This window comes from Nelumbo nucifera, chromosome 1 (genome assembly GCF_055504915.1).
Source record: "Nelumbo nucifera cultivar China Antique chromosome 1, China Antique-T2T, whole genome shotgun sequence".
NCBI lineage: Eukaryota > Viridiplantae > Streptophyta > Magnoliopsida > Proteales > Nelumbonaceae > Nelumbo > Nelumbo nucifera.
Genome location: NC_142649.1, coordinates 183,705,947 through 183,778,035, shown reverse-complemented (window position 1 = coordinate 183,778,035; position 72,089 = coordinate 183,705,947). Strand labels below are relative to the sequence as shown.

Sequence of the window (72,089 nt, the reverse complement as noted above, 5' to 3'; positions counted from 1 at the left end):
TCCCTACCAATGAACATAAGTTCTATTCCTAATATTTCACAGTATTTGACAATCAAACTCAATGGTGAAAATTTTCTTCTTTGGAAAGCTCAATTTCTTCTAATACTTTGAGCACACAAGTTGATGGGGCTCATTGATGAATCGGCCAAGCCTCCCTCAGAAGTGATTCCAAATCTTATTGATATCAGTAAGTCCTAGCACAAGTCGTTGGACTCTCTACAACCGCTGAAGTCTGGAATGCTCTAGAGAAATCTTTCTCTTCTCATTCTCGATCCAGAGTACTTCAACTCAGACGCCAACTTCAAAACCTCAAGAAAGGGAACTTGTCCATCTGTGATTATGTTCAGAAAGCCAAAACAATTGCAGATAATCTTTCTGTAGTTTCAAAACCAGTAGCAAAAGCAGATATGGTTTTATACATCCTATCCGACTTGGGTAGTGAGTATGAATCCCTTATTATAGCTATTACGAATCGAGTTGATGCAGATAAGCTCAATATTAGTGATGTTCTTGAATTACTTTTGAGTGATGAAGCCTATCTTTTATAACACAAATTTTCTAGTGAAAATCCTAATGCAAATCTTGCAATGAATAATAATAAAAATTTGATTAACAATTTCCAGCCCAATCAGAGTTCTTACAATCAAGGCAGGGGTGGCAACTATCGTGGTAGAGGCAAGGGGTGTGGTGGTCAGCCCTCAGGCCGTGGACAAGGTCATGGAAAAGGAAATAGTATTATTTGTCAACTTTGTAACAAACTAGGACATGGAACATTGAAGTGTTACAAAAGATTTGATCTCCCGTATTAGGGAGAAAACACTATGCATCTAGCAGATCCTACAACCTTTCACAATGGCATCTCACACAATGACTCTACGTCTAGAACCGGATTTGATCCATTCTGGCATCCAGATAGTGGCGCCACTCATCACCGGACACCGGATGCCGATAATCTACAAGTCCGGACTGAATACCAAGGTTTTGATCAAGTCAAGATCGGTAATGGAACAAGTTTGACTACGAATAATACAGGGTCAACATCTCTAGTTTGCAAACATAATAAGTTTGCCTTGAAGAATATCTTTCATGTCCCTTCTCTTACTAAAAGTTTGCTATCTGTAAGTAGATTTACCAAGGATAATAATATGATTTTTGAATTTCATCTGAATTTCTGTCTTGAAGGACCATATGGGGAGAGTTTTACTTTGAGGACCCAGTAGAGACAGACTATCAGTTTCCTGGAGCAGTTCAGCACAAGATAGAGAACTCGACAACTCTTGTAGGCGAGAAAACTTCTGTGGCAGAATGGCATCAACGACTTGGTCATGCATCTCTCTGAGTTGTGAAAAATATTATTTCTAAGTTTGGTTTACCTTATTTTGGATCCTTCAGTTGTCCTTTTGTGTGTAAAGCTTGCCAAATGGGTAAAGCCCATCGTTTAAGTCTACCATATTCAACTACTACTTTTTCTGCACCTCTTAAACTAGTTTTTTCTGATGTATGGGGACCTGACCCAACTTTGTCCAATAAGGGCTTTAAATACTATGTTCTATTTATGGATGCATATTCTCAATTTTCATGGATTTTTCCTCTTGAAAGGAAGTTAGATGTGTTTAATGCCTTTATTAACTTTAAGAATCATGTGAAAAATCTTTTCTCTACAAAAATTAAGGTGTTTCAGAGTGATTGGGGTGGTGTATTTTGCAATCTCTCTCGTTATGTTGATAATGCCAGTATTCTTCACCACCTTAGTTATCCTTATATGCATGAATAGAATGGTAGTGTTGTGTGAAAACATCGGCACGTTATTGAGTCCACATTGTCTCTATTGGCATCCTCCTCTCTCCCCCAGTCCTTCTGGGCAGATGCTGCTGAAACTGGTGTCTTCCTCATCAATCAACTGCCAACCCCAAGCCTTGGTAATCTCTCTCCTTATGAGAAATTATTTGGAAAGCCTCCTCATTATTCTATGCTAAAGGTTTTTGGTTGTAATTGTTACTCTCTTCTTTGGCCATATAATGCACACAAGATGGATTTCCGTTCTGCTCATTGTATCTTTGTTGGCTACAACAATAGTCACAAAGGGTACCGTTGTTACAATCCTGCTACTAGCAAAGAGAGAATTGCGAGACATGTTGTATTCGATGAACACTCCTTGCCCGGATCAGCACAATCATCGTTGCCTTTTGTCCCTGTTACCCCTACTGGAGTTTTTCTAACTTCTTTGGGCACCATTAGTGGTGACACGTGTCCAGTTCCTGCGGATCCTGAGGTATCCTCTTCTCCCCTGCCATCTATATTTGTTAATAATGAGGCATCTATTACTTCCTCCTCTGAGCCAGAATAGGAAGTTTCTCTCAGTGCTGATTCCTTGCCAATTCTGTGCACCCGCCTTATTTAGGAACTATTGGACACAATTCCTGTTGTAGACCCTCCAGTGCGCACTCATACAATGATGACAAGGTCTATGACGTCTAGGTCGGCTTAGGCATTAACTACCACTCGCCATCCTCTCCCAGTTGCTTTACTGCATGATGGTCATACTCATGAGGAGGAACCCTCCTCCTACAGACAGGGTTCCAAGTCTCCTCACTGGCGGACTGCCATGACTGCCAAATTTCATGCCTTCCTTCAGAATGGTACTTGGGAACTGGTTCCCTATGATGCTTCTATGAATGTGGTTGGCTCCAAGTGGGTTTTTAAAATCAAACGGCACCTTGACGGTTCCATTGATCGCTACAAAGCCCGTCTTGTTTCACAAGGCTTCACTCAAGTTCCAGGTGTTGACTTCACTAAGACTTTCAGTCCTGTAGTCAAACCTGCTACTGTGTGCACTATTCTTGCTCTTGTAGTTTCTTGTGGTTGGGACATTTGGCAGTTGGATGTTCATAATACCTTTCTTAATGGCTTCATTGCCGAAACTATTTTTGTGCATCAACCGAAAGGCTTTGAGGACAACAATTATCTCCATCATGTCTGTAAACTTCATAAGGCCCTCTATGGGCTCAAATAGGCTCCTCGAGCTTGGTTTTCCCAGTTGAGTGTCTATATGACCTCGGTTTTCGAGGTTCCTAGTGTAAACCCTCTTTGTTCATTTACAGTCGAGAAAAAATTACCATTTACGTTCATGTTTATGTTGATGATATTCTTATTACTGGATCCTCCTCTGCTCATGTTTCTCATCTTATCAGCAATTTATCTCAGACCTTTGATTTGAAAGACTTGGGGCCGTTGCACTACTTCCTTGGTATTGAATTTCATCGTGATGCATTTGAATTGATCCTTTCTCAGCGTAAGTATATTTTGGATCATCTATTGAAGATTAACCTTGCTGCGGCCAAACCTGTTTCTAGTTCAATGGCCACCTCATTCCAACTCTCTCGATTTACTAGGGAACCTCTATCTGATTCCACTCAGTACCGAAGCATTGTAGGTGCTCTTCAGTACGTCACTTTGGCAAGACCTGATGTTGCCTTTGCAGTGAATAAAGTTTGTCAGTTTTTACAATCTCCTACTGATGAACACTGGGGTGCAGTAAAGAGGAATCTAAGGTATCTCAAAGGAACCATTGACTCTGGTTTGATTTTCTCGGCACACTCGTCGGACACGTTGATAGCATACTTCGATGCTGATTGGGCTAGTTTCCCCAATGACAGACGTTCTACTGGCGGATATGGTATTTTTCTTGGTTCTCATTTGACTTTGTGGAGAGCTAAGAAGCAACCTACAATAGCTTGGTCTAGCATAGAGGATGAATTCAGAGCTCTAGCTAATACCACCACCGAACTCTTGTGACTAAATTCTCTTCTCTCCGATTTGGGGGACAAATTATAGTCTCCACTAGTTCTCTACTCTGATAATATTAGGGCCACATATCTTGCATCTCATCCCATTTTTCGTGCCCATACTAAACAAATTGAGGTTGATTTTCATTTCCTTTGGGATCTCATCGTTAAGAAGTGTTTGATCATGTGGTTCCTTCCCACACAGGATCAACTTGCTAATATTTTCACTAAGCCACTTTTGTCTCAACGGTTTGAGTGGCTTCAATTCAAGCTTCAAGTGCTTCCAGCCCACTTTCGCTTGAGGGGGCGTATTGAGGAGCTGGCCAGCCCTAGATCGGCCAGCTCTAGCTCTTCCTCTCTTACTAAAGAAAGCTCTAGCCTTCCTGCTAAAGAGAGCTCCAACACTCTTACCAAAGAGAGCCTTAGATCTCCTACCAAAGAAGGCTCTAGTTTTCTTGCCAAAGAAGGACCAGTTACTATACAGGGAACTCTTACCAAAGAGAGATCAATCAGAGCAAAAAGGAAATTCTCTTCTTAGCAAGTTTCCTATTGAAGACCTTTCCTTATTTTCTCTATTTCTATTATTGTAATTGTTTCTAATTTATTCTTTATTTTTTTCTATATAAATATTCAGCTATGTCCATTCATCATAGTGAAATTCGACCCATTCTTTTAATCTTTGTCTTTCAAGCTTTAACTAGTGTGATCATATTCTCAGCTATACTTAGTCAAGTCCTAAATGGGGTTCGCAGTGACGTTCCTTGGCATTGAGCAAAGCATATACTGTGTGGCTGAAAAACTTTTTTGACAACTTACATATATATACCCAGTAAATTATAACAAACTAGGTTAAGCCATGATAAACTCTACACACTAAACTAAAGGAGGGGGGGGGGGGTTAATATATGTAGTTGCTCTTTTGTTTTGCCAAAAAAGAAACAAACAGATGCATGTTTGCAAGTTTCTTAATTATTCTTTCTCACTAAGGCAAAAGAGATTCATTCACCTCTTCAATTAACTGTCTACTAAAAGACCTTTCGGTGCGTTTCATTGCAGTATCTAGGGTAGCATTGTTCCAATGCTACAAATAATTTAATCCGAAAACCATCAAGCGCAAGCTATGTTGCTTTGTTTATTTATGAACAACTTAGAGCTTAATTAGTCGTGTGTAAAGGTGGAAGCGGTGGACTACTTGGTGGTGGTAGCTAGCCATCCCCATGCCTGTGTAGGGGAAATGACTAAGGGGGATGATGGGCTCTGGGCTGTAGTGGGGTGCTAGTGAAGATGGATTTTCTTTTCTATAAAAAAGGCTATGTGGGTCTGTGCAGGTAACTGTTTGTGGAAGCCCAGCTTTCATCTCACTTTGTATTTTGTGGTTTCCTGTAAATGGGGTCGACCCAAAATAAAATTCTTGTTCCTGACAGAGGTATGGATAATGGATTATATGTGGAGACTGGAGATAGATCCTCACAAATTCTAGTGGTGTTGAGGCAAACTGAGAAGATATGCCGCCCACATGTTTGTTGAATGCGCTAGCTAGTACGTAGGACATCATCCCCTTTGATGCATTAATTAGATTGTTTCTCTAATAATATCTCACACACTCATTCATATATATATATATATATATATATATCATCATGTGGTACGAGACATAAGAAGTAGCTAACTAGGGATGCTGACCCCTACGAGCTACAACAAATTAGAAGGTGTCTGCCACTCAAACACATTGCGCTGATCGAGCAGGTTCAGCCTCAGAATCTTGCTGCTTTCTTGACTCTTTTTAATTGAACCGTCCCCCACTATACATTCTATACCCACAAGATGCTACAATCGTACATCTCACATGTACAGCCCATCAATGACAACATATAAGTACGAACTGTGTTTGAGATGTGCGAGTGTACGTAGTAGTTAAGGGGTTGCCTGCCATGTGTAGAAAAGCTAATGTGATGGAGGTGTCCCTACTCTTCAAACTTAATATTGGAAGATCTTCAATTCATCACTGTATATGATAGTTGATAGATGATAGATGATACTTACGCGTTGCCACCGATCCCCTTGCAAACTAAAAGTTGCACCCAGTAAAAGTTTTCTTTTCTCCTCTTGTAGTCTTGTTCTTCTGCTGCTTTTCTTCTCTGAATCCCTTCTCTTTGCCGATTTGTAGAGTGAAGAGGAGAAACATAACAGATAATATGATTCCCCACACGAGGAAGGTATCCTTGACCTTAGAAGACCCAGGAATTTGAGCGTTTTGACTGCTTTTAAGCACATCTCTCTCTCTCTCTTCCATACCATCATCCATGTGCGTTTCACTTTTAGCTTTAAACAAAAGTTGGCACTTGAGATTATTTACAGAGAATTGAATAACTTTTCTTGTTCCGAGCAGTAATACACGCTGCTTTCGCAAGGTTAGCACACTCCTCCCAGCCCCTAGTCCTTATGCCAACAATCCTCGGCTAGCTTTTATATATGTGATATAATTGAACCCCAGAACAAAATCTCATCTACCACCGGTTATTTTGCTTTTAGAAAAGCAAAAGCAGAGAACCATAAAACAATTCATCACTGAACAGGAGAAGTAGGAGATAGGGAGGGAGAGAGATGATACAAAGCCAGTTACCAACTCTCTTACTTGACATGGACGACAACCACCCAACACCCAAGTAGTGGAGGAGACAATCCGAATTATTAATTATACACAGCAAAGGATATATGACCAGCTGCACCAACCACGGCAACTCATCTAGCCAATTCTTTTACTAACTTGTATGCACATTATTATATGCTTTTTAATCCTTCCACTTCCCTTGTTGGAAGGGAAAATAAATAAAATTAGATACTATTTCTTCAGAGTTCCTGACTTTGTTCTTCTTAACCTGTAACCTGTAATGTTTTGTTCTTTCCAGTTCTTCGAATGGATATAATTTAGTAATAGCGCAAGTTAGTCAGTCCGATTCACAATCATATACCTCGCTGAACATAGAGTAATTAATTGATGAATATAAAAAGAATGTGGAACAACATTGAATTTTTGATTAACTAACAACCACCCTTTTTGTTGATGGAATCAAAATGAGAGCGCGTAGAAACATCATAATACTTACCAGTTGATCTCATTGTATTGTTCCATTTTCTTCATTGATTTTTCTTTTTCTTTCACTATTATGGTCTTGGGGAAGTGTTTCAACGAAGCCTGTGGATTTAGTTTTTGATTTTCATAAAGTGAAATAACATACAGAACCATGAAGTGGTTATTTAGTATTTTTTTTAGTAATAACAATAATAAAGCTCATGATAGTCAAAAAGAGCCTTGGGAATCATTGCTGGTTCATTTTAATAAGCCTTCTCCGTGTTTTTTCTGCTCTCTCCATTAAGTTGGTTGCCTCTCTCTCTCTCTCTCTCATTCGTGACAAGAGGAAGATTGGTTTCTGGGCAGCAACAACACATACTGAAAGGAAATGATGGGGTATGAAGACCACCAGAAAGTGCTGGGAAATGAACAACTTGAAAGGCAAAGGAGATTCCATCTTTGCAATCGTCCGTTGTTTATGACCCTTATTAACATATGCTAAGATGCTTGTTGCTTCTCACTGGGGTTTTATGACGGATTGATCGATATAGGTTGTGTCCCTCAAGTGTTTTAAGCTTTGATAAAGAAGGCATTTGGTCAAATCAATGTTAATGATCCTCTGGATTGAAGATGCTAGCTTGCCGAAGGTTTTTCCTACGATTCTCAGCTTGAACTGACTGCATCCATCATATCATAGATGGTATTTGATAACCGATTCATCTCTGTAACATAGAAGCTCAAAGCCTTCCTTCCCATCAGAGTGGTATCTGGGCAATGCTAGCTCCTTAATTCCCACCAGAGTCATTCAGATATTTGAATTGGTTTTCTATATATATGTGTGCATTAATTAATTAGAAGAGGGAGAGACTGTTAGAGAATGAAAACCTAGTCCGGGACCTCTAACAGACTAAACTTTTAGGTTGAATGGTTCCTTGAGACATGAGAGGGACAATGGAAAATGTTGTGATGTTGAAGTCATGAAACCGGGGATAGAAGTATGACCCTTCCAAACCAAAACAAAGTTTTTTCACTTTATGGGTTCAGTCAAAAGTGTCGAACAAAGACAGAGTGCAGGCCATTCTTTAACTCATTGAAGCTCATCGATGGAATAAATACCAAGTTTTGCATTCTATCTTTAAAATTGAGGCTTGGGAATATTATCAAATTGGGCTATTAGCAGTAAAAAATGGGCTGGTGCAAGCATTCACGCATGCTGGGAGATTGAAGGGCCCCAATTAAAAACAGATATCTCCACTAGTGCTAGCAGCATAAGACGTTTCTCTCTCTCTCTCTCTCTCGTTCAAGTGGAATTATGTACTGATTACTGAATTGTAGATTACCGCCACATGTCATGTCTCCAGTCGTACACATATCCTCTGCAACTACCACAACGTATAGTTTTTAAACTGTTTCTGTTCACTGTTCATGGTGTATATCTAGTAGTTGTGAAGCAAATACAGGGCTTGTCTTAAATAGATTTTAATTAGGGGTGTTGTTTCTATCTATTTTGTCCTATGGAATGAGTTGCATATTTAAAATTTCACCCCTTTCATCAATCAATATCAATTGTAAATAGTAGTACCATTTACAATAATAGAATCAGAAAAACAGATTTTTAAATAATCCTTGTAAACATTGGCTAATCAGTTTATAGAAACACCTTAGCTCTGCTAGTGCTAGTTTGTCTCGCACTGCGGGTCCCAAACCCAGAAAGAAAAGAGAGTTGATAAATAGCCCAATATCATTTAGAGATGCAAAGGCCCATTAATTGGTTTGGGGGGCATTTGTGTAGCTTGTAGAATTGCTAAAAGTTCCACAGCTAGCAGCAACACTTAATAATCGTAGCATATTTCCTCTGGGACCCAAGCTACTCTTTCCAACATCCAGATGTCCAAAGACATGTAGGACAGAGAACAAACATTAAAAAAAAAGAAAAAAAGAAATGGAATTGAGCTTCCAAACATGTTTCATCTTTCCGACCCATTACATAGGAAGCTGTCAACCTTGAGAGAATCTTCCATGGCATCATACCAATCATTAAATTAAAAACAAACAAATCAAAAAGCAAATAGTATGGGAAAGATGGTGGCCATGACTGTGAGTGAATGTTTTATATATAATTAGTCTTAAAGTCGTACCCAGTTTGCACCGTGTAAAAAAGAAATTGCACTGGTACAATAACCCAAACTAACCATTATACATTTAGTAACATGGATGTTTCATGTTACACATAGCGTTACAATGATGAAGTGAACAATGGCCAAAAAAAAACAAAAAAGTGGTACTACTTTAACATTGCTGTAACTACACATTTGCAGATGTAATCGCCAAACAGAAGAGAAAAAAAATCCCCAAACATTGCAATCGCAAATTATTCACAAGTAATAATTCACATATAATTTACAAAAAGAGGAGAACCTGGTTTTCAAAGGTACATTTTCCTGCCAAATGGCATACAAATATAACATTTCAACACATTGACAAATGGCAATGATGTGATGTGATGTGATGGTATATATTACAGCAGGCAAGGTGATAAAATGGAAATGCACTGGGTGTAGTAGGGTCCTTATTTTCGCGGTGAATTCCAAGTAACTGACTTAGAGCTAGCTAGTAGCTAATAGCTAATACTCTCCTGCCACACTTTTACCCCCAACTCCAGAGTCCAGACTAAAATTATTTGAGCCGAGCTTCACATTGCATCGCTCCAAAGGCCTCTTCTGGGCATAATTTACTAGAGCTTCATATTATATATCTAATTATCTATATATATATATAGAGAGAGAGAGAGGAAAATGGATAGACGGATAGCCGTGCAAGAGAAACTTAAAAAGGGATCTTCTCCCAACTATCAGATTTCAGAAGCCGTGGTACTGAAACTGGGTAGTGGGACTGAGGAAACCGCCGCTCATCATCGTCTCTTCATCTTCTTGGAACCCAACAATCTACCGAACAATTAACAAAACGATAACTAATATTACTATTCATTCAATGAAAGTTAGGGGGAGAGAGAGAGAGAGAGAATGGAGGAGAGTGAAACTGTGAAAATTGAAGTGAGGAATTTACCCAAAGCTCGTCATCGTCTTCTTCATCTCGGTTGAGCCCTGTAACTTTGGGAATCTCTCCAGTTTCATCGTTACGGGCGAATCTTCCACGTACTCTAGGTCTACTGTCGGCTAGCGTCTTTCGGCATGCATACTGGTCAGAGAAGGGCAGAGTAGGAACCCGTCTTTATTCAGATTAACATCACATTCACTACTTCGTTTTTGTTCAAGTTTTGGTTTTTTTATTGATTCTAGATTAAAGTAAGAAATGGATTTTTCAATTTTTTATACCTTTATTGTCTTGTTGAAATTTCGTTGGGTGCGCTTGCTTCTGTACCTGAGAATCCTCTGTTTTCTTTCTTCTGCACTGTAACGTCCAACCTTCAAACTAGCTTCCTCCATGAACGAATTCTCAGTGCCCAAGGGGCTTGAGGATAACCCATGGGTTACTTGCGTCCCATTGATTCTCTGGACATAGTAATAGTAAGAGAAAAAAAAAAATCCCCAAACAATTCAGTTAGGTTTGACAAGAAGGCATGTAACAAAAACAGAGGAAATAAGCTTAAAAGATGAGGATAATGTTACTAACTTGTAAATCGCCAGTACTGCAAACCCTCCTCATGGGTATAGATAATTTATTGTTTTCAGGCGAACCCACAGCCACAAACTGGATTTCGGAATTTGGGTTTTCCACGAGAGAATTGAAGGGAGGTTGGTAGATAAATCTCGGTTTTAGGTCTAGATATTGGCTACTGAAGCTCCTCTGTATAATCCCAGTTCCCCTCACAGTAGCATTACTGTGAGCAAAAGGAGAAGAGTCATCCAAATTATCAAAACCCACATAACACTCTCCCGATTTAATTCCCAACACATCGCTAGCTGAAGACCCCGTATTCCCATGTGCTGAATACTCTACAGTGGGTACAGGCTGCAATTGCATAGTGGGGCTTAGAGATAAATTGTCCAGCTGCAGGCTTGGAGGGGAGCAGGAGAGGATATTAGTGACACTTTGGTTAGCAGAGGGAGATGGGTGGGCTGGAAATTGAAGGTCTGGGTCGTCGGAGGAGTGGAGGATATCAGAGGTTGGATCAGTGAAAGGGAAGAAAGGCTCCGATAGGAACTGTAAGTCCACTTCCGGGGAAACCATGTCGGAGAATGGAGCCGGAAAAAGCAAGTCATCATGGAAGGAAAGATGAGAAGACATTCAAACAAAGAGTTGACTCAACTCAAAGCAACCCTATGAAGATAAATAAATAAACAAATAAAAAAACAAACAAACAAACAAACAAAGAAAAAGGTGGAGGGTTTGAACTAGAAGAGAAGTTTGATTTGGTTTTGGCTTGCTTACTTCTGTGAAACTCAAAGAGTCTAGCTAGACACCGCCTTTGGTCTGGTTTCTTCTACTCACGCTCCACGCTCGGATCGAGAGCCGAGAGGAGAAGCAAATGGTGAGTCAGTGAGTCTCCTCGCTACCTACCTCAATGCTATATAAGTGGAGAGATAGAGTTGGAGTAGAGATTAGTAGAATGCATGTGGTGTGATCTTTGAATGAATGATGAATTCCTTGTTGTGAAGGATATATATTTATATTCTTGTGAAGTGTGAAAAGTATTCCCATCCCAGTCAACTACATTACTGACTGGCTGAGAATATACCTTCCATGAACTTGGACAGTTTCGTTCCAAGTTTTGAGAAATCGTAGCGCTTCTTCTTTTTCATTCGTTTCCCCTGGCAATCTCATCTTCAGCTAGTCAATCTTGGTTTAGCCATTGGATTACTAGCTAACGAGCTGTGTTATTGAAGAAGGTTCTATTGAAATTGACTAAATAAAGGTAGTTGATGCTGATAGACATGTCGGGCCGGGGTTATGTGGGCAGATTTGCATATATTCTTGACAGTTGAGAGTTGAGTGGTTTTCTCCACTTTGACACACAGATTTTGGTCGCTAACCTTGCAGGTGAATTTGATTCTACCTCATTTCCTAGTTCTTAAATGGTTGGTGAGCGTTTGATCTGAAATTCAAGTGGATGGTTCACTTCCATGCATTATTTCACATCTATTCAAACGCTTTCACATCGAGATTTGTTTGAGGACCCCTCAATAGCTTTATTGTTATTCCACATATGTGATAATGACCGATAGGCAACCTCAGAGTTGAGAGTTGAAATGGGAGAAGCATTACAATTAAGGGTGCAACTACAACTTGGGTGGGCTTAGGTTTGAGTATTCCTTAAAATTTGATGGGTCAAGGCGTAAGAGTTTGGGCCTGATCAAGATTCAAACTTCAAAGTATCGATACGTATCAGTTGATACATATCATATCAGGAGCTTTTCGATACATCCCTATCGGGATTTTGACTGATTCAGGGGGTGGATGGACCTTAAAAAAAAGAAAAAAACTTAAATAAATAAATAAAACTATTGGTACTTCCCAATACAACTCTACCTTCGTATCAGACTTATGGGCCTAATGCATTGTAAATTCTTTGAAATGGGTACCTGATTTATACCCTTATGACAAGTTGACAACACAGACTGGGTCTTGAAAGGAGAGAGACACAAACATATATAGATGCTGCCAAAATTACAATTCAGTTCTAAGAGAATGTGATCCTCATTTTGGTAATAAGATAATAGAGACCCCAAAATTTTACTTAAACCTTTTACCAAAATAAACAATGAAAAGATGCTAAAGTTAATCAACTTTTGATGGAGGCCCATCTCATCAAGGAGGCCCATTTCATCATATGGGCGACAACTCATACGAAGAATTCAAGATAAGCCAAAGTACTCAAAAAATCCAAGATAATTCAAGAGTCCAAGATACATCAAGAATTAAAAAGTCCAAGATACATCAAGAATTCAAGATAAATCAAGAATTCAAGAAAAATCAAGAATTCAAGAATCCAAGATCATCCAAGAAACCAAGAGTTCAAGATAATCTAAGATTCATACCAAGATTAGGATAACTCATGCATGGATAAGATCCAGGGAGATCGGACGATGGAGATCAAGTCAAGAAGAATCCTAGCAAATTAGATGTTTTGATATCTATCCTAGTTATTATTTCCTAGTTCTTTTACAATTTCCAAATGTATTATAAATACTGCTATTTTCCCAAAGTTATTCATCAATTCATACTTCAGATTTCAGAATTTCTTCAAGTTCTCTTCTTCCTATTTTCGTCACCTTTTCTCACTCCTAGAGAAATCGGTGTTATTTGCTAAGTGCTAGCGAACGCCCAGTGCTTGCATAGCCAGCTCCGGTTCTCATTGCTTCCACGCTGCGTCAACTTTGATAGCTAATTGTAGGTCTGACAAATAAGAGCATTTCTTCTTTAAAAGCGAAAGGAAAGAAATAGAACAACCGCCCCAAACCCATTATTATTTGGATTGGGTTAGGGTTAGGGCTTAAAGTTGAGAGTTCAGCAACTTGGCTGGGTTCAAGACAAACAAAAAGCTTGCGTTTGGCTAAAATTGACATCAACCCGACCTAATCGGCCCAACTTGCACCACTAATTCCTTAGCTTGTCTTTGTCTTGGCAAAATGAACATCCTTTGTTATCTTTAATTTTAATTTTCTAGTTATTCTCCGGGCCAAGAAAATAGCATTTACTTTATTTTTCCTGTAGGTATCTTTTATAGCCCACCCAGTACAAGATTGCCTCATTATGGATTACCAATCTGATCTAAGCCCCAAAAGTTGTACTTGGTTTGATTGAAAATAAGAGAGACTTAAAAGATTCTTTAAGAACTTTCTCTCAGCTTTCTTCCTTATTTTTTGTTGATCCATTTGGTTGTTGAGAAACACATAGAAAGGGAAACATTTTTAGAGAATATTTTCTTTTGTGTGCGCTTATTTCAAAGGAAAACCTGAGAAAGGAAGAGAAACATATGGGATGTGGGTTCCCAAAAATCAATATGGTGAGACCCCGCTGAGGAAAGAAAAAATAAGCAAGTGGTGAGAAAATATTATTGAGAGCTATCTGATCAGACCTCGTCTCCTTCCTTCGAGCCGTCCAACGGTAACATCTCTGGTGTTTTCGTCGAATGGTAAGTTTCGCTATGACATTCTCTCATCATTTCCATTCATTTTATACCATTTTTGTCTTGTTCCATTGGATGGGTTCCCCTCCAAATCTCACTGTCAGCTCCCTCCATACTTGGTTGTCCAAATCTGGCTTCTGGCATGTTTGATCTACTCTTTTTCCTTTACAGACGGCCATTTGAGTTCGTTCATCGGAGCTCCAGATCTGACTTTGGCATATGTTCGTTCTTAATCTGGAGTTCCTCTTATCACTGAACATTAACGTGAAGATCCGGAGTTCCTCCTATCACTAGACATTAACATGAGATGTGGCGTTCAAATAAACTCTAACAAGCTTTTGTGTCCAGCTTTTGATTCAAACCATTTTTTTCTTATATTGATCTCAGATCTGCTATTTTTTTGTTGTTATTTTTTATTTTTGGGTAAAATACAAAAACCTCTCTTGAAGTTTCTAACAATCATAAAAATTTCCCCTATAGTTTCATTTTAGTAAAAACCTCTCCTTTATTTTTGGCAAATTTAACAAATACCTCCCTTCCGTCAATGACCAAGACGGAAAATGTTAAAGAGATGACATTTTTTCAAAATACCTATTTTACCCTTTCTCGAACACTATTCATCTTCTTCCCCATTCCAACCCAGAAGCAGAGGCAACGGCGGCACCCCTCTAAATCCGATCTCTTCCTCTCTCATCTTCTTCGGGATGATGATTTCTTGTTCTCGAAGTACTTGTTCTAGGTGATGTTCTCAGTGCTGACGACGACATAAGTGTTGCGGTGAACCTGGAGAATGTCCTTGGCCAAGTCGATGGCGATCACTCCCGCACTACATTCCATTCCGCCCAAATTAAAGCTCCTAATGTTACCTCTTAGCTTGTACTTGTTGATAATCATGGTGGATAGTGAAGGGGTCGGATTGAACAAGCTACAGTTCACGAGTAGTATACCAATGCCCTTTGGCTTCATGGAGCTATTGGAGAAGAGGTTTTCTAGAGCACCAAACATGACCTACTCGGATTCCTCCCTAGCGCTAGCCATTGCCGACCGTGGAGGAATGTAGCGCATCGCGTCAAGGACGTGCGTCTCCTCGCCGAGTCCGGAGCGCTCGAGGATCTTGCATTGGAACTCGAGCGAAGACTCATTGAAGTCCCCAATGAGCCTTGAGTGTTCCATGAAATCCTTGAAGTTAACCCTCAGGTCTGAGGGAGGGAGGTAGCAAGAAAAGTCCACTAGATACACGGGGCATGGTCGCGACAAGAAATAGACGGTAGCACCCAATACAAGCAGTGCAGAGCAAATTGCGACACTCACCAAATTGTTCTCAAGCTGATGTGATAGTTCAAGGATATCCTCTGAGCTCAACTACGACGCCTAGACCAGGGTCACAGCCATCACCAGAACAAGAGAGAAAGTGACCAGATATTTCATAAAGTAATGATACCCCAGCTTCACATATTTAACATTCACGCTTTGTAAGAAATCAGGCAATCTTCGACTCTACTAGGCCTGAATGCCACTTCCTTCACCGGCACCACCATTTTCGATGACTTGAGCTCCCACTCCTTCCATGGCGAATTGGTCACTGAGCCTAGTGGTTCTAATAAACTCTAAAGCTAGACAATAGATATCTCTCTCTGTGAACTGGAGAGGATGGGGGATGGAAGGAATAGAAGGGTGTATATATAAAGATATCGGTGCCTTAATTAATCGATTAGAACAAAAAACATAAAATAAAGCGAGAGGTCAGAGGTCAGAGGTCAGAGAGAGAGATCGGATTTAGAGGGGTGTTGCCACTGCCTCTACTTTGAGGTTCAAACGAGGAAGAAGATGAATAGTGTTCGAGAAAGGGTAAAATAGGTATTTTGAAAAAAAAATATCATCTCTTTAACGTTTTTCATCTTGATCATTGACGAAAGGGAGGTATTTGTTAATTTTATCAAAAATAGATGAAAAATTTTTGCTAAAATGAAATTATAGGGGAGGCTTTTGTATTTTACCCTTTATTTTTTTGCTTCAGGTCATCGCAAACAACAAAACAGGGGATTTTGGCTTGAGGTAACACATTCTCTCTTTCATTTTCTATGCATTGTTGATCGATGGAAATCTATTGTTTTTTTGTTTTTGTGATTGATGGTTCTACTATACTAACCTAGGGAATCTACCGAGAGTATTGCTGCTATTTTACTGTTTTGGCTAAATTACCAGTCTTAAGATTATCATTTTCTTTTTTTTTTTTTTGTTGAAATAAACATAAAAAGACCAAACAAGTCAAATGGATTGTCATATAAGTTGGCCATGTCAAACCCTCGATATTTTATGTCTAAGGTGGCTGAGCTGATTATTCTTTATCTGAAATTATTACAAACCACGCTTAAAAATTCAGATGGTTCCATTGTTGATTAATCAACAGACTTGCCTAGCCCTTAATATTTCAATTTTCCATCCTTGTGGTGTTATTCAAGAGTGGATTTTCAAGCACAGATCTCATATCTCAGCTATTAATTTTTTTCTTGAAATTTCAAAATTATAGATAGAACATCTTATGATATTATTGCATGGTAATGGAATGCTGCTAACCAAACTGCCTACAGATGTAGTGAAATATAATGGTTATGATCCGACAAGGGACAACTTACACAAGGGACAAAACAATTAATTTGTGTCATATGCAACTTAATGCCAAGATGGAGGGACAAAGATGTAAACAGATTTCAGCATCTAGTGTTTTGACCTCTTTATTTGTACACCTTTTCCATTGGAAGTTCTCTTTTCCTTTGTTTTGGTCGTTCTTGTTTTGGTAGTCAGTTTGGTGGTTAAGACCGTTTTATACTTGCTTAAATGACACTATAAGGAAACTATAAGTATGACATGATAATTTTTTACTTTGAGAGCTACTTTTGCTAATTAAATACTACTAGTATGCTATATTTTCGATGCCTATGTTGTTTTTAACATTGCCATGTCAGCATGCAACGTGTCAAGGTTCAAATAGTATTATGTCATGTCACTTATAAATAGGGTTGTGTTGTGGAATTAGAGAAAGCATAGATTTGTCCAAGTTGTCTAAAATCAAACATCCTGCAAAGTTTTTCTCATAACCAAACGTTAGAAAGTGATTTTATAGAATAGTAAGTCACAGCAAACAAATACGGGACAAAAAATGAGAAAATAAAATTTTCCTTTCTCATTTTATTCCTTCTCATCCCATTATTTCTTGGCAACCAAACGGATAAGGTTATAAATGGTTATCTGAAAATGCTTTATTTTCCAGCAGTTGATGGTCATCCTTCCCTCTTTCTATCAAGTGTGAATGTAGTTAATGTAGGCTCTATAAAACAAAATGAATTGCTCACGTGGTAATTGTTTTTGTTTTCAAAACAAACCCTCTTAATGCTCTTCATGGAGCAAATTTTTTCTTTAAATTACAAAAATAATTTTTTTTGAGAAATGTGCCATGGGCTTCTAAAATATTAGTTTTATTAAAAAAAAAATTGTTGCAGCCACAACTAGACAAAGCAAAAAAGTAAGCTACTTTTTCGTTTTCCAAAGTGCCAAATGGTAGGGTATGTTCCTTAACACACGGCTAATTGTAGAAACAACAATCTAATGATATATCAATCGGTTCTCTAGTCTAAAGGGCAGCCAGTACACGAGGCTATTGTTTGGCATAGGCTTTTGCAGTTTTGCATAAACAACCATAACCAAATATGTTTTTTGTCCATTAATGCAAAATATTAATATGATAAATTATTTGAATGAAGATTAAAATATCATTACATCCAATTTCTAAAGTTGGATATCAGTGTACAGCTATGTTTGGTTTGAAAGAAAAAATAGGGAAAGGAAGGGAAAGATAAGAAACCTATATAGGTGACTTGGCCTTAGTAAAACTCCATACCCATTGCCTTAGGTTTTTCCAAAGAGTACACCCCGGGCTTGTGAGAAAATATGAGGGACCCTGTGAAATCCTAACCAAAGTAGGTGCATCAGCCTATAAACTCAAACTACCCCCTTGGCTAAAAGTCCACCCTATCTTTCATGTAAGCCAACTTAAACCTTACCATGCTGACAACCAAGGTACCTCCCGAAACCAAAGCCAACGCACACATCCAACTTACCAACCACCCAAGAATCGATCCCTTAACTCCATCATCAACCATAGGTTGTCCCAATCCTCCCAAACATCAGAATGGGAGTACCTGGTGAAGTAGAAGGGACCTGTAGAAGAAGTTGCATGGGAGCTTGCTAAAGACCTACTTCCGTTCGTAGTGAAGCTGGACGAGTACCTGGGGAAGAATCTTCGATGATGGAGATTGAATTGAGTGGAGGAGACTGTGACGGATCAGCCACCATCATCACCATCAGCACGCCATCTAAGTGTCTTCTTGTGTCTTGGATTGGGTCATTGTACTCTTTTTGTAAAGGGGGGTATTGTCAATGACAATTATATAAATAGTAGTATGAATATTCGGTATTTTAATGTATCATTCTATGACTTCCCCTGTACTATTTGAGGGGATGTAGGTAGTCGAATGAGTCATTAACATGTAAAAGCTAAACACGATATTAAACTATGTCCTTGTGCTTGCCACCAATTTAGATAATACAAAGAGTCTTTCGTCTAATATGTGTGCATTTGTTATTGCTTTGTTGCTTTTTTATCGGCTTCATAGGCTTACTCGTGGACTAACGAGTGCCGCACGGGGCCCAACACATATTCCCGTGTCAACACTGCAATAGAGGCATATCCACATCACTGAGATGTTGAGACTTGGGGAGGGAGAGAACCAACATTGTATGGCTAGGTGGGAACAACAGAGGCAACATGCTTCACAAGAGTCAACCGACGACTTGCCATAGCCCTCCATCATATACAATTCGGATTTCCTGCTAATCTTTTCCTCCTCTCCTCTCTACTAACCCACTCAAATCAGGCCACCCAACCTCCCAACAATTCTCCAACAAAGGTTAACCCTCCGTTTAAGTAGACAAGATAAGGCAGTCTTCCCCTTTCTTTCCTGAACTCATTTATTACTTCGCAAACCGAAACAGAGAAAGTTTGAGAAAACAAGAAGAGCCCCGGTGGCATAAACTTGCTGGCTTTCCTACACGCGCTGCCGGATAAAACAAAACCCACCCACCGTCCTGGTTGTCTTGTTAGCTTATGATTTTCCGTTGAGATCATTTGCAGGCATATAGAAATATATCGCCGACCACCGGCAATCATTTTTGCCCGGCCGCCAATGGCCAGGAGGTTCAGAGCATACTGGCCGCTTATTGCCGCTCAAGAGCATTCACAGGTGGTTGTTAATCACCACCATAATCTGTTTTCATTTTTTTCTTACTCCATTGCTATTTTCTTTTGTTTTTTCAAATATTTAATGCATTTATTTGTTGAAATGGGTGATAAGCCACCCTTATTTGGCCTCTCGAAGGCCCCCTGCATCTTTAGTTCTTAGAGGCGGGTAAAGAAGGTGATGAAATGCGGGTCGGGTCAGGTCCAGCCCAGCTATTAGCACTAATTGTGGAGTCCATTTACATACATCTCTTCTACAAGTTTAGACAGCAGGAGACACAAATACAGCATTCATGCACACCATAAAATAAATATGGTGACATAACCCGCGCCTATGGATGATGGAAACTAGTTGAACTCTCCCCAGTAACCAACACTGAAAAACAAGGAGTAGAAATGCAGAGATGGATGACAAGCTTAATGAATTTCTCAAGAATTCATTAAAGCAAAAACACTATGCTTGCCTTTCTTCTTCTTAATACAGTGAATAACCCCGTGAGTAACCACCACACAATGCTAATAATTTGCTTGCCAAGGAGAGAGAATTTTATTGCAAAAGAGGCCTTACTCTATTAGCTAATAATTTCTAGAAAATTTTATAAATTACATTTCAAATTAAGGCTAATTGGTCGGGAATCTGTCACAGATTCCGGGTGAGGCACATTGGGTATTGTAACTTAAGACCAAAACTTTTGAAAAAACAGTGTACACATACCGTCTGGCCCAGGAGCTTTAAACGGCCCATTTGCATCAGTGCTAACTCCACCTCTTGACCTCTTGTTTATATGGAAGTCGACAGAGATCAATGTTTCTTCAATAGTGACAAGTGGCATGCTTTCTGCTATAAATCTATAAATATTACATAGTCCATTGAATATTGGCATTCATCACTCTCTCTCTAGAAAAATCAAGAAACAAGCTACAGTGGCTCGTTCCATATTATAGCCAACAGTACTGAACTCATTTGGTTATAGAAATTCTTTGCTAATTTGGGCCTTCCACACCGTCACACCGTAGCTAATTCAATCTTTCACCAACATATCAAGTACATTGGAATCAATTGTCACTTGATATGTGATCATCTCCTTGCGAAGAAAATCATTACAGCCCACATTCACAAAAGCCCTTGGGAAAAATAGGCTATACATGGCTTGAGGGGGCGTGTTAGAGACAGTCGTCCACATGTCAATTTTTGGTTGTACAATTTTCTGTGTTCCCTTCAATTTGCACATGCGAGTGTTATGTGCTCTGTTATGTATCCCGCTCTCTTTCTCACCATTTTACACCTCACTCCATCTTCCATTTTTATTTGGCTTAGTTATGGCCTATGGAGAGTGACCGTAATTCACTACTTGAGACATACATACATATATACATACATACATACATATCGCTGATGTATTAAGTTTTTGAAACTCTATCTCATCTTTTAATTAGGTGCTTAGTTGAAATATAAGATTCCAATATGACTTGAAAATTCATGGTTTTCTGAAAATGCTTCAAAAATCAATCAAGATGCATGGCTAGAAAGAGCTAGACCAAGCTTTTTTTATTGAAATGGTGGCTTTTGTTCATCTTTATCAAAGATTATTGATTTACTTGCACATCCTTTCATATTATGTATCTTTATATTATAGGCAAAATCTATAAGGTGTATCCGCTGCGCTTATAGCTAAGTCATGATTGATTCAAGATGATGATAAGTAATCGAATTTAAAATGCAATCACTAAATGTACCGTAATTGAACTATACATTCTAAATTATATATTTTATATATAATGTAATTTTTTTTTTGTTTTTGTCTTTCTATTCTCTCCACAGGCTTTATTAGTGCAAATGCACATTCCATGCATGCACCCAACTAATTTTACAATACAAAATTAAAAGACATGGCACAGTTGAAGCTTGTGTTAATACTGCATTACAGCTAATATCCATGATTCTCACAAAGCCCTTTTCAACAAAAAGAAGAAAAGAACCCGGGTAATCATATTCTTATACTACATGATTCTTGTAAGCCCACTTTAACCAGTTTGAGACTAGCCTTTTAATGCTATTCTCTTCCTCTTCCAAACATAACACTAACCTATAGTCCTTCCTCCTTAAAGAGGATAAATGGGTTAATAATTATAATAATATTTTTTTGAGAAAAAAGTTAACTTTATTCAAAAGGAGAGAAACATGAGGCAATGTACACGACAGATAAAAACTTTCAGAAAATTACAAAGGCATAGAACTATCACTAAAGAGAAAATCCCTGTGAGCACCAGATTTAGCTAGACTATCAGCATCAGAGTTTAGCTCCCTCGGAATCCAGACCACCTGGCCACTTAAAGAAGCAAGAATGTCTCTCACTTCAGCTAGGTAGTCAGCTAAGGCCCAAGGCCCACTATCAGGACTAGAAAGCCATTTAATGGTGTTGGTTGAATCTCCTTTAATGGTAAGACTTCGTAAACCCATCTCTTATGCAATCTTGATGCCAGTTAGAGCTGCCAAGACTTCTACCTTTGTTGATGAGGCAATTCCAATCGGCCCACTAAAAGCCCAAATGATACAATTTCTATTTCGAATTACACTTCCAATACCTGTTATACCTGAGTTTCCAAAAGCACTCCATCAAAATACAAGGTCATCTCGCCATCCACATCAGATCTGAAGTTACAGGTAGTGTTGAGCTGTATTTGTTTAGAGTGAAGGAAATTTACAGCGTTTCTTTGGAGGTTATCAAAGGGGACACCTCTGAAATGAGATGAGCTAGAAGTCCATAGGAAGCATCTGTAACATATTAGAGACATCAGCTCCTCAAAGTTTTTTGTTATGTTGGAAAAAAACCTATTGTTTCTCTCTTCCCAAATACTCTAGAAAATAGCATGAGCAGCAGATTGCCTTAAGATTTTCCCTCTTTTGCTTAATCCTCTTCCTGACCATTGCCTTAAGCAATCAACCACATTTTTAGGGAAAATCCAGCTGTATTCAAACAAAGATAGAAATATGTTCCAACATTTTCTAGTTTTCTCACAGTGGAGCAGAATATGGTTGGTAGATTCCCCAGCTTTAAAGCAGAAGCAACAGCCATGTGGAGATAAATAAGACCTGCCATGGTTCTTTTCCTTAAGGAGGTCAAAAGTGTTGATTTTCTTTAAGTTGGCTTCCCACACAAAAAAACATACCCTGGTAGGGATATTAGCATACTAGATTCTCTTGAAGGGGTACTGATCATTAGTTTGTTCTTCCTTAACTAAAGCTTTGAAACAATATTTGGTTGAAAACTTACCTGATGGGTGAAGGGTCCAAACACGAAGATCAGGGGAATTTTGTGAGAGGTAGACCTCTCTCAGGGTGTGCAAGAAGCTAGAGATCTCACTAATTTCTGGGTCCCTTAGAGGTCTCCTAAGGGTTAGATTCCATTTGAAGTAAGGAGGGGAGGGGGGTAAAACTTGGGATATGGAAGCTTCTTGGTTTAAGGTAAGGCTGAATAGGCAAGGGAAGGAGTTAGCTAAAGTAGAATTACCCCACCACAGGTTAGTTCAAAACTTAATTCTGTCACACTTTCCCACTTTGTATCTGATAAATGATATGAACAAATTGTAAGTCGAGATTATACCTTTCAAAGGGTGGGTGTCTTTGATTTGATTCAAGTGAAGCTTGCTACCCCAATTGTTGGTGTGCTTCCCGTATTTGCTAGTGATTACAATAGTCCATAGTGCAGTTGTCTTTAGAGGAAATCACCACAACCATTTACTGAGAAGAGCTGTGTTTCTTTCTTTCAAATGACCTACTCCCAAACCTCCATTCTCCTTTGGTTTGCTAACCTGAGACCACTTCATAAGGTGTGAGCCCCTTTCCCCCCCTCCTTCCCAAATAAAGTTTCTCTGAAGTTTTTCTAACTGAATGGCTATCTTGTTGGGCATGCGGAAGATGGAAAGGTAGTAGGTGGGGAAGTTTGCCAAGGATGCTCTAAGTAGAGTGAGCCTCCCCCCTTTTGACAAGTAGTTCATTTTCCATGTGGCTAGTTTCTTCTCATATTTTTCTAGAATTGGATCCCAAAAGCTTTGATTTTCAGGTTCCCTACAAGAGGCATCTCCAGATAGGAGAAGGGGAGATTCTCTGCTTTACATCCCAAGATCTCTGTGAAGGTATTCAAGGGTTGAGCATCTGCTAGATTTATACCAACTCTTTGAGAAGTTTACTTATAGTCTCGACATCCATTCAAAGCAGGTGATGACCATTTTCAGATTTGACACATAAACTTCATCAGCTTCTAGAAAAAGGATAGTGTCATCAGCAAACTGAAGATGAGATATTTGGGTGGCTTCCCGTCCAACTTCAAATCCTCTCAATAGTCCAAGAGAGATTGCCTTATTCACCAGTTGGCTGAAAATTTTTGTGACTAGAGTAAAAAGCAATGGGGAGAGGGGGCATCCTTGTCTTAGGACTCTGCTGGCATTAAAGTATCTTTTTGGTTGCCCATTTATTAGAACTGAGAACCAGGTGGAACTTATGCATCCCTCAACCCACTGAATCCACTTGTTTCCAAAACCCATTAGTCTCATAGTTTCCATGAGACACTCCCAATCTACTTTATCATACGCTTTTCCAAATCGAGTTTCACAATCACACCTAGTTTGCCATTCAACTTCCTGTCTCCAATGCATTCGTTTGCTATTAGAATGCTATCGATTATTTGATGCCCTTTGATGAAAGTAAATTGATTCGGGGATATGATTTCACCTAAAACTTTCTTCAATCTTTCAGCTAGAATCTTTGCTAAAATTTTGTAGACACTCCCAATCAGACTGATAGGTCTATACTCTTTTGGTTCTAAAGTACCATTTCTCTTGGGAATTAGGCATATGAAATTGGAATTGTTTCCTTTGTTTACAATGGCTGAATGTTAGAAATCATTAAATATTTGTATTAAACCTGAATTGATGATGCTCCAACATGTCTGGTAAATAGAATTGGGAAGCCATCAGGACCAAGGGCTCTATCTCCGTCCATGCTAAAAACCGCATCATTTACTTCTTGTTCTTGAAACTCTCTTTCTAGCCACAATTTGTTCTCCCCGGACAGTTTGAGTCATTCTCAAGAGTTTAAAGAGAGTTTTCTGTTTTCTTTCTTTGCATAAAGATCTTTGCAGAAGTGTAAGAAAGCTTCAGAAATGATAATATATATATATATATATATATATATATATATATATATATATATATATATATATTAAAACAAGAAAGTCTAGAAATTTTTTTCTTTTTTTGAATTCTTTAAGTTTTTTTAATCCGTGTCATTTTCTCCCATTGTTCCCAACTTTCTTCTAAGTTATCTCTAATTTAATAGAGAGTTTCTCTCCAAAACTATCTCTAATTCTTATTTATCTTCTCTCCCACTTTTTATTTACATCTATCTCAAGAAAGTTTATTTACAAAAAAAGAAGAAAGTTTGAATTAAATATTAAAAAATCATTTAAATATTCTAAAAAAATTATATAATAACTTTAAAATTTTTAGTAAAAAGACAAAAAAATAATTATAATCAATTTAATAATATTCATATTACTAATAATTATATATTTCTACAAAATTCATCATGAAATTATGTACAAACAATATAAATTATGATTTCCTGGATTATTCAATCTAAATGTTTTTCAAATAATAAAAATCTAAAATTAAAAATGAAATATTATTTAAATATTTCAATAACTAAATATCTTAAATAAAATATTAAAATTAATATTTTAAATCAATTAATAATATATTTTAAATAGTTACTTAAAAAACTAATTATTTTAAGTAACAAAATATTTAACATAACTAGATTTTGAATGGTTAAAATAACAAAATCATGTATTAATAGTATTATAATTTTATGGATTATTAAATTCAACAAGTAATTAATATTTTAAAATTTAAATAATGATATTATTTAAATAAATAATTAATATTGTAAATAACTAATTTCATTTATACCAATTAATAATTCTAGAAAATAACTTTCAAAAAATTATTGTTTATTAATAATAATTTAAAAACATAATCATTATTTATTATATATTTATCTATATTAAAATTAATAATTATTGTATTTCAATAATTATTTATTGTTTTTTGTGATAAATATATTTTCAATAATTATGTATAAGTCTATTTTTGTTTTTTTATATAATAGAAAGTTTCAATAATTATTGGAGTTTAAACTATTGTTATTTAGCTTTTTAAATTTAATTGATTGTGTATTTCTGCTATAAATTTTTAATAATTATTGGAGATTAAATTATTGTTCACTGGTTGGTTCGGTTCAGTTGTAGGTTGTTTGGCAAATCAAATTGACTTGGTTAGGTTGGGGGGTTGGTCACACAGGTTATATTGGTTTGGGTCAATTTTCGGCTTGGTTGGTCGATTCAAAAGATTTAAACTTAAAAAAATTAAATTTAAAAATTAAGTTTAAATTAAAAAAATTATAATGGCATTATTAAAAAATAAGTTTAAAAATTAAATTTATGATATAAACTATTTTAGCCTAAGAAATATTGAAAATTTCCCACTTTCCCATATTAAAAAATATATTTAAAATATTAATATATATCTATGGTTGGGTTATTCGATTTTAGTCATTTTACAAATGGCCAAAGCGAAACTGATCCAACCAAGTCGGGTTGGGAAATTGTTAAACCAAAGCCGACTTAGGTTGGTCAGTTTCATTAGTTTGATTAAGAATGGCAACGGGGCGGGGTGGGGATGAGGAGCCTCCATCACCGTCCCCACAAAAATCCTCATCCCCGCTAACAAGGACAAAGTTATCCCCATCCCCGTCTCCATGGGGATCCTCACTCCCTGTGATTCTTTATAATGTCAACTGTTATGTTTTTGTTTTTTATTTTATTTAAAAAATAAAAAAATAATTAAAATTTACAATCCTATTAGAAAAGATTCAAACATATTCAATCATATTTTTAAAAATATTAACATATAGATGTATGTGTACATATATATATACATATATAAACGTATGCGTATATATACATATATGTTAATGGGGATCCCATGGGACGGGGATTAGGGTCCACGGGAGGCAAGAAGTGCTCTCCCCGTCCCCACACCATCCTTGCCAACGAGGATGAAAATTTCCCCATCTCTATCCCTGCGAGAGGAAAATCATCCCCACCCCTCGTCCCATTCAGGGCATATCCCAACAAGGATCAAGAAAATGGAGAAAATTGTCATCCCTAAGTTTAATAAATAACCTTATCTAAAATTAACTATTGTTAATTTTGTATTGTAAAAAATTATTAAGAGTAGTATATAAAATATAAATGATTATTAATTATTATTATTATTATATAAAACAATTATATACTCTTACATATTTCTATTGTTTTCTTTAACTTAACAAACCCCGTAAATTACACGGGATAAATTTTCACATTGCTTAGAAATCGGTGATATGCAAAAATAGCATAAGATTGAGAGTGAATAATTTTGATTAGTACATTTTCTTTTAGGCTATGTTTGGTTTGAAGGAAAATGCAGGAAAAGGAAGGGAAAGGTAGGGAAACCTTTACAAACATTGTATAAGTTTCCCCGTCTTTCCCTTCCCTACAAACCAAACATAGTGTTAACTTCTCTACTTTCCTCACTTGCTTGGACTTCACGTTAAGGCAACTATCACACAAGTTTAATCCAATCATGTATTTTTTTTCTGTCCATTCACCTTCTGTGAAAAAAAGTTCAAAGTATTTGATACACCCAATACGCACGTCTATGTACAATCTTTTATAGTTTTTTAATTTAATTGATTGATTGAGGGTCAATCTTAGACTAAGGGCCTGTTCGTTTCCTCTTAACTCTTATCTCTTAAGAGGAATCTGTTAACTTTAAGAGAAAAATGGTTGTTCGTTTCCTCTTATCTCTTATCTTTTAAAGTGCAATCATACAACTTTTTGTTTTCCAATGATACTCCCAAAAAATAAACAAAAACTCTAATATATGGGATCAAAATGGATATTTGATCATTTTCAGAATTCAGAGTTCAGAACAACATTCTTTGCATTCAGAGTACAGAAAAAATAAAATTTCACCAATACCAATATACCTTTTAATGTAATTATTACACTTTCAGATGTCAAACTTCAGAGCAAATGAACATGCCCTAATTTGGATCTGCTCCTCACAGAGCATGTCTCACACTTATTTCACAAACACATCCCACTCTTCATTGAGAACATCTTTCCATGAATATTAAATATAAGTATAGAAGATGTTCCAATATACAGCCAGGGCATACTGTGAAATCGGTGTGAGGCGCTTTGTGTGAGAGCAGATGCGTACTAATCTTAGACGGACCTACCCCCAGAAGACTCAAAAGCCAAAACCCCTTTATTTTTCGTGTATTGGGGCTTGCCCATTCGATATGAATATGATATTCTGGGTCGAATTATTTGAACCTTGGTGTAAACTGTAAAAAAACTAAAAATTCAATATGATTTTTTGGGATATTTAAGATGAGACTTGACTTGGAAATCGGGTCATGCCAAGTTATGTTTGGATCATTTCGAATCGGGACATTTAATTTAGGATTGATCGTGAATTACATAGGTTAATGTAATGGTTCAATCATCCGGGTCACGTAGTCTTTGACCAAGTCAACCCTTTTTAATCAAAAAAATACGGGTTAATCATTCAATTCAAACAGTTTAAATGGTTCAACCCTTTGGATCAAATATTGGTTTGAAAATAGGTGACTTGGTGGTGGCATGTGCCCCAACCCAACCCAAATCCTTTCCAAATTGGGTCAGGCCACTAGATAGGGTATCTAGCCCGCTTTTGTGCTGGTTGGTCGGGTCGGGTTTTCAGTTAGATCCATTTTTTGTTAGGTCTAGACTAAGGTCCTGTTTAATATGTCTTTTCATGCGGTCTTTCGGTTGTTTACAAGTTGGGCAGATCACACTGTGATTTTTTTTCCGTTTGATTCGTAATAGATCTATTCGCCAAAATTCGATGCATCAAAAAGACATAAAAAATCCATTTTGGGCTGATTTCAGGAAGCTCCAATGGAGCTTTTTGCATCTTTCTCGCTTTATTTTCATGTGAAATAACACACCGAAAGACACGCACATTAGTCAAACTAGCTTCGGACTACTCAGACCTTCGTGCAAAAATTCAATGCATCTTTTTTATCGTAAGAAAGACAAGATCTTCTCAAAAAAATTTGCCAAACGGCCCCTAAATCTAGATGAGATCCAATTCCAATTTCCAAAGTAGGACTGTAGGAGAGCCGTGGTAAATAGGTAAAGTGGATCCCGCTAATGTCGGAAACACGGAATTTGTGGACCATACATGATACACCGTAGCGTGGTCCCAGGCTCTTCCCCAATCCTAAATTCGGGATTTTTGATATTTCTGACGTGTAAATAAAATCGCCGACTGGAGAGACGAAACAGGAGTATAGGAGGGGAGTTTTTTTTGGTTTTTAACCATGTCTGTAGTATACGTACCACACTGTTAACTCTACCCCCCTCCAACCTCCATTGACCTCTTAAGAGATGTGATGATCCCTCTCTCTCTCTCCTTTATTCAATCTTCCAGAATTTGCGAGGTGGAATCCACGCTGGACCAGAGTCCCAACCCAACAGCCGTTTCGTCGACATTTACAAACATCTAACAAACTACGCTCATCTTCCCACAGATTAACATTATACACCTTTCCTTATATCCGTTGGATTAAATCTCATGACTTCGCACAAAATGATCTTAACATCGTCATGGCTTACATTGTTGGATCTGTAACCTTAATGTATGAAAACGACCCATGGAATCAATTCTGGAAATCTTTTCTTCTCTCAGAAATTTTATCATCAATTAGCTGGCTTTGGCTTTGGCTTTTTCCTCTCAATTGCCGCTAGTGCTAAGAAGTAAGACCGTCGCTCGCACGCTCCCGTTGGTCGTTAAGTTCGGCCTTCGAGAGAAGAGAAGGGGGGGTTTTTGAATTCTCCAAGAAGGAAACTTCCTTCTGCCTTGAAAACCAGACTCTGACTTCTCAGAGGCCTTTCCTTCCCCCGATTCTGTATTTGTTCAATCCTTTCGTTTTCTGAAACGTCTCCAGAGGTTGCACTCAAGACTTCCCGGCCATGGCGTCGCAGGATCATCTGCAGAAGATGGAAGCACGCAAAAATTACAGGAATTTCTGGCATACTGATCTTATGAGCACTATTCAAGCCGATACACCTTGTAAGCATTCACAATTCTTTTCCCCATCATTCTTGTTCCTTTTTTCTTTTGGTTTGCTTCTTTTCCTCACAGCTTCTTCATGGAATGTTTGACCGAGATTATCTTCCTGTAATTTTTACCCAGATTGCTGTTTTGCCTTCTGGTGGTAAGTGCTTCGATCCGTTCTATGTTTTGCTTATTTGTTCTTCTAAAGTGATCTTGTTTTATTTTTAATTTTATTGGCTCCTTTTGCGTCTTAATTTTTCATTTAGTTGTTTTTTGTCATTGAAATCATGTTATTGTCTCGAGATCTAGTGTTGTTTCTTGATTAACTTGTGCTTCTTGACTTGGTGTTATTTGAGTTGACTCTAGGAAATCTTAACATTTCGATCAATGTTACAGAAAATGCATCTTTTCTGTTTACAATTTAATTATTTAAATAGCATAATGGATTTGTCTGGATACTTTATTGATTGTGCTTATTTTGTTTTCATGAGTTCCTGTGGAAGTTCAACAACTCTTCTATTCCATCTTGGGGGTCAACTTCGAAGATCACATTTAGTCATTTATAAAATGGAGGGGGGGGGGGGTAATATGAAGTATTGGTAGCACTCTATCCAAAAATTCAGAACTTTCTACTCTCAGATTTGGTGATAGAATACACCCTTGAGGTTACATCCCTGAAGATGCGGAGTATTAGGTGACACAAATCGATTAAAGGGTGTAAATGTCTAATTGTAGGTGTACGTATGCTAGGCTTGCTTTATATACATCTGGTCCTTGTCCTGGTTTGTAGTGGTACATTCACCAGAAACTAGGGATTACCATTACTTTTGAAATTATATTTTTGCAAGAGTAGGTTGAGGCCGTTTTTGTTTCCTGGGTTGTTGAACATTTTGATTTGTAAGGGCTTATAAATTGACTATGCTCAGCAACGTGGCTGAATAATACTTCAGAATTGATCTTGTTAGTACAGCGAATTGTTTAGATGGCATCACAATCAACTCAACAACGCCTCACCCCAAATACATGGAGTTGCCTAGAAAAATATTACTGCACCATTTCACTCTATTCCATACATGGCATTTTACATGTCCCCTTCTTTTTGCAGATGTTTACAGAAAATTTGCCTTTGCTGTTTACCTTCCAAAGCCTTGAGTCTGCTTCTCTCAAATGATTGTGCCTCCAATTTATCATAGAATTCCTGAATAGTAGTGTTCCTTTCTATGACCAGATTGAATAAGTAGCCTCACATAATGGTGTGCCACCAATCCAGCTATAGCTAATGATAGAGTGGAGGGTGGTAAGAAGAGACATAAGTCTAACTAATTTGTCAGGGACAAAGGGGTGATTATCAGTGGTGGATCCAGGACTATTGATCAATGGGGGCACACATGTGGCTTCACCTCTTAGGCCTTTTAAAACCATGAAAAAAAACACCATTTAAGAAGTCAAATTTTATTTGACCCATATTATTTTATTTGAGTGGGGGCAATTGTAAAAAACAGAGTCCTCGAGCTTGGTTTGGAAAATTCAGTCAGGCAGTAGAGAGGTTTGGGATGAGGAAGAGCAGATCTGACCATACTGTTTTCTATAAGCAGTCCACATTTGGCATCATTCTACTTGTATATGTAGATGATATTGTTATCACTGGGAGTGACACGCAAGGAATCTCATCCTTGAAATCCTTCTTGCAAAGCCAGTTCAATACTAAAGATTTGGGGCACCTAAAGTACTTCTTGGGGATTGAGGTGGCAAGGAGTAAAAGAGGCATTTTTTTGTCTCAGAGGAAGTATGTTTTGGACCTGTTAACAGAAACTGGGAAACTGGGAGTCAAACCATGCAGTACTCCAATGCTTCCTAACCAGCAATTCACAAAGGATGGAGATGCTTTTGATGATCCTGAACGATATAGAAGATTAGTTGGAAAGTTGAACCATCTCACAGTGACTCGTCCTGACATTGCTTACTCAGTTAGTATTGTAAGTCAATTTATGTCCTCTCCTACAGTGCATCATTGGGCGGCCTTAGAACAAATCTTGTGTTACTTGAAAGGAACTCTTGGACGGGGGATACTGTATCGGAATCATGGTCACAGTAATATTGAGTGTTTTTCTGATGTGGACTGGGCGAGTTCCAAGATTGATCGAAGGTTCACTACTGGCTATTGTGTTTTTGTTGGTGGTAATCTGGTTTCGTGGAAGAATAAGAAGCAAAATGTGGTGTCGCGATCTAGTGCAGAATCTGAGTATAGAGCAATTGCACAAGCTTCGTGTGAAGTTATGTGGGTTTCTCAACTCTTAACCGAGGTCGGTCTTAAAGTCTCAATTCCAGCGAAGTTATGGTGCGATAATCAAGCTGCGATTCATATTGCTTCGAATCCAGTTTTTCATGAACGAACTAAACATATTGAGATAGACTGTCATTTCGTTCGTGAGAAAATTCAACAAAACTTGATATCTACAGCTTATGTGAAGACTGGAGCTTGATCTTTACAAAAGCTCTTAATGGAGCTCGGGTTTCTTATATTTGTAACAAGCTGGGCATGATTGACATCTATGCTCCATCTTGAGGGGGAGTGTTACGAGATTATAGGTTGTAATTATAGGCTGTAATTATGGAGTATTAGCCCAATTAGGAATAGCTTGATTATAGGAATTATTCTTAGAGGAGGTAGTTGATTTTCTTCCTATTTTAGTATCTACAAAGCTGTATATATATGTACTATTTTCTCAGTTGAAAAAGACATCAATTTCTTCCAATTCTTGTTCTATCACATATTCCATTTTAGATTTTTGGTATCAACAAAAAAGATCTTAGATTGGCTTCAGACATAATTTTTTTGAGAGAATTGTAAGGACAATTCTTAAACAGTTTGTGAGTTTCCACCCAGGAATATAACCTTTCCCCAAATTCTCTTTAAGACTTTCTCCTCTGATCTCAACTGATTTTCAAAGAGTCTCATATTTCTTTCCGACCAGATTGACCACACCACTGCTGGCAACAACTTCCATACAATCTTACCTCTTCTCTACAGACCCCTCAGACCCCAGCCCCGTAACAGATCCAATACATTCCTTGGGAGGCATGACTCAACTTCAAAAACCTCTAGTATATTCATCCAAATTACCCAACTGAATCTGCACTGCAAGAAGAGATGCTCCACCTTTTCAGATGTAAAATGTTTTCTTTACTAAATTATGTCTTTTTCCCCCTAGTGTTTTGTGGTGCCTTAGATTTTCCAGTCTCCTTGCATCAAAATGTAGACTAAGGCTGTGGTTAGAAGTGGTAAAAGGAAATTACTTTGAAATATCATTGAAGATGTGCATAATGCACTTAATCAACACAAAATGCATAGAAATGTGATATTCTGATATGTAGAGAAATTTATTGGTGATTATACATTCCTCCTCCCACATTCCCATTCCTAGGAGACCCCAAACCAAGGTTCAAAATTTCCATACGCCTGTGTATCGGCAGAGGCGTATTGGAACTTAGAAACATATGGAAACTTGTTTTTTTTAGTTTTTTTTTTCACATTTAGTTTTTGGGGAGAAACATGTTTTTGTTATTGAAAAAGAGTGGGGTCCCAAAACACCTGGAAACCGGCATATCAGGACCCAAAAGATACGATACAATACACCCGATACAGGGCGTATCGTATCGAAATTTTGAACCTTGGCCCCAACTCCTGCAATGTTTTATATCAATACCCCAACTCCTGCAATTATTCTAGAACAAACCTCAATCTTATCTTTCTTGTGTTTACATCACCTGTTTGCTACAAAAATCAATGCTGTGCTTGGCTGCTAAGAACATGTAAGAAAGGAAAAGAAAACCTAAAAGAATGCGACTTTTCACTTTCAGGCAACCAAACTGTGTAAATTTACTCTATACTTCTCCCATTTTGTTGGTTTTAATACATGAAATAAGTTCTTTGTGGTGTGTTCCTTGATACCTCTAGTTCATTTAATGCATTTATTGCTTTATTGTAGTGGACCATGTGCTTCATACATGCTTCGGAAACGAGCTCTTTACAATGATATGTCAAGGTAATGAATTTCTTACCTCCGTTCTTCCATGAAGTTGTGATATAGTGAGCAGAGGGGTGTGATTTTTACCTTCTCCATATTCTTTTCTTTTGTTACAGGTATACATGTTGTGCTGGTTATCTACCATGTAGTGGTAGGTGTGGAGAAAGTAAATGCCCGGAATTTTGTCTCTGCACTGAGGTATGGCATTAGTTTTATTTTCACTCACAGATTCCTACTTTTCTATTCATTGATGCATATAGTTGTACTCATCCTTGATGCATTTTGTTCAGGTTTTCCTCTGCTTTGGTAACTCAGTTGCATCAACTCGTTTTCTATTACAAGATGAGTTCAATATACAGACAACGCAGTGTGACAACTGTATTATTGTAAATCTCTCTCTTTCTTTCTCTCTCTCTCTCTCTCAGTCTCTCTCTCAAATATATGTGCTATACATGTTTCTGAATCCCTTGCTTCCTGTTACCATAGGGATTCATGTTTTGTCTCCAACAACTAGCATGCATATTCTCCATTGTTGCAATGATTGTTGGAAGCGAGGAACTTTCAGAGGCTTCTCAGATCCTATCATGTTTTTCTGACATGGTTTATTGCACGTACGCCTTCCCTCTCTAAACTAGAAAATGATTATAGTTTCCAAAGCTTTCTGTTCTGATTCTATCTCTTGGTTTCATTTTTGTAGGGTCTGTGCATGTATGCAGACACAGCACAAGATTGAAATGGATAAGAGGGATGGTATGCTTGGCCCGCAGGTGATGGCTGTGCCACCCATTCAGCAGATGTCTCGCATAGATCAGCCAATTCCTCCTCCAGTTGGATATCAACCACAACCAGCATACGGGCAGCCCTATGGTTATCCACCACCATCTCAACCTCAAGGTTACCCTCCTGCTCCTGCTGGATATCCACCAGCCGGTTACCCTCCTGCTGGATATCCACCAGCCGGTTACCCTCCTGCTGGATACCCACCACTACCACCAGCTGGTTACCCGCCTGCTGGTTATTCCAAGTGATCACCACCACCACCATGAATGCTGGTCTTCAAATTAATAATTCCTTCAAATTTACTGGTTGCACATCAATTGTAGGATCTATTTTTTTGGATTTGGACTCTGCATATTCTATTGAGATCTCTCCAGTTTGTTGCGTGACTTGACTTTAGGAATTATTTGTTTTGTAAGTGCCAAATTACCAATGATAGGTGTGTTCATCCTTTTCTCTATGTAGATAACATAACTATACCTTGTGATTTGAGCATATTATAATTATGTTCTTTCAAATCATAGCGTGGCTTTTATGTTATGATTTTCTTAAACACATTTTGATTTTCAAGAGTTAGACGCCTCTGTACCTGGTTGGTAATTCAACCCCAAATTTTCTTTATGAAGTTAAGATACTGCCCCAATTTTACAAGTCCGCATTTTGTGCACCCGTGGGTTTATTGGACGTGTGAACCCACTGATGAATCGATTTTTATTGATGTATCAATTTTTTGGCTAAGTACCTCATCATTTGGTTTACTTTCAGGTGGTCGATAACTCAGGTCAAAGTAGAGAACTTTGGCTGCCGAGTGGAATTGAGTTGGGCAGTGGCAGTGCCAGTGCCATGCTACCAGCTCGCGCTTGTGCCAGGCTACTAGGTGGGACACCATCAACTTGGCTAAGGCAAGTTGTTGCCAAAGTGGTTCTGGGTGTCACCTAGTTGTTTCGAGGTGCCATGTGTCACAATATCATTGGAGGGCCAAATCCGCTCTCATCATTTGCCCACACTCCCGAGCTGAAAGTAACTCGGCGAAGGGAGTAAATTTCTCCTGTTGGTCCGGAATGAATAATTCGATGAGCTCGTAAGCGTCGATTCAATTCCTTAGGCTATAGGAACGACTCGCAGTTCGCTCCTTGATTTTGCCCATGCCGAATATGCGACTGGGTCTTGTGGTGAGGAGGTCTTCGCTAGTTCGGTATTTTGGCCCTTAGGCTTTGGGAGCGACTCGTAGTCCATTCTCCTTGATCTTGTCCATGCCGAAGAGGCAACTGGGTCTTATGTGATGTCGAAGTCTTTGCTAGTTTGGCACCTTAGCCCTTAAGCTCTGGGAGTGATTCGTAGTCTACTCTCCTTGATCTTTGATTTTGCCCATGCCAAAGAGGCGACTGGGTCTTATGTGGTGCCGAAGTCTTTGCCAATTCGGCACTTTAGCCCTTAGGCTCTAGGAGCGACTTGTAGTCCACTCTCCTTGATCTTGCCCATGCCGAAGAGGCGACTGGGTCTTTTGTGGAGCCGAAGTCTTTTATCAGCTCGCCAGTTCATGCCTGGGCCAGCCTGCCAGCTTGCGCCTGTGCCAGGCTGCCAAGCTGCCAAGTCGCACCTGGGCCAAGCCGCCAGGTCGGTGCCTTAGAGCTACGACTGCATTGCATCAGCCTCGTTAGTGACATCGGTTACCCACTCCTACAAGTAGCTACTAGGAGCTCGACCTACGGGGGCAACACTACTGACTTTAGGTCACCAGCTCGCACGGGAGCCTTGGAAGGCTCGACCGCCAAGGGCGTTCATGCAGTCTATTGGCCGCCTACTCCTACGGAAGCCACGAAGAGCTCATCTTTGTAGAGGGTTGATGAGGCTTTATCTGAGTTGAAATAAAGTTGGTAGAACTGCTTAGTCTGTTGGCCATCAAATGACCATCAAATTCCTGCATAATCTTTGAGTTCATAAAAGATGGAAACTAGAAAGTGAGCTTTTAGTTTCTAAAAGGTGAGAACTTAGCTTTTTGTAGCGTTTCCCACAAACGGCGCCAATTGATGAATCGATTTTTATTGATGTATCGATTTTTTGACTAAGTACCTCGTCATTTGATCTGCTTCCAAGTGGTTGATGACTCAAGCTGAAGTGGAGAACTTTGGCTACCGAGTGGAATCAAGCTGGGCAGGCTAGGTGGCGAGCTGACTATAGTGCCGAGCTGCCTATGAGGTGCAGAGCTGATCAGGTGGCAAGCTGCCTGTGAGGTGCCGGGCTAACCAGGTGTCGAGCTGCCTGTGAGGTGTCGGACTGACTAGGTGCCGAGCTGTCTGTGAGGTGCTGAGCTGCCTGTGAGGTGTCGGGCTGACCAGGTGGCAAGCTGACAGGTGGCGAGCTACTTGTGAGGTGCTGGGCTAACCAAGTGCCGAGCTGCCTGTGAGGTGTCGAGTTGGATTGATGAGCTTTGTTGCTCTTTAGAGACCAGCAAGGAACCAAATGTCAGAGGACCCGGGGTGGCTAACTCGGCGAGGTCGCTCTGATGCTTAAGTCAATACTCTCATAGTAGACTACGAGCTAAAAATCACAAAGTATGAGAGCTAGAATATGCTTACTTGCTCCCTATGTCATTGGGGTTGGTGCCCTTATATAGGTATTGTTTGGCATAGGCTTCACGCACCATATCTGAGATTTCTGAGAAGTCGTCTAAGTGGTCCGAGATTCCCTGAGGTAACCGCCATGCACGTTAACCACCCTCCAGATCGTTCGGCACGTGGGCCAACTTCCAAGGATCGTGGGAGTGTGGATATGCATGCCGAATTCGTTGGCGAGCATGTCTTGCAAGTGGCCATGTCGGCGCATGTGCCAGGCTGCCAGGTCACCAGGTCGGTGTCTGTGCCAAGCCGCTAGGTCGCGCCAGGGCCAGGCTGCCAGCTTGCGCCTGTGCTCGGCTGCCAGGTCGTGCCAGGGCCAGGCCGCCAGGTCGTGCCAGTGCCAGCTGCCAGCTTGCGCCTGTGTCAGGCTGCCAGTTCACGCCAGGGCCAGGCCGCGCATGCTAGGCCGAGCCTGTGCCAGGTCGCGCCTATGCCAGACCGCTAGGTGGGACACCATCAACTTGGCTAAGGCAAGTTGTTGCCAAAGTGGTTCCAAGTGTCACGTATTTGTTCTGAGGTGCCATGTGTCACAATATCATTGGAGGGCCAAATCCGCCCTCATCACCCACCAATCATAATGGGCCTTTGACTGTTAACATGAACTAGCCGATTCAACTGGACACAGACAAAAAGAGGGTGTTTGGTTTTGTTTACATTTATTCGATAAATGTTTATTGATGGTGCCACATAGGGGCCTTCTCAACATTTTCTCTCTCTTGCTCTTCTGTTTACATCGAAAATGTAAAAAGTGAACTTTGGTTTATGTGTATGCCAGTCGTTTGTAAAAGTTATTTTTTGAAGTTTATTCATTGTTATACCGGAGTGGTGCCTAATTGTTTGCATTTCTCGGTTTTACCAGCAAATAAAATATAAACGTTTATTCAATAAATATAAACGAACCAAACACATACAAAACAAATCAAAAACACCCGGTCCAAAACCTCCCTCATCCTTCCTCCCATTTTGGATTTTGTTGCTTTTCCTCCACCGAACCTTAACCACACACCGGTGTCTGGTGACCATACCCCAGCGGACGGTGACCCAAACCAGCAACTCCGGCAGTACGTTACAAAAGGCTTCCTGTTTTCACTTTTTAACAGATCGAAACCTTACACCTGCGGAATTCTTCGGGCGAACGAAGGTGGGTCAACACCGGTGGTGAACTGCAGGTGAACCACCCAATTGGTTCAGAGACACTTTCCTCTTAAAATATTTTGCCGAGATATTTCCCACCCGACTGCATGTCACAGATTTTAAATATTAAAATGTTCTGTAATATTCACAAAGTGCAAAATTTCCTTAATCTGATAGTTGCTAAAGCCTAAAGGCCATTTCATATGCATAATCCCTTTCCATCCTTCTAACTAGGCCTACAAATCAAAGTAATTTGAATCCAATCGATTTACAGGTTGAAGTCTCATTGAAGTTATTTTCAAGTAATCAAAGAAGATGAAGATAAGAGCGTGGACAATGGAGTAAAACTTCATCTGTTGAGAAAGAGGAGAACCCATTTTGCTGAAAAACATCTCTTTTTTGGACATTTTTTTCGGTTTTTCTTCCACTGTTAGTAGGCAAGTAAATTTAAATGTGGGTCTCAATACTGAGAAGTTTGTAGGAATTCGGGAACTATGGAAGTAGTTTCTGCACCTTACCAAATGGGTGGTTCACCTGCAGATTGTTATTATGGTTTGATCTGTTGAAAAGAGAAAACAGGAAGCCCTTTATAAGAAGAAGAAGGAGAAGAAGAGGAAGAGGAGGCCAGAAAACATAACGCCGGAGCTCTTGCCGCTGGTTCGGGTCACCGTCTGCCGGTGTGTGGATACTGGATAGGGTTCCGTGGAGAAAAAACAACGAAATGCAAAATGGGAGGGAGGATTCGGACTAGGTGTTTTTGAGTTTTTTTTTTTTGTCTTTTTATGTCCGGTTATCCCATGTACGGTCAAAGGCCCGAAAATGTTATGAATATTGGCCCAGGACGACATGATCGATTGTGATTGGTGGGTTCACGCTTCCAGTGAGACCACGGGTGCACAGAACTTGGACTCCAATTTTATCCAAAAAAACGACATTGGTGATGGTGACCGGATGGCATACGGGGGTCCATTGATTCTCTCATTAAACATTTCAAGGACAAGGAAGACAAAGCCAATTCCCACAATAGGGTAGGGGCCACGGAACAATGATAACGATGAGGCAGAATCTTCACCATTTCACACTGTATATTGTGGATTTCCTTTCGGCCCAGTTTGGAAAGAGTACAAATACTAATACATACAGGTTTTGCATTCGTACTCATTCCAAACTGTCTCAGTAACAAAAACAAAATAAAATAACCCCCAAAGTGAATGTCAAACGTGATCAGCAACTTTGGGTTTGATGTCCCTGGCCGGAGTATGACCGTGAGAATTTGTTTTCCTGAATCATATCCCCTGGTTAGCAATAAATTAATTAATTCGTTATGAACAGTGTGCATAGTAAAAGATCGGGGAAGGCTGATATACGTAGAAATAGACTGTCGTTCTCCCAACAGTCTATTGCAATGAATCATCAACATATTCTATTTTCTTGGATGTGCTAGTACGGGTACCGTACCTGGATGGGACCAATGTTTTTTAAGTGTTTATGGCCAGATAATAGAGCATACACGCTGTGCACAATTTGGTTTATTTTTATTTTGAGTCGCCAGGTTTTGTAAAAGCATACGCAGACTTAATGAAGACTAGAGGAGAAATCCAAAGTGACATCCTTCTCATCTACCTGGGGTTTCCCATCGTGGAGATCAGCTCAATAGATGAACAAATCTCTCTTGATATCATTGTTCTGTTATAAATAGTGGGAGAGGAACAGCATGCCAGAAATAAGAAACAAAAATGACAGAACAACCACTTCATATTTAAGTCCCCAGGAGGAGGAAAATACAAAGCGAATGGAAGGGGATATTTGATTTTTATTCCCGCACCCACCACTCTCAGGGATGAACAAGGCAATGCATGGATGACATATTGAATTGTTAGATTCACTTCTGCTCCTAGAACGCTAATATCATTCTATCAAAATAAAAGAACACCAATATCTTGATTTAATTTCCATAAGCATTAAACAGACCTGCTACCATCTTTAGAGAGAGAGAGAGAGAGAGAGAGAAATAACAAACATTTTAACTGTTATGCCAATCAAAAGGAAAAACAAACCTTTTAGGAGAGTTAATGTGTTATGAATTACACGTGAGCTAAAAGACTTGCCTAGAGAACTTTAAGGAAACTATGCATAACTTCATACAGTCTAACACCATCTAAATTTGTGAACCGTCACTCCGAATCTCAGGAACAAATGACTCATTCTCATCATCATCATCATCATCCAAGAAATCATGTGTCTGCATTTGAGACAGCTGCTGGAACTTTAAGGTTGTCTCTTCTTTTCGCTTGAACAATCTCTTAATGTATATGGCAACAGCAGCAACTGCTGCCACAAAACATAACATGCCCAAGACCACTGCAAGCCACTGAAAAGAAAATGGAAAAGGAGGACGGTACTTCAGCGAATTTTTCTAGAATCTACACAAGGTATTAAAGGTATGCATCTTTCATTCTACAATATATGCAAAGGTTTGCCAGATCAATTACCCAGGCTTATGATATCAGAAAATACTTGTTTTTATGTATAGTTGCAATACCAAGACTTACTACCATTATGTCAAAAGAGCTTTGACTGGAAAATGGGTAACCTTCCCAGGCAACACAGAATCTAATTCATCTGGTACATTATTCAGTTAGAAATAAACACAGATTCTAGTTTTACTCGAAGACTACATATTTCACTCAAAGTGACTCAAGAATAATAAAAAGAAAAAAACAAAATGTTTCTTATATCAAGGATTTTTCACAAGTATCATTCCTTTTATTAAAAAGAAATGACTGTTAGATGACACCTCTGGTATCAATAATAAAGCTAAATATGTCAGCAAAACAATTTCTTCACAGGTAGCACAAAATGCATCTCTTACCTTCTTGTCTATAAAAATGCCCTGATTAGAGAAATTACCAACACACGAGAGCAGAAAGAGGAAGAAATCAAGGATTTAAAGAAAAACAATAAAGAAAAAAGTGAAGCCAATGGCCTGACCTCATCTCACTTGGTCACATGAATGAGACATCAAAAGTTTTGGATGAAATTGTCGAGCCTTTTCCTGAATGGATCCTGCTTAAAGAACAACTACCATAGTGGCAAACTTCATATGCAGACTAGATTCTCTGAATCTGCATTGCAGTTAATAACTTAGAGTCTAAGAAGAAAAGGCATATGAAAGAACCAGTTGGGTAGCGGTGAAGGTTATTGATTGTAAATTGGAGCTCTGGGAGTGCAAACTATCTTGGAACCATGTAACTCTGGAAGACTGGGACTGCTTTGTATTTTGTACCTTTTTAATACCCATATGTGATAAAATAAGTCCTCTGTGAAACTGACTGCTTCAAATGGTTCAAGTGAGAGGACAAATCTGACTTCATAGAGGTGGTGCCTAATATGACTCAAAACACGACAAGCATGATTCGTAGGGTATGTGATTTATAGGTTAGCACTCATCTTTGGCTGTCAGTAGACTCAATATTGAAAGTATCCATTACATTCTTTTACTATCATTTTTGGTCAACCAACTAATACAAATGATAAACAGTACTTGTATTTCTAATGTTATCTAAGTATCACAACGTTCTCATTATAAGTATTGATTATCTTCTAATTCTTAAGATAGAAGATCAGATGCACCTCTAATGCAGGATCTGGATTGTTAATCTTTCTAATCCACCCACACATTCAGAAATTGCCACCATGTACTGCTTATAGTATATTTGAAAAAAAAAGGGAGAGCATGTACACAAGGATACATCTGTTGGACTACATCTCAACAGAACACATTATAATTTTGTTTTTCTTGCAAGTTGGTGTCTTCCAATTTGTCTCACATTATATGCATCTATGTAAGCTTCAAACAACTAGTTAATAAATTAAAACAAGAATACCAAGAATGAAATAAAATCAACTAGCAGAATGGTGATTCTTACACACCTTTGTGTTGTTATGTTTTTCAACATGTGGCAACTTGTTAGTGGTGGAATTTGTAATATCTGCAATGGATGATAATATACAATGAGAAGGGGAAAACAATAAAATGAAAAAACAAGGTCCTAACTAATTTTAGCTCTCAACTTGAAATAAAAATAAATAAATATATCATTATCATCATTGAAGCCTTGTCCCAACTATATGGGGTCAGCTATAAATCAGAGACTTACAATGATGGTCCTGGCTATGGTGGACTAGATACAGATCTAACATTTGGCATTTCTTTCTTGCATAAATTGCCCACCTTGAGACTCAAACCCATGTTCTCATGCTTTTTCAACAAGCCAAAGCTCTAAAATGTTTTAAGGGCTCAATGAATCTCTACCAGAAACCATTACATTTTGAAACTGATGCAACCATTGCATATGAGATCAGCATAAAATAATGTCAGTACAGACAGGATGTCATCTGACTGAAATTCCGAACAAGTTGCACACACACACACAGACACACATATGCATCAGTAGAAAAGGCTTCAATTTGAGAATCTTTCCTTCCACGCAATCAAAAGGATGGTTTCAGGAACTAGTGTAAGTATATAGGCTCGAAGCCATTTGACTACACACTCTACCTCTATTGATGCAAAGAATCAACTATCAAACCAGATATTTTAGAGAAAAAAAAAAGGTAAATGACTGAAATCTGATGCATGATGAATAATTAATCAGGATTTGGAGACATTGACCATTGCTGCTAGTTAAACAGCATGAAGATAGGTTTAATAACTTGCATATGTACAGTAAATGACATGAAATGAAAACTCTGCAGTAAAACCAAAATGACCTAGAAAAACTGTAAATCAGGAGAAGTTTATAAAACAAAAACAAAAGAAACACACAAGAAAAGGGGAAGCATATATCACAATGAAAACCATTGACGTAGCACAGAACAGCTTATACATTGAAATTTGTGAAACAAGTGGAGAACAGTCACCAATGTCAAGTGGACAATGATGAAAATCAAGGACAAATGTCAAGCGGAGAACAGTCACCAATGTCAAGCGGAGAACAGTCACAATAGTCACTAGAATGATTGCCTGTAGAAACTAATTCTATTGCAGCAAGCCCATAAACAGATAGAGAAGCAGGAGAAAAACTAAAAGAAAAAGAATCATTTTTCTGTTTTCCTTTTTACAAAGTAAGAAAAAGAATAAGGTTCAACCTGTAGGACTCCTGGTGGGTTTAGAGCAGTCAACACTCCCTGTCCAATCCGGTGGACATTCACACGTTTCACCTTCAACTAGGCACTCTGCCTCGTGAAAACAGAAAATCCGACCACAAGGCGCTCCACTGTTCTCACAATGAATTCCAGTATAACCCGGCCGGCATTTACAGGTATAATTCTCTCCTTGGACAATCTCCTGACAGGTTGCCCCGTGTTCACACCAGAAGGAATTAGTCCCGTCACACATGATCCGCTCCTCATCACAAAACCTCCCCCTGAGAATGGTGGACACCGTGTAAGGTCAAACTTCGAAAAACACAGAAAGATATACAAACATTAAAGTTGAGGACGAGAAGGAGCAGGTCTAAGATATTCATGTACCTACCCGAAGAATGGTCGGTCACCATCCAAAATGGTGGAAGGGTCAGGGAGTTGACAAATGCACTCGCCATTATCGTCGCAGGATCCAGTTTTGCAGCGGTCATCATCACAAGGGTGAGAAGAAGCATTGAAGAACAGTAGAAAGAGAGAAAGGAGAAATAGTTGCAAGAGCCCTGATTTGATTTCTCTTCTCCTCGAAATGGGCATTTCAGCAATCAATCAGAGCAGAGGTGCACACACAACATACAGTGGGAGGGAGCGCGCTCTGTATGTTCGCATCTTTATTTTTCTTTAATCGTCAATCTTGGGATCGAAGAGTGAATCTTAGGGTTTAAGCAAAGTCGAGAGAGAGAGAGAGAGAAGCGAAGCTGAAACTGTCAATGAGGAGAGGCAGTTGGAATGACGTATGTTGGGCACGTAAATATTAGATTTTCCAGGCAAAGGAATACTCGAATGTAATGGAAACTTTGGAGGATAGAGGGTCATTTTTGGAAAAGAAAGTAGATTAGCACTTGAATAGGACGTGTGTGCAGCAGCCAAAGAGGATTAATCCTTTTCTGATGCGAACTCGAAATATTATCAATCAAATTAAAGTGACTAAGCACTTTCTTAAGCAATCCAACGGTTCAGAGAAATTTTCGCAGCAATTTCCCGGTGGGAACGTGCATTTGAATCCCAAGGCACGTCACATTCACAACTCACAAGGGCATGAGGCTATAGTTTACGACGAATACAGTCATTAATTTGAGTTCAGATCTCCTGCCCACGAGAACCCCATGTGTACCCACAACACACTATCCCCATGAATTGGGAACATCTCCCACTATGCAGAGGATGAGATATTCTTCATGTGTGGCTGCGATCAATGTGAGCAGAGTTTGTGTGGGCATAACATCTGGACTCAATTAGTTTATTATTTATTAATAAAGTAAAGTAAATAAAGGGTAAATTACAAAGACCCCCCTTACTATGGGGTCTGTGACAAAGAACCCCTGCACTTTGTTTTGCAACAAAGACCCCCCTGTATTATGACCATGAGACAAAGACCCCCTTCCATTAGCCTTCGTTCAAAAAAGTCATTACAATATTTTTTAATCTCTATACTACCCTTGTAATAACTATTTGGACGAGAAAAACACTTTTCATCTTTTCCGACCTCACGATACACTAACAGCCACAGCGGACTAGTGGTAATCCCCTCTACCTCAGATTCCTTCACATTTCTATCTCTCTCCCTCTCTATCCCCAGATCTCTCTTCTTCCCCTTCCCCTTAACAGTGTCAGGATTGAACCCATTTAATTCAATCCTGATCTTTCTCTCTCCATTACTACTTTCTTCATATCCAACTCCATGGCCAGCGTCTTGAAGGTCGTTGGGTGATCCAGGTTAATCGATCTCCATGTGTTTGATGGGTTATCTTAATAGACGTTGTAATTCACGGTTAATAGCTTCAATGTCTTCTTGTCGTCGTTGATGGCCTTTGATTTCTCCAATATGTACGGAAAGTAAGAACTCAAAACCTTGTCTTTATGCTTCTTGTGGAACCTTAGCTTAAACGATCGGACTATCGAATTGAAATGGCGTCGGTGGTTGAAAATCTAGGACTCCACCGCCACACATACGAATTTCCACTTGAATCTTACACAGTCAAACACATCTACTATCTCTTCGTTTCTCTCCATAGTGATAGTAAAGTTCTTCTCCTTCTCAGGTTTCCTGACCTTCACTCTTTGGTGCCCAAGTAGATCTCGACAACATCATATATTTTATTACTGGTGAGGTTGTTAAGGGGAAGGGGAAGAAGAGAAATTGGGGGAGAGAGAGAGAGGAGAGAGAGGGAGAGAAATAGAAATGTGAAGGAATCTGAGGTAGAGGGGATTACCGCCAGTCCGCCATTATTGTTAGTGTATCGTGAGGTCGGGGAAGATGAACAATGTTTTTCTCATCCAAATAGTTATTATAAGGGTAGTATGGGGATTAAAAAATATTGTAACGGCCTTTTTGGACGGAAGGCTAATGGAAGAGGGTCTTTGTCTCATGGTCATAGTACAGGAGAGTATTTGTCGCAAAACAAAGTACAGGGGGGTCTTTGTCACAAGCCCCATAGTACAGGGGGGTCTTTGTAATTTATCCTAAATAAAATTATAAAAACAGGAGGAATTCCCTACATGACCTTCTCAATTTTTTGCCGCCTGGAGACAACAATGATTCACTGCATTCGTCGGGTATTCAATCCAAAATCCGTATGATATATGTTCCCACGGTCCACTTTGAAGTAACACAAAACTCAGATGATATTGCCACGTCAGAAGAATCTGTGTGTGAACAACTGGTCCAGCAAATTCTTGTATTCATCCCTTGGCCCTGATCTCTCTCACTCGACATGGGGTCTTTTTGGATAGAATTTGATTACGGGTGTGCAAATGCGGGTTCGGATGTAGTAGGCACATTAGGTAAGCACAATGAATGAGCACGTAATAGCTGTGTGACACTTGTCCTAGCTAATGTGCCTTTCATCCAAATGTTTTTGTTTTGTTAGACAGAAATTATCCATTATTTTATTATCTTTGTCAAAATAATTAAAAATAAAAACAATGAAAAGGAAAGCGTAAATGAGTCCCAATTCCCAACATGTTTAGGTTTTCCTTTTTCATTGTTTTTATTTTTAATTATTTTGACAAAGATAATAAAATAATGGATATTTTTTGTCTAACGGAGCAAAAATGTTTGGATGAAAGGCACATTATCTGGGACATGTGTCACACAGCTATTACGTGCTCACTCATTATGCTTACCTAACATGCCTACTACATCCGGACCCCGCAAAATGCATAGATTTTGGAACCGTTTCGCAGTCATGCTAGTTTCAGGGTATAGAGATTTATTCTCCTCAAATCAATTCAATAAACTAGCTTTAGTGGAATTGGTCTTAGAAATCAAATTTGTTTTCAAATGAATCCAAAATATTTTTGAAAATGTAAAGATTTGAATTCATTGTTATAAAGGCCATTATTTCACTTGACCATTGAATTATTTAAATGATTTGATTATTTATTTTCATTTAATATTTGAATATATATAATAAGTAATGTAAAAAGTAATACTTTCAAATTTTTAAATTATAATGATAAGTTATATATTAATATATAATGAAAGTCTACATGTTAAATTACTCAATTTAATCAATAAAGATAATATAAGTCAAATTATATTTATTGAAAATCAAGTTTTGAAATAACGTGTTTCATTTTTTACAAGGAATGAGTAAAGAAGAGTAGGTTCGACAAGTAGACCCTAGAACCACCAAGGCCGAACCAACCTTCACAAGATAGGTTATGGTTCCAAAAAACCTTGAACCAATCTCTACAGGATAAATTTCAAGTTCTGTCATGAAACTGAACCGAACCAAACCATGCTCACCCCTAATCTAATCTACTACTAGGTTAGGGTCCCTAATATATCTTATTGTGGATAGGTGGCTATAGGCTCCAATCTTCTCACCAAGTCCTAAATCAGTAGTAAATCCAACAAACATTTGTTGTTACTTCAATTTTTTTATCTCTCTCTTTTTTTTCTAAAGAAATTCAACATTTTAGAATCGTTTTGTTCAAAACCTAAATGGATGAATGGTGAATTAAATAAAACAAAAAAGGGAAAAGGGAAAAACTAAAATAGATTTGAACTTAAAAAAGTACAAAAACTAGGAAAAAAGTAAGGCAAAAGATTGTCTCATATTTAATAAGGGTGCAACTCAGGTTGGCCCGAATTGCACAATTTGGGCTCAGGCCTTCAAGTCAGGCCCATTCAAATTTTGGAAAAAAAAAATCCGCACCTGAACCCATCCCAGTTGCATCTCTAATAAACTTTTCATAAGCAAAAGCTATCAATAGAAAGGCTATTGGGTATCCACAAAGTCATTTTAATGGTTGTAAAGAGGTCAAATATAAAGAGGATCTAGGGGATATAAGCAGAATTTTTTTACAAAGATTTTAATTCACATTTCCTTATTTTAAATGGATTTACAACACTATCATATCAGACCACTTAGATACAGATATAGATACACTTAGGAAATACATGGGTACAAACGAAAAAACATGGAAATGCTTGGATATGTTGGGAAATGCATATAAATTTCATAAATATATTAGTAACATTATATTTTAGGTTAAAATAGTCAACATTAATGTATAACTACATAGGAAATCTATATTTTAATGGTATTTGTGAATAAATATATTACAATTAATATAGCAGGATGCATAGAAATCATACAATTTTATTAATAATGTATCAATCTAGAGTCCTAGAACATATTATATAAATTTTTACAAATTAATACAAGCACAAAGCTATTATTTATTTTCTACCAAAGCTTATGTCACAAAACACATGCAATTATTATATGTAATTATTATATCAAATCTTTTTTATTTTTCTATTTTTAGTTTTTAACATTAAGAAAAAAAACTAAAAATTAATTCTCATATGTTTGGTAAACAATATTTTTATTTTAGTAAACAATAAAAATGTTATTACAAAATGTAATTAAAATATCAATTAATAATTTACAAAAAAATATATCCTTAACTTAAAATATCTCAAATATACTAAAACTTCTAAAATACATATCATATAGAAATTTATAATTTTTAATTGTTTGATATAAAAGTGGATTAGTGGATTTGACAAATTCAATTTACATTACATTCTCAAGTATTTTGTAAACAATATTTTTATTAAATAATAAATATATATTTATTTAATGCAAATTAAAATATATTTTTATTTGTTAAGACTATATGTGGGGATTAAAATAGATAAAAGTTTATTTTATTTAACTTATTATCATAAGATAATTGTTGTCTCAATGGCTTACCGATGTGTATGTCTTATGCGTCGAGTGATTTGAACATCACGCCAGTTGCACTTTTTTAAACTAAACATGTGAAAGTATGAAACACGAATCACATGGTTATGAGACAAATCAAGCATGTATTGCTCCGTATCAAATAGTTAGTATAAAAGAAGAGAAACAATGAAGAACAAGTAAAGCTGAACTCACCACCATGATTTGATGAAGAGTCATGCTCTCCAGGAAAGCTGCTGGTGTGACTACTGGCTTCCTTCCTAATACCGAGGAGCATCACACCCCAGGCAAGCTGCTCGGCCACCACCTTCGTCTCAAGGGTGTCTTCCATCCGAACCGACCATTGAGGCAAGTATACACCGACCGAGCCCTCAGTCAATGTGTGTTCTAGAGCGTTCCCCCTCTACGACAAGGACCGCCCGAGCTGGGTCGTGGCTTCCATGGAGTCAACCACCATGACTTCCTTTGTCGACCTCGGCCTCTTCCCCAAGCAACGCGCTAGCCACTTGCGCCTTCCTTGCATCCATGACCTTCATATGCTGAGCTCTCTCCTCAAGGTTATCCATGTCTAAGTCTGCACAATTCACCACAAAGTTAGACAAGATCACTAAAAAAAAGAAAGACCATGTAGCCCACGGACTGGACTGGGATTGGTCTGCCGAAGGGCACATCAGCCCAGTCGAGGTCAGCAATCGGTATGCTATGTACTCCTCGATGTGCACTCACACTATCCTCCTCACAACAACTATCTCCTCTTTTGATAGCTTGGTCTAGGAAGGACCCTTATCCTTAGTCCTTAAAATAGACAGGGCGAGGGAGAATGGTCTATCACCTCGACACTTAACAAAAAAAAACCCTCTTTCTAGTGCTTAATGGAAGAGGGAACCTCAACAAGCACCTTGGTGTTCAGCTTGGCCGACAAGTAGTAGTACCCCTGCCTGTGCTTCTTCAAGTGGAGAAAGTATCTAGACATTGACGGGGTGATCTCAATATTCTTCAAAGTATAGTAACAGAGCAGCTCGACCAAGTACGGAAGCAAGTTTGGCATCAACTAAATAGGCAGGAGTCGATACCACCTCAGGACTGCCACTACCCCAGGATCTAAAGGGAACCTAAGGTTGGCTATCAAACTATGGACATACACACAAATCTCCCTGAATCGTACCAAAGTGGCCCTCTCTCCGATCCCAGGACACCTCAGTTCATACTCATTGGGAATGCGATAAACTTCCCGGATCTGAACCAGGTCAGCCAGAGAAAGGCTACACAGAGTTGAGGCAAACCGCTCCCCAAATCTCTCCTCAAGGGTTTGCTCTTTAGACTCCACATCGGCCTTGGCCGCCTTGTCGGCACATATCTCTTGGACCTCAGCATCGCCCTCGTCATAGACCTCGGCCACATTAGCATTGGTCACCTCGCATTGGGGATTACCCTCACTCTCATCCCCTGAAGTATACCAGTGAAAAGGAAAGATAGGGAAGATGTGGTGAAAGACATCTTACTAAAGAAAAAAAGTTCAGGACACCTGAGATATCAAGCAAGGGACGTTAGCCAAACTCCAAGGCACAAACTCTTCTCAAATGACATTGTGAAATGGCTCGCCTACCCCTCTTTTTATAAAGGCAGCCAACAGTTCAGATCAAACCAAATCAACGATGTCGATTCGACGCCGCACTTCGCATGCGCGTGACCTCGGGAAGTCGAAATGACGTACCTACCAACCCATAACGAAAACAACTTGGGTGTTGAACTATTCGGTCTGCCCAGCAAACCGGTCTTACCGGGGCCAACCAACTCAAAAAAAATTAAAGTTCCTCAGTCGCAGACCGCAAAACTCTTCCACATCCAGCTGCGACCGAGTACTACACTCCTCGACTTCAGAACTGGGGGAGTGGTGTTCGAGTAATGGTTGAGCTGGCCAGGGATGTCACGTGGCGATCTCCGTGGTCGCCCCCCTCTCAGGCCACATCAAAGCCATGCCTAATGGAAGAGCACGACTAAGAAGAAGTGTCATGCATGGACAAGGAAGCGGACTCCGCCAAGGAAGAGGAAACCTCCAAAAGACTTTGGAGGGCACCCTCATCTCGATAACCTTGGAAGCCCTATCCATCTGGGGCACGGATACCCAACTAAAAATAGGTATTCCCTGGTCGAGGCAAGGGACCTTTGGAAGAACACTCTTGGAATATCTCTCTACACTATCTCTTCGGCCCATACTAGCATTATTTCAACCTACACTATCTCCTGGTTGCAGATCTCAATGTGTGGCTTCGTCCTTCCACCTTGGCCTCGTCTAGTTAGTAGGATTATCTGATTGTGTCCTCGGTTTGGAACAACTCGGATTAGACAACATCAATTGGTAGAGAGTAGTTGATTTGGGTTTTGACTATTCTATTGTCTTCTACAATCATGACAGGTAACTAGATATATCACACAATTGCAAAGTATGGTTGACGAACCTTTTCTTAGGGGCCGTTTGGCAAGCCTTTTGTGAATGATCTTTTGAAAGCTCTGACAATCAAAAGACGTAGTGAGCTTTTGCATCAAGATCTTGAGATTCTTGACAGCCTGAAAACCATTTGGTTAAGGCATGTCTTTTTGCACATCTTTCTGTATGAAGACAAATTGAAAAAAAAAATCGAAAAAGCTCCATTTAGAGATTCTCAAAAATAGCCCAAAACGGATTTTGCGCATCTTTTTGATGCAATGTCTTTTGGCGGTCAGATCTCCCATGAACCAAACGGAGAAAGACCACAATGGAATTTGTCGAGCTTCTATATAGCCGACAAACCACACAGAAAGACATGCCATTTAATGCAATGATTTAGCCGATTGGCTTTCAAAATCTAAATGCCTTTTCATCTTTTTGTCCTATTATCTATAATACGTATACTTATACACATGCATATGCATGGCATGTGATTATTCCCTTACATATCACTAATTTTACTTTGATTTTTTCATGATTTGTAAGTAAATGGCTATTAAATTGGGAGTGGGTAGGGATTGCAACAGAGTGGGTTTGGGGAGGGTTTTGTAAATTCTTGACCCTACCATTTCCCTAAACTCCCAATCTGTACCTGCCCCAAAACCCATAGCGGGTTAGATTTTGAGAATCTAAATCCTATTCGCACATGAAAACACAAAACCCTCCCTGACCCTACCCTATCCTCCCCACATTCAAAGGTAGGGCGGGTTGGATTTTGATCCCATATCTAATTTGCTTTTATTTCTTGTCATATATAAGTAATTAATAAGTAAAATAACACAAATAAACAACAAAATTTCCAATTATTTGATTAAGACATGTAGAAAACATATGAACTATCAATTATCTTTTACATCAAATTCAAAATGTTATTAAATTCAACACTTGATACATAAAATTTATATGCTTTCCAACAATATATAGGCCATAAAAGATCGGGTTTAGTCTAATACTATATCCTATTCATACCTATATAAATTGTAAAATCCTACAACCCATACTCACCCCAAAACTACCCACCCATCAAATAGGGTAGGGGCCGGGTTATGTAGAAATTGTCATCCTTAGAGTACCTTCTATAATATCTCTCTGAATTGGATCAGCTGGAGTTAGATTTTACCATAGACAGAAATGCATATAATTTGGCCCCGATTTCATTAATTTATGGGTCAAGGCAGGAATCAAAGATAAGGCCTTGAATCAAAGACAAGGTATCTTACACCTGTAGTTGTTTAAAAAGAATATTAAACTAGAAAATTTAATTTTCATTCTTCTAGGTGGTAATAATTAAGTGCAAGATCTATCTAATCATCTAGTAGTCTTGGGCGCATTATTGCCCACTTTAATTTGAGGCAATGTCTTTCTCGCCTGCTGGGTCCCATTTTCTTCTTAAAAAAGAAAGAAAAAAAAAGATTCCAATTTTCCCTTCTTGTGTTGGTCACTTGGTCTTCTTCTTGATTTATGTCCTTTCAAGTTTGGAGGAGCACATCCAAAAACCAAGTACCCATTGTTGACGAATTCCTTGTATCCATTCTCCTGGTCTGGACTCTGGACCACTGGCCCACTGGGCCTCCATCACCAAATTCTGGTTCACTTTTATCTCTCCACCTTTACAAGGTCCCAACCAGGCAACCACCACAAAAACTATTTAATCATCTGCTTATTGGTCAAATCTAAGGCAGCTGTCCCATTACCACCACCAATTTCCTGCTTGAAATTGTTGTTCTATTTGCACCTTCTTTTTCTGCTTTCTGCAAAACCAAATCCCCTAGGAGGGCCAAATTGAGAGCAACTGTCATTCTCAATTCCCGCTTCTTGCCATCAACATTATATTGTCACTGTCTTGAAATTAGATAAATGACACCCTCACCGATTTTGTCACAATATATATCCATCCTCAAATGTTTCTTTTCTCTCTTACTGGGTTTTTGCTGCATGGAACTATGGATGGAAATTGAGCATTTAAACGTTTTGAGTCAGTTTGAAAAGAGTACAAATATAAATATGTACAGTATAAATACATAAATTTACAAAAACTTGGTTTTTGCCTCAAGGAAGCGTGGTAGCTTCCATATTCAGAGAAAGCAGGAAGCTTTGTCACTGAACAATGGGATTCTTAGGCCAGGGCCTGTTGCCCTGTTTACAGAAAACAACAAAGGGTTAAAGGGAAATAAAATGGATAGAAAGGGGCTTATGGTTGTATATCTTCTTAGCAACTGTTCATCATCATGTGATTACCTATTAATCTTTTCGTGGGGTGGGGCCGGTGGGCAATGGGTACCCCAGTATTGGCCAGTACCCGACATACCCTTCCCCATTAGCAGGGCCTGGGTCCACAAACTGTAGACTTAAGAACAAAATGGGCTCAACTTTATTTAGTCCATTTATTAAGACCTGATAAGAATCATGTCCATTACCAAACCTGGTTAACAGGGAGAACCAAACCCATATAAACATGAATCTAAAAATTCACAAGAGAAAGGGAAATAAATCAGTCATTCTCCTTTTATCTCAAATTATGTGCATGTAATAATGTTCTATTTTAATGTTTCTCAGTAAGATTTTACCAGTTTCTATAGAGTTTTGGATTTGCACTTCACAGAACGCTCCTCACAGCAATTATGAGTTAGGGGAATTGAGATATATTCCTCACAAAGCGTTCTTCACATAGGCCTTACAACTACATCCCACCGTGTTTCGAATGTATGAAATTTATTTATGTGTCAGTCAAAAATCAATCGTGGTCTCGATGTACAGGGTTGGGTTGGCCCGGATATAAAAAGGGCATGGTCCGAATTATTGGACCAGTCAACAGACCTATTCCTCAATCATAGTGCCCTTTTTATTTGTTAGGGTCTTGACTCAGACTAATAAACAAAATCACCATTGATGGGTGATGTCCTCAAAATTTTTTTTTAGGGAATGCATAGATACAGTAATTGTTGTGGACACTTTGAAAATTGCATACATTTTTTGTACTCGTTAGGAAAGGATGCATCAATGAAATTGTCTATATTTTTTTGGGAAAATTTAGCAATTTTACTAATGATTTAGCATTTCCAAAATTTAGGATTTTATTGTTCTTGTTTACTTTTCATTAATTACCGAAAAGAATTTCTCACCTCAAAGGAGCTGTGATAAATTTCTGGATTTTACAAAGTTTTCCTGAGTTATGCTTCTTAGTTCTTACTTCTCAAGTTAATAATATGGGCTTCCTACTAATAGACCCAGCCCCTGTTTGGGGTGCTTATTTTTAAGCATTGGAAAAAAGTGTTTATTTTAGGCCTTGACAACACCAATAAGTCCATTTTGAATAAGATCAAAATTTTAACATTTTTCAAGCACTTTTTGAAAAAGCACTTAATGTGTTTTTGGCTCGTCTTGGTCCATTACGTAATTTCAAAATACCTATACTAGAAGCATTTTTTGTTCACCAAACACTAATAAGTGTTTAATAGGATACACACATATCCTATAAGCATTTATTTATCCAATAAGCAATTAAGCACTCCCAAATAGAAGACCGCTAATTTATGCTTTTTAGTTTCCCTTTTAGGCCCCATTTGCTTTTTGGTAAGTTATTTACTTAGATAAGTGCATTTAATCATGTTTTTTTATTTTCTATATAAATAAGGCAATGACTGTTTTAGCCATAAAATTTTATTATTAAAAGGATATTTTTATCCCATTTAAGTGTTGACACCTTCCCCCGAGGTGGGAAAGTTATTTATCCACGTAGAAAATAGCAAGTTAAGTGATACTCAAGAAAATAATTTTTTTCCACTTCCCACATAAATCTAAAAAAAGAACATAAGTTTATTGTTCAGTGACAATAGAGGAAGAGACAATTATCCTTTCATTTTCTCTCACACATACACGAGTATTCTTTAATGTGAAAAGAAAAGATTTTCTGAAGAACCAATTAATTTAGCAAATCCATTTCTTTCAATATAGCAATTGTAGTTCCACAAAATTCTACCTTCAATTTTGCATTGAAAAGTAAAAGGCAAAAAAATAAAAAAAAAGAAAGGAAAAAGAATAGAAAAGCACTTCATACCTGTTTCCACCTCTTGGAGTATTCAGCTTTACCATCATTTTGTAAATGACATTGCTGCCTCTTCAAGGGGAAGCTTTTTGGATCTGAAAGTATTTTTAATAAAATTGAGTAAATCATTTTTAATAAGGGTATATATATAAAATAAATCATCAATATGTTACATATCATTAATAAACTGAGCTAACAATAATTTTGATATTGTATATCAGAATAATAAATTAAATTTAAAATAACTTTCATGAGAGGTAAGTCTAGCATTTAAATCAATTTTGTTAATACATTAATAGCACAGAAATACAAGCATGTATATTTATTACATTCAAATCATGATAAAAAATAGTCAATAATAACAAATGATTTGAATTCTCATTATTTAACTATGTTGAAACAGGATTTATGTAGCCGACCCCACAGCTGGAATAAGGCTTATATGATAATGATTTAGATATAATCGATTGGGATCAGATAAGGATGGAATCATAATAATGCATTCCATGGAATTATTTATTTTTCTTCTATTCATTTAACTGTAAATTATTAGTAATTATAGCAATTGAATAGAAATTAGATCAATTATTGTAAATTACTAGAAATTATCAATGAATTATTAAAAATGAATTTTCCTTCTCTTTATTTACTGTCGATAAATTATTATTTGTTATGAATTATTGCTTTTTTCTTTTATTTAATTTATACTAATTAATAAAAATTATCAGTATATAATATTGTCAATTTTTTCTTTGTTGTTTTAGTACTCTCACTTAACAAAGCCCGTGCATTGCACGGGTCCCCACTTGTTACATAATACACAATGAAGGAGTATTAAAGGGGTGGGGATAGAGCAAGGTATAAGTGGGCTCTACTGACCTTATCACAGATTGGTGATGTTTGGCATTGATGGCATTTTTCAAAACAACAGTGTCACATTGGAGCCACATGGGATAAAGAAAAATGGGTGATTTTTAATCTGTTTGGTTGGTCGATTTTTGCTATTTTGGAGAAATCGGTAGAAAAATGATTCCTGAAATCAGCCCATCTTGAGGGATCACTATTTTTGGTTATTTCCTGATTTTTAGGCGATTCCCATTTTTAAAGAATGACATGACATCCGCCATTGCTCAATGAAAAGGATGATTCCAAGAAAAAATAGTCACCCTTAAGAATAAGTACCAAACGAATTACTTAAATGATACTAAACAACAAATTTTGGTGATTTTTCATCAATTTCAAGTTTTCTTTCTATTCTTAAACATTTTGTTTTCTGTTGGGGGAGGGAAAGAAAAATGGATTGAGGTTGGCCACATTCACATCTCCACATGCAGTTGTCTTTAGGAGGTATATATACTTAATAGTCTTATATAGTTCCTTCTTCCAGTTGCAGGGAACAAGGATGAGGAGAAATAATTGTTGAGTCTCAAAATTTTCAAATTATACTCGTTTCCCTTCCACGGTGAAAACCTATGTTTTCCTCCCAAATTTGCAAACAACCAAAGACATCGCTTTAAATCAGAATATGAATCACAAGTACGTTTTATTAATAGTCTTTTCAAGTTCTCTACTGCATATGCTCTCATTCATTGATCCTTCCACCTTCTGCCTGGCAACCGGCAAGTTTCTTCACTGAAACCCTGTTTCGAATCTAAAAGTTTTTATCACGACCTGGTTTTTCCTCCGATCGATCCAACGTTGAAATGATAAAAAAAAAAAAAGAGCTGATTTCAAGGAGAGAGCTTGTTGCATTGGGCATCTACCCAGCCACCCAGGAGAAGAAGAAAAAAATGAAGTTGGATTATATTATTGAAGGTGCATGCATGCACTTGGCAAATCGCGGAAGATCTTAATTTGGATTGCTTAAAAAGAGAGTTAACTGACTAATAAGTAATAACATATGTTGCTTGAAAGTTGTAAGTTGTTGATCTTGGCCATGGAGTAATTAGGCACCCAATAAAACAATGGACCTGGTCATTCCCATTACTGGTCCTTAGTCCTGTTTCGATTTTCGAAAATTGAAATTGAGGCTTGAGGGAGAGAAGGAGAGAGAGTGAATGCATGTGACGTTAAAAGGCAAAGCAAAATGGCATCATGGGATGGGACTCTCACATTCCCCAATAAGTCATCGATCGCAACAGCCATCCCAATGCTTTTGAGCTTTGAGCTTTGGCTTGCATCATATTCATTCATGTGTCACTCATGCAATGCAATGTGTATGTGAGGTCGCTTCACTCTCTCACAGTCTCACCTATCACAACATCCCATTTTCACATGTCTCTACTGTACCGATCGACCCGGACCGGCCCGGCCGTAATCATTAATCCGGATCAACGAAGAAGAAAGCGACATAGGACAGCAACGCTGAACACATGAAATTCTTTTGTATGCTCGAAAAAGTTAAAATAGTACCAAAATATCCATTGCGTGGCCCTGGCCCAAGCCCCAATGAATCGCTGAACTGAAACCACACCCATTGTTATGGCCATGAGTTTGTTTGGTGGAACCGTCGACTCGGACGCCACGCCACCCACTCCTCCACTCCTCTGCTTCTCTATACGCGACCGAGACCCATCAACACTCAACAGCCATGTGGAATTGTGTGTGGACCGGCACCGTTCACCAACACTTCTGCACAAACACCTTCTAGACCCTCCAGGCTTCAACTCCATGGCCCCATACAACCCTCTTCTCTGGCAGCTTGGCAGGTCATCATCATGTTGTTTCTGACTTTCTGGGTTGGAAATATGAAATGGAACTCTTGTTGACAAACATATTACTGTCAGATTTGCAAAGCGCGCCCATCATACCGAGGACGAGGAGCAATTTGTTTGTAATCTCTGCGCCTCTCTCCCAATTCACGCTCCTTCGTTCAACATCCCATTTCCGAAATCATATCTTAGCCAATTGATAACACAACATTCTTTGAAATTTCTTTAAAGTAAACTCACACAAGCTAAGTGCCTTCTGGTAGCCCTGTTACCATGTTGTGGACTGCACAAAAGAGGTAGGATTTAGAGTTTATAATCGAAGCCTCTGCTAATAATGTGAGGCATTTATAAGAGGGAGGGGGGAATACAACTAGATGAACGTCGAGAAACATGTAACGCCGGCGACTTGGGGTTGGCCATTATCAAATATTCTCAGCCCTCTCAGGCAACCACAGCGCTGGACTCCGGTCCTGGGTCTTGATAAATGGTTCAGAAAGTGGACTGGTATCTCTTTTATTTCTCTTCATCTTTTTCTGTCAAAAGTCACTCAGATATTTATAAAAAGAATTGAAACAAAAGCACTTCAACCTGCCTGCCATGGGATGATTGGAGCTGCAGAGCATATAAAAGAAGAAAAAACCGGCATTCAAGCACTTGGCTCACTCTGCGTTGAAGAGGAGCTCAAATACAACTATAACTATGTAGAGTGCAAAACCTTGTATTTTATATGTATTTACACTGTACAAATATTTGTATTTGTACTCCTTCCCTTTCAAACGGAGCCGAAAGATTTCAAATTTCAAGTAATGAAGGGCAGTTACCAGCATTAAATTCCCGACTAGAAACATATCTCCTGAATTTCAAGTTCAAAACCCACCTCGGGAAGAACACAAAAATTCCGAATCACAACAATAAATCCATATCATTCGTGAAAACAGGAGATGAGCCCCGGTTCATTGCATCTGGATTAAACATTTTACATGCCTGCCCCAAATTCCGCAAAGTCTTTAACTCACCAATTAAATTTCATTGTTAATGCTTTTATGCCTCCTCTCTCTGGGTCACTAATCCTTGATCATTGATCTGCACATATCCATTTGATTCTAACCAATTAGATCCAAAGGAAAAAAAAGTCGTTAAACAATTAAATACAGATGTCCGGATGTACTTAAAAAATTGGTCACCAGTTTCCCCTCCGACGGCCGGAATTGGACTGGTTTCCGGCTAGAACTACACATCCATGATTTTCGAGTCTACCGAGAACAAAAGAAAGAAGAGAATTACTTTTTCACGAGACCACAATTTCTAAGTTTCATAAAAAATATACAAAAATCAATCTTTTCCCCGGTTCCCGGAAGCATTTTCCATTATTTTTTCTTTTATCTAAATATTCGTTTATATACATCTTAGTCGCCTCTCAACAAAGAAAACATCATCCCTTCTTTTTATTTTTTCATTTTTTTTGTCAAGTTTTTGGAAACCTTGAGAGCTAAAAATAAAAAATAAAAAAAAAAGAGCTACAAAGCCGAAACGGAGGAGTACTCGCCATAGACATCAGGAATTCCAGAAGCAGCCCAAAGCCGCTCGTTGAACGCCTCCTGCATATCGTCAGGTATAAATGGAGTCCTACATAGGGGGCAGGTCTTCTGATCATGATCCATCCAGCGGTCCAAACAGTTCCGATGGAAAATGTGTCGGCAGTTGGTCAGCCGTCTGATTTCTTCGTTCCCCTCGAACTCGTAAAGGCAAACGGCGCAGCTGTCCGGCGTCTCCCCGTCGGTGGAAACCAAGTCTTGGAACTTGACGACAGGTAGGATTTCTCGGATAAGAATGGCCGAGACGGAATGGAATTCAGGGACATGGGTGGGACGGTCCGGCCAAACAATGTCGGATTCGAGGAAATCCCCCAGACCGAGAAAGCGAAAAAACCAGGAGATAAACTTTCTGATGAAGCCCAGAAAAGACAGCGTGTGAATAAGAAGTTTTGGAAGGAAAAGCTCGGTATAACCTATCGGAAAGCCCATGGCAAACAAGAGAATGAAAAGAGAGAGAGAGAGAGAGAGAGAGAGGAGGCTAAGAACTAGAAGCTTGCTTTCGTCTTTGGCTGTGTAGGTAGGTGTTGGTGTTGGGTCTCCCTTTCTGAATATTTAACTACGAACAGATACAGCTCATTATCTGGACAAAATCTGACAAGCTTCAGGACTCAGGAGAGAGAGATGAATTTGGGTGGCGAGGAGCTGCGGAGTTTATAAAGGAGAGGGACTTCTGAAATGTCCCTAATCTTTTTAAAGAATGACGGCGAAGGGACGTTGAAACTTCTCTTAAAACCCAACCACAAGTCAACAAGTAAGCAGGCAGTATGGTTATGGACTGAAAAATACTACTTGATACAGTCCTTTTAGACATTAGACTTGCTGAAATCGATTTATACGTGTTAATTAATTGATTAACAATCCACCCAAAAAATTAATTAACAATTAAATGAGGTGAATTAGAAGAGCGATGATGTTTGGATCGGAGTCCTCTACCGTCGGCAATTGATGGAGTTGCCGGTGCCAGGTGGCAAGTGGTCCTTAAAACGTGTCAATTGGAAGGGTTGGAAGCTTGAAAAGTACTGCCCAATGCACATTTAACACTTGTGAAAATTCTAGACGGATGGAAGTGGAACCCTCTCCTGAGTCCTGATATTAACGGGAAAAGAAGGCAACAAAAAGGAGAAAATAAATATTTATTATTGGGCTTCAAATGGCATTTCTTTGTCCAAATTTGAACTCCAATTGTCCACCCAATGACTCAAGTCCAATCAGTTATAATATATTTTGTAATAAAACAAAGCATACATGCTTTAATCTAGCAACAATTTGACAGAAAAAAAAATAATTAATAATAAGATTCTTGATAGAGCATAATTGTGCATGGGAGATATTTGTAAGGTAGACAAAAATTATGATGCATTTTACAAAAAAAAAAAAAAAAGCTACATGTTACAATGACATTTTTAACATTATTAAAGTCATTAATAATAAATATATCTTTTAAAATGTGAACTAATTAATCATTTTACTTTTTTTCACCTTTATTTATACTTTTTCAAGGGACAAACTTTTCCCCACCATAAATTAAAAGGTTGAAAATGGGATCAAGAAGGTATTAAACAAAATAAATATTTGAGACAGAAATTGCATTTACAATATATATATATATATATATATATATATATATATATATATAACTGCAAAATACATATTATTAACATCTTAATTCAATCCCTTTGGTTTAAAAACATCCTTTAGCTTCCTGATCAAAGGGGTTGTGGTTGTAAGTTATTTTAGTTAAACTTAAACCCAAGGGGTGGAACAAGTGAATATCCAGGCTCTATTATATTTTGTTTTAAAACATATAAAATGTTAGTTCGTTTTATTACAAAATATGGTATCTACTCTTAGTCTGATTAATAGATTTTTTTTGCTACTGTAGTCTGATTAATAATTTATTAATGGTGTTCAATGTCCTAAATCAATTGCAGTCTGATCGGAACAATGGATAAGATTCAGTTCCAATGTAAATATTAACATATCAAATCTCGATCTAGGAAAACCTGATTCAATACAGTATGTTTGCAACCCTGATTTATTACTCCTATGTTCTAGCAACATCTAAACTTTCATTAGCAAAAAATAGCTATCTTGTACTTTCACATTACAACTCTCTACTTTAATTGTTAGCATCTTGAACTTTAAATTTTATGAACAATGTTGCCCTCTCCTTTATTGTATCTCCAAAACTCAAGTTTTAAACTTTTTTTCCATCTTCTTTAATTTCTTTTTTTTTTAATTTATTAAAGTTCCGTTTGAAAGGAGTACAAATACAAATATATACAGTATAAATATATATAAAATTCAAGATTTTACACTCTACATACTTGTATTTATAGAACATCCGTCAATATTGCTTCTAACCAGCAATAACTAAGTGAATGCTGACAGCACGAACAGAGTGTTAGAATAGTACAGGGTAGCCGCCCTCTATGGCTGTATCACAAATGAAAGTTTTGCGACCTTAAGTGCCACTACCCCCCAAGTATAGCTTTGTATTTTACCCCTATAAGGATATAAATAATATGTGGGCATATAGCACCGGTGTAAATCAAGGTTCAAAGTATTATTATGTATCGACCTGTATCGGTCAATACATATCATTTTGGGACCCTTCCGATTTGCCCCTACAGTGGGTCTATTGAGGGTCTAACCGGTCCAAGGGATGGAAAGGTCTTAGACCGGTTCCCCTGAACCAGTTTTGAAAAAAAAATTAAAAAAAAAGTATCAAAATGCCCGATATGCCTCTATCGGCATATCGATATTTTGAACCTTGGTGTAAATGCATCTGAGTGCAAACATGTAAATTTTGGTACTCTTTGTTTCTAAGTTTTACTTTGTTTTGTTTGTTTATAATAAGTAAAATAGAAAGTAAACTGATCTGGTTTCCACTTTATATGGATGAAAATGGTGGTAGAAAGTAAATTGATATAATCACCACTTTACATGGGAAATAATTAGGGTAGAAAGAAGGTGATGCAAATTTTGTATGAATTTTTAGGATGCAAAATATGCACTGTTAATGACTGCAAATTTAGCATCAAGTAAGAGATCATAGTTGCAAACAAAGAGATGTCAAAACTGAACCAGAAACAAAATGTTTATCCTATTCAAACTTCAAATATCTTATTTTGCTCTTTCAAGGGCCAAAATTAAAGAGAATAAAAATAATTAAGCTCAAGGACAAAACAAAACTATTATATAGAAAAGATGGCCCATGGGTCAAGGAAATGATTCTTGGGAGGAATAGGACCTCTTGCCTCTCCCTTTATTGTTGTGCCCTGTTGTATGTATGATAGTGGGGTCATGGTGTTTTCACCATTAAGGAATTAAAGTGGCTGAATTATATTTGTATCCTTTGTCTTATAACCCTATTTCCTAAACCCTGGCTCTGTAAATGAAGTGTAACAAGAACTACCAAGCCTCAAACAATGATCCAAAAAGAGAGAAAGTTTCAGGTATCCGTGGTTTCCAGCATCAAGTAAACACGAAAGGTTTCCCACGATCATCATAAGGAATTTTGAGGACATAGTGTCACAGACAAAAAGATGGGTGGGGGTTGAATCAATGCAATTGGATGAGACGTTGATATATAAATAATACCCACAAATGAGTGACTCTAGAAATAAGAAGAAAAGCAGGTGGATCAATTGTAAATCACTTCATTTCTTAAAACGGCATCAGTGTAAAAATATATTGATAACGTTTTACACGGAATCAGAATGTGACTTACTTTTTTAAAAATAGTGATGGGTGGAAGAGTTTAAAGTTTTACATCGATATAATTGATGTAGTTTTTATATCGATTGTCGATGTAAACCTTTAGAGTTGATAAGGTTTTACATCGATTATCAATGTAAAACTACACTCCATCCAAAAAATTGAACCAAAATATAATTTTACATCAACAATAATTACACCTTCTTTCCAAATGTATACAAAACCGACAACACTTCTCAATTACTATTGGATCTTCATGTTGAGAGATGGTTAAAACCTCCGGCAGGAATGGTGAAACTTAATGTGGATGGTGCAGTTGGGAATGTTACCTCTGGCGGTGGGATTGTCCTTCGTAACAGTTCTGGCGAAACTCCTCCTTGCACGAGCAGTTCCGTTCCAAAAAAAAAAAAAAACAGCCCGCTGATCTCAGAGTCAGAGGCACTTGCTCTTCATGAGACTACGAAACTGGTTTTAGTGGGCATTTTGCATCTAATGGTTCAGAGCGACGCTCTCACTTTAATCAATTGCTGCGTTGCTTCTCAAGTTCCTCGGTTAGGGCAAATTTGATTGTACAAGAAATATAAACCTGAGATTGGTTGTTGATGATTGAATTTGCCTTGAGGGGCCTTCAACTATTCCAAATTGAAGGCCAGTCTATATTGTATGCCCTTACAAAAAGAATAAGAGAATAAAATCTGATCATGGCAAAGCTGACACAACTACTCATGTGTGATCAGGAATTGAAATTTGTCTTTTTTTTTTTTTATACGGTGCATAGTATGATTTTCAAAGAAAAATCTGAAATCTACGTGGAGCCTTAATTTAAAGCTCATATTAGGAAGAAATAACAATATAGGAGAGGATATAGCCCGCCTTGCCCCTAAGATGACTTTGTGCAATCCTGACTGTACCCAAAGATTGATTCCACTTCTATAGAAGCAGGAAAAAAAGGACTAATTTATGTGGTGAGACATGTAATAAACTTGTTTTCTGTACTACCACCTTAAAGCTTCAGTTTGGAAGATTTAAGGTTATATACATCTCATTTTCCTGGAAGAGTTGCCTAGGAAATGAAACTATAAGCATTATTTACTTTATTCAAGCTTAATTCCAAGCTTTAGGTTTTACACAAATATGTTGTTTGACAATTCTTTCTCTATTTTCTTTTTAAACAAAGTAATTAGGCTTAATTAGATTCGCTAGTACAGAGAAAGCCATGAAACTTGGCCTTTTATACAGCAGAAAAACTAGAGTGGAAAATAATTTCCATCTCCTTTTGATTTCAAAAGGCCTCCAACCCCATTAATCAATTGATGGTATATTGAACTTGGGGAGACAAGAAGATGCTAGTCTACTATAGAGTGAGGTCCATGGGTTTTGAACCCCAGAGTCGTCTTCATCATTGTAGTGACTGATCATGACTGATAATGGACCCAATAGCTACCAACGAAGAAAAAAAATATGGGCTTTTTTGGGTTGGTGGGGGGACTGGGACAATGGTACAATCACAGGACTTGGCCATAGGGCCCCTTTGATATTTGGGGCAGTTATGGCGCATTTGGACAGTATAGAGCGAGGCAACCTCTCTGTGTTTGTTTATGTATCATTAATAATCTCTGTAGAAGAAATCAAAGCAAAAACAGGACCACCTTTGGAAGAAAATTGAATACATTTTTGTTGGAACCGAAGCCTGTGCCTTGTCAAGTCTTGACTCTTGTGTGTGAATTAACAAAATCATACACATCTGTTTCGTCAGACTCGGACGGGACCGGAAGGTTGGACCGTCAGAACTAGGAAACAGCAGCCAAAACAGTTTTTAGGAATTATTCACTTGTTCAGGCCAGGCCTATCTCAATTCTCAAATGCATGTCCTACCTGTTTGAACCTTTAATATTCATTTATTATTTCAAATTCATTTTGAAAAGAAAAACAACAGTTTTTTTAAAATAATTTAGTACTATTTGCCTTTTTTGTGTCCGGTCCAGGTCTGACAATATTGGTACATAGATTGGCTGGCCGCTGGTTTATTACATGACAACAGTGCTTCATTTGTTCTCTGTTTGTAGGTCAAGTTGGAATCAGTACCCATGACCCAATGTTTTCAACCAGTTGTTGATCTGGTTGGTTGAATTGTTCGAATTGTTACCCGGTTAGGATTTTAGGTTGTACATTCAATGCATACAAAACTTTCAGAGGCCATAATTTTGCATACAAAACTTTCGGCTGGTCTGAACCGTTTGACCTGGCCGGTTGAACAGGAGACAAAAATGATTTGACCTCCGGGTTGGTTTTTAAAACATTGCCATGACCAGTTCGCTTTATTTATATAAAATTACTATAGAGTTAAGAAAGAAATAATCAATTGAGGGGCTGTTTAGTTTCATTGGCATTTACAGTATTTATCTTGAAAAACGAAAAAATGGTTGATTTTTTTTATAATTTTTTACTGTTAGACACCATTATATGATACATAAGCTAAATAGTGAAAAAAAAATTGCACTGGTATTGAGAGAAATATTAAAAACAACTTCTCCCAGTAAATGGTTTTTACGCAAATTGATAAACGAGTTAATTAAACAACGTTTCAAACTCTATTAAAAGAAATACATATATGGCATTGAACTGATGCCATTTTCCAAATAAAAGAAATCAAATATGAGCCCACATCTCCGTCCAACAATGTCCCACAGCATATTCCTGCTGTGTATTAAGAACATCTCCTGATAATGGTATCAGAATCGATAATATCATCATTGGGAGATGCTCTTAATACATCTGTGCGAAAATGTGAACTCATCAAATATCATCTAAATTAGGGGGCATCAATGAAACAGTTATACTTTATTCAAAGGGGCAATAGATCAGATGATGAGTCTCATCTTTTTTTTTTTTTTTGTGGAGAAGCATACCACATGCGACTACAGTGAGGACTACAGTGAGGAACAGTTGGGATAGGGACCCATTCATTGATTTGAATGATTATCAGAAACAATGGCAACCATATGATATATTTCATTATTTTGAATGATTGTTGAACCATCCAATGAATGGTCTCCATAGTCCATTGGGGTCCACGATTTTGAGCAGGAACCATTCCTATATGCTTTATATAAAAGAGAAAGAATAAAAAAAAAGAATAAAAGAGAAGAGAAGAGGAGAATCAAACCAGTAGTTCAGACTTGAGACCGAGAGCGGGAGGGAGGAGGAGGAGGACAAAGAGTGTCGGTAGTGGCAACCCTGGCCAACCGGCAAAGCTGAATGGAGTTGTAAGGGGAGAGTAGTGGGCGTTTCTGCAGGATAAGTCGGTGGGCGCTCTGCTCCCATTTACCTTCCTCCAGTAGGCCCAGCACGGAAGCATGACTATTGAGCCGCTTTGGACCGTGTCTGGCCCGGCCAAGACATGCGTGGGGTGTGGGATCCACCTGGCCAAAGGAAGGAAATAACAAAAGAGTGTCTCCCGACCCGACCGCCAGGATCTCTCTCTCTCTCGTTTTCTAAATCCCACCCCTGTCTCTTCCTCTGTCCCGAATATCAGCCGAGGAGCTTGGAGGGAAATCGCCTTCATTTTATTTTTCTTCTCTGTGCATTCACTTATTGCTTCGGTTAAAGCCAAAATGTATAAATGGGAGCAAGGGACGACACCGTAAAATTTGATGGGGCTGATGAGAGCTAAAACGAAACCATAGAAATAGCAGAGAGCCATCAAGAGATGGAGCACCACTACCACTCGTGAGTTGTGATCGAGTTGTCTGGGGACCATTGACTGCAGGAAAGAAATTGAAATTGAATCATCAGTAACATGAGTGAGAACCATCCATTTCAATTTTCAACAACAGGGGAGGGGCTTCATAAAATCACATAGGGAACCCTGTGCGACATGACAGCAAGAGAGTTTATTCTCTTTCACCTTCTTCACCTGGCCCTGGAGGAGTTGGAAAGAAATTATTATGATAATGTGAAGGAAGGAATTGAATGACGTGTACAAGGACAATATAAAGGGTTGCTAGTTCAGACTTGAGAGGGGTACAGCCTTCAAATGGCAGAGAGAGAAATACGTTTGGTTTGGTCCCTTTTGTTTTCTAGGTGACAGAATTTGTCTACAGTAAGTTGAAGATCATGATCAAAAGATGCCAATGCACTCTCAACACTCACAGGTACAGTGCCTGTCCGTCCTCTGTTTTTCTCAACTTTCATGAATTATTTTAGTCGGGATAATTAATGGCAACTTGCACAAATAAACACTGATGCACTGGCTGAATGCCTTGGAATTGGATTTCTCTCTCTCTCTCTACTTTTTCAAGAACAAAAAGAAAGAAAAAGTTAGACATGTGAGAGTCTGAAAGCACGTTGATGATTGTCGATATAATATATATAGAGCAAGTGTGTCCCACATGGCTTTCTCAATTCTGTTCCCAGCTCGATCTTCTTGGCGACACGCTTAGCAAGAAAGTGAAAAAGTAGGTGTTCTGGGCGACATTGCTCTTTGGAAGCAAAACGGAGGACAGGTCATTTTGTTTTTTGAAGTTTCTAATTTTTTTTTTTTTTTGCCGCCAGCTGCCCGCCTGAATCCCATTTTGATAAGTGCTGCTCAGAACTTGTTTTTGTTTTAGGTGTGTACGCATGTTGTTGGAGACGACGGAGGATCAATTTTGTAGGATTTCTTTATTGTTGTTTACTTGTTTAAGTGACTTGTGGGCTTTGTTTGCTTTATAGGAATTAATTAATTATATATTCGCTCATTGTTTGGGTAAATTATAGAAAGGTTCGTATAATAAAATATCGTATAGTTAGTATTTTATTAAAACATCATTTATAATTTATAATGGATTTATTCAATTTTCCATTAGATGACAGTGGAAAATGAGAGTGTTGATCCTAATGTTTACTTAAATAAATTTAATCAAAACAAAATAAAAATAAAAATATCACTTTTGCTCTTAATAAGACACGGGCAACCACTCTATTAGATATATTTGGTCAATTTTGTTTTTTATACAAAAAAGTGTTAAGGGTATTTTTAGAATAAAAAATCATGGGCCCAATGACAAAACAAACACTACTTAATGAAAGGTTGATTAAGTAAATAAGTTGCAAAATACATGAGATGTTTTAGTAAAATGAAAATTATAAGTGTAGGTTTAAGTAAATATGTAAAACTATAAGGTGTTTAGGAATGGCAATGGGGCGGGGATCATATTCCCCGACCCCGACCCTGATTCTGTAATTAACCCCATCCCCGATCCCCAACAGGGATGGATTCCCTGTGAGGACCCGAATCCCCAAAATGTTTTTAGATAATAGTATTTTTTTAAATAAATAAAAATCTTAAATTATAAATAATATTTTAAATATATTTTGATATATATAATTATACGTGTATACATGTGTGTTGCTGCAAAAATCTATGGTTGCATACGTTTTAATACTCATATTTAGAAAGTGTTTGTTTTTCAGTCATTTTGGGGTATAAAAGCAATTAAGTTATTAAAAGAAGAAACCAAGTCTACATTAGGGTTTATTCCACAATCTAATATGAGTTTGATGGGTTTATGCCATAGAAATAAATATACTTAAAAAATCACAAGGAAATCCACATCAATTACATGGATTTAAATTAGTTTCAACCAACAAAGCAATATAGAGTTATTCATGCTTAATCACTACTAGAGAATATGAAGTTCACAGGTTGTCGTCCAAGTTATTGTCACCATCCAAACTAATTATGTTTAAATAGTCATCATCGTCTAGTGCCAGAGTTTATAGTTCATAGCTTGAGAGGAAGGTAAAAAGGAGTTTAGAGGTTTATCAGTTTATTAGGGAAGAAAGAGACCCCATTGGTTTTGAAACGCAACGACAAGTCTTAATAAAATTCAAATATTATTTGGAGTCCAAGAGTACCATTAGTCTGGACTCCCGTCAATTTTCAATTAAAGGGGATTGGGTCGCGTGGAGGTCTTGGACTAGCAGATGAAGATTCGGCTTAGACATCTTGGGTTAGTCACATTAGTGTTCATGGGTTAAATAACAATTTACTTATATGAGAGAGAGAGAGATACTAGTTCATTTCTACACTTGCATTCCAAGTTCCAATTATAATAAAGTTGGGATTGGATTAATTTACACAACTTAAGGATTGGACTGGCTGAGTTTGATAGTTGTTTTACTGGTTTGTGCAATCAATGATTGTGGCCCATATGGTGTGAAACAACAAATTTGGACTTTTTAGTGAATTAGTAAATGTGTATGTGTTTTGTACGTGATAATTTTAGAGAACAATAATAATTTCAATATCTTTATTACAAACCCATTAAAAATGTAAGTAATTAAAGTATGGTATGTTGGTGGAATTAAATTTTGTATTTTATTTCATTGTTAATAAAAATACTTCTTTTTTACCATATGCATTTTTGTTTAATATGTTAAACATAAAATATTAAAAATGTGCACAATTTTTTGACAAATATCTGTATTTTCTATAAATTTATATTACTATCTATTTTTTAGTTTTTAGTGTATAATTATGACATCATGTGTTGACTGATTTGACTAAAAATTTAACTAATATAATTTATTGTTGAGAAACGAAAATTCTTCAAATAAAAGATCTAAGGAGGAAAAATGAGAATTGGCACATTAATGATAGGGAATTGAATAAAGTGAAAGGTGGCAATTTAAATTATATTTTCTGCTCTCACAGTTAGAATGACCAAATTCAAAAGTAAGGGTGTTTTAGTCAAGAAAAAGCCCACAATTCTCATTTATTTAATATATAGTAAATATAGGATTTAAGGAGAGGGGACAAGAGTTAATACCTCAAATATAGGAATTAATAAGAGGGAATTGAATGAACTTAATATAGATATTAGTTCAAGTTACATTTTTTTCCCTTACAATAAAGATGACCAAATTCAACAATAGGGATGTTTTAGTAAAAAAAAAAAAAAAAATTCCAAAATCTAGATCTCATTCCCACTTTTAATAGTAGTATAGATAGATATAGATTATAACAAAAAATTGCTTATAAGCTGATTGGGTGAAGCCCAATCTCAAATCCAAAAGCCAATGCATGAAAGCCCTCCCAAATAGGTAGGGTGTCAACAATATCCGAAAATAAGGATTCAAATTCAAGATTTGACATAATAGAACTGAATTCAGACATGTCCAGATTTTATTCAATAAATAACTTAAAATAATTAATCACTTGAATTTGAATTCTATTGTTTGATTAGAGTTGAATTTGATTTGTTTAATTTTACCCCTAGGTACCCCTTAGGATTTAGTTTGAAACCAGGTTTATATTTTAACTATTCATTCAGGACCGGGTCTACTTTCACCTAACCATTTTAGGAATATATGGTAACATAGGTGATTTGGTTGGAGAACAAGGCGGCTATTGGCTTTCTTGTTATAAAAAAAAAATATTAAAAACTATTAAATACATATTAAGGCTCAGTTTGAAAATAGTACAAATACAAACGTGCACAGTGAAAATATATAAAATATAAGGTTTTATACTCTACATATTTGTATTTATACTCCTTCCAAATTGAACCTAATGTGCAAACTTAGCACATAGAAACTTGTAAAAATAGAAAGGAAATTGGCAACATAACAAACTAGTCTATTATGCTTGCATTTATAATAGACTAGTAATGCACTTAATAGTATCTCCAAGACAAAATTATTTATAATTAATGGATAATTTCTGAACAGTTATAAGTGGGCGCTAAAATGAGAGTAAAGGACATATATATATATATATATATATATATATATGTCCTTTATGCCCATTGTATGTTTAAACAAGAAAAATATAATATCTAATGATCAATTCTATGATAAAAATATAATAAGGTTTTATAGGAACATAAGGGGTTCTATGATCTACGTTGCCGAGGCTACAGGGTCTCTCTCTCTCTCTCATAATCCTTGTTAACGTTCATATTATTTTATAGGAAAATAATATAATAATGAATTTTCCACGTAGGGGAGATTTGCATGAATTAGACCAATCCATTTCCATGCATCGTAATCAACTCTATGCCATACTAATTAATATTTCTAATACTCTCTGCATGCCTTAATTGTCAACTTTATCAATCTAACTGTATATTAATTAATATTAATATTGTTACTTTGGAAAATAAGCTGATAGAGCTGGTCGTAGCTAGTGAAGGTGTTGTGTACCCGCTTTCTTTTATCGGGCCGGTATCTAGGCATATATCTTCATCTCCTCCCTTCCTCCCGCGACTTTCTCTCAGCAATGAGAGCAGGATGCAGCTGCAGCTGCAGATCGATCGTTCTCACTTCTCACCTTCACAAGTATTGCTTTCACCTTTTGATTCTTTTCTACTACATCAAATCCCAATTGGTTTCTAGCTAACACTGTCGCATCATCTAATAATCGCCAATTCTTCTTGACTCTGATCAACAAATTCAAATCTCTGCCTGCTGCTTCTCCTTTTTGCATAGCACTAGCACACACACAATGGATACGATGGAACAGAGTTAAGATTAATCCCTATAACATTATGAAAATAAAAATGCATTTGGATGATCTATCGACCTTGCTGGCTGGATGTACAAGCGGGGCACATCATTTGGTCCAAAGCAAAGCCCCGTCCCAGGAAACGAGTAATCAATCTCTCACCTAACCCAACCTCAGGCTATGTTTGATTTGGCAGAAATTAGAGGGAGACAGCAAATCAGATTAAGACTATAACCCGACTCCTTTACCCAATGGGGTCAGCGGTCAGGTCAGGCTGATTTACCTCTTAACACTCCTCACCCATTGATAGAGGTGCAAGTCGAATCATGTTAGGTCAGGTTGAGGTCATCCCTAACCTAACCTTAGTTGAACCACCAATCCCAATCCTAACCCAACCCAAAGTTTCAAGTTGGGTTCAGGGTGGACTTCCTTTTGTCAAATTAATATACCTATTTCTTAGGTTTTAAGGGTTCGATCATTTTAATTCAATATTAGTACTAGCGGAGGGGGCCCTGCGTTGTAGGGGCTCACTCATAAACTATTAGGTTTGAGCTCAATTCGAATTAGAGATTTGAGCTTGAACTCGGCTCGGAGTCAAAAGATCGGAAGTTCGAGCTCGGCTA

General features: G+C 37.8%; 4 protein-coding genes and 1 pseudogene across 12 annotated transcripts; 1 reads left to right on the top strand and 4 right to left on the bottom strand.

Annotated features, from left to right (window-relative positions):
• Window positions 1-9,206: 9,206 nt before the first annotated feature.
• On the bottom strand, window positions 9,207-11,616 carry LOC104596005 (uncharacterized). Its single transcript, XM_010256972.3, has 4 exons — window positions 10,492-11,616; window positions 10,194-10,370; window positions 9,925-10,056; window positions 9,207-9,803 (listed from the first exon to the last, which is right to left on the bottom strand). The coding sequence occupies exons 1-4, from the start codon at window positions 11,104-11,106 to the stop codon at window positions 9,717-9,719; spliced, it is 1,011 nt and encodes a 336-aa protein (XP_010255274.1). The 5' UTR covers window positions 11,107-11,616; the 3' UTR covers window positions 9,207-9,716.
• A 3,022-nt stretch (window positions 11,617-14,638) lies between these two features.
• Window positions 14,639-15,517, bottom strand: LOC104596262 (3-ketoacyl-CoA synthase 4 pseudogene; annotated as a pseudogene).
• A 13,612-nt stretch (window positions 15,518-29,129) lies between these two features.
• Window positions 29,130-34,779, top strand: LOC104596004 (uncharacterized). Its single transcript, XM_010256971.3, has 7 exons — window positions 29,130-29,471; window positions 29,595-29,616; window positions 33,446-33,502; window positions 33,601-33,682; window positions 33,775-33,870; window positions 33,971-34,095; window positions 34,182-34,779. Exons 1-7 carry the CDS (start codon window positions 29,372-29,374, stop codon window positions 34,510-34,512), a joined length of 813 nt encoding a protein of 270 aa, XP_010255273.1. The 5' UTR covers window positions 29,130-29,371; the 3' UTR covers window positions 34,513-34,779.
• Window positions 34,780-39,932: 5,153 nt separating this feature from the next.
• LOC104596003 (uncharacterized) lies at window positions 39,933-43,948 on the bottom strand. Its single transcript, XM_010256969.3, has 4 exons — window positions 43,553-43,948; window positions 43,165-43,442; window positions 41,947-42,005; window positions 39,933-40,384 (listed from the first exon to the last, which is right to left on the bottom strand). Exons 1-4 carry the CDS (start codon window positions 43,753-43,755, stop codon window positions 40,172-40,174), a joined length of 753 nt encoding a protein of 250 aa, XP_010255271.1. The 5' UTR covers window positions 43,756-43,948; the 3' UTR covers window positions 39,933-40,171.
• Window positions 43,949-56,909: 12,961 nt separating this feature from the next.
• LOC104596002 (brassinosteroid-responsive RING protein 1) lies at window positions 56,910-59,898 on the bottom strand. Of its 9 annotated transcripts, none has more exons than XR_016080757.1 (4): window positions 59,210-59,898; window positions 58,832-58,916; window positions 58,032-58,746; window positions 56,910-57,946 (listed from the first exon to the last, which is right to left on the bottom strand). XR_016080757.1 is itself a non-coding variant. In XM_010256968.3 (2 exons), exons 1-2 carry the CDS (start codon window positions 59,685-59,687, stop codon window positions 58,739-58,741), a joined length of 486 nt encoding a protein of 161 aa, XP_010255270.1. In that variant the 5' UTR covers window positions 59,688-59,898; the 3' UTR covers window positions 56,910-58,738. The 9 variants fall into 9 exon arrangements, 2 of the variants coding, with proteins under 2 accessions (XP_010255270.1, XP_088751673.1); XR_016080756.1 differs by having other exon boundaries at window positions 56,910-58,196; window positions 58,680-58,746; XR_016080758.1 differs by having other exon boundaries at window positions 58,680-58,746.
• Window positions 59,899-72,089: the final 12,191 nt, after the last annotated feature.

Coding starts and splice junctions, on each gene's coding strand:
- LOC104596005 (XM_010256972.3), bottom strand. CDS start 11,106: ATGTCTTCTCATCTTTCCTTCCATGATGACTTGCTTTTTCCGGCTCCA. Junction 10,057..10,193: donor ATTTCAACAAGACAATAAAG/GTATAAAAAATT, acceptor TTCTCTGACCAG/TATGCATGCCGAAAGACGCT. Junction 9,804..9,924: donor AAGACGATGACGAGCTTTGG/GTAAATTCCTCA, acceptor ATTGTTCGGTAG/ATTGTTGGGTTCCAAGAAGA.
- LOC104596004 (XM_010256971.3), top strand. CDS start 29,372: ATGGCGTCGCAGGATCATCTGCAGAAGATGGAAGCACGCAAAAATTAC. Junction 29,472..29,594: donor TATTCAAGCCGATACACCTT/GTAAGCATTCAC, acceptor ATTTTTACCCAG/ATTGCTGTTTTGCCTTCTGG. Junction 33,503..33,600: donor CTTTACAATGATATGTCAAG/GTAATGAATTTC, acceptor CTTTTGTTACAG/GTATACATGTTGTGCTGGTT.
- LOC104596003 (XM_010256969.3), bottom strand. CDS start 43,755: ATGCCCATTTCGAGGAGAAGAGAAATCAAATCAGGGCTCTTGCAACTA. Junction 43,443..43,552: donor GGTGACCGACCATTCTTCGG/GTAGGTACATGA, acceptor CACCATTCTCAG/GGGGAGGTTTTGTGATGAGG. Junction 40,385..41,946: donor AAAAACATAACAACACAAAG/GTGTGTAAGAAT, acceptor TTTTCTTTTCAG/TGGCTTGCAGTGGTCTTGGG.
- LOC104596002 (XM_088895547.1), bottom strand. CDS start 59,687: ATGGGCTTTCCGATAGGTTATACCGAGCTTTTCCTTCCAAAACTTCTT. Junction 58,917..59,209: donor TGGAATTCCTGATGTCTATG/GCGAGTACTCCT, acceptor TGTTCTCGGTAG/ACTCGAAAATCATGGATGTG.